The sequence below is a fragment of the Vigna unguiculata genome, chromosome 8 (genome assembly GCF_004118075.2).
Source record: "Vigna unguiculata cultivar IT97K-499-35 chromosome 8, ASM411807v1, whole genome shotgun sequence".
NCBI classification, from domain to species: domain Eukaryota; kingdom Viridiplantae; phylum Streptophyta; class Magnoliopsida; order Fabales; family Fabaceae; genus Vigna; species Vigna unguiculata.
The window spans coordinates 23735615-23807703 of record NC_040286.1 but is presented as its reverse complement, the minus strand read 5'-3'; the positions used below and the strand labels follow the sequence as shown (position 1 = coordinate 23807703).

Below are 72089 nucleotides of genomic sequence, written 5' to 3'. Positions count from 1 at the left end.
AGAAATATAAATAAAATCAAGCAAATATTGTTATTTCATTGAATTGCACAATGAGATTGTTATCTCGTTTGGAGCTTTGATTGAAGCAGAAACCTAAGTTTTGTCTGGCTTTTGACAGGCGCAGCGACTTGAAGTAAGTTTCAAAGAAGAGCTAGCCAAGTATGGGGATGGTGAGATACCAATGAAGGAGGTGCTTCAAAAGCTAATGAAGGACAAAACTAAAGCTGATGAAACTCATCTACCTCACATACGCAATCTTGATTGGGAATTCAATTTGAGTTCCATTTTTGTTGAAGTAGAAACTCCACTGGTAAATCAACAATATCACCCCAAAACATTGAATTCAAAATCATGGGACTTTTCACTTATTTCCCAATATTTGTAGGGTTTGTATGGCACTAGGAGTAGTGCTGCCATAGTCGTGAAATCAAGTGAAGAAGTAAGTTTCTTTGAGGCCTATCTTGAAGAGAGCATATGGAAGGAACATGTCATTGATTTCCACATAGAGAAGATGAAGTTGGCAAAAGGGCATACAAAGTAGCAAGGAATGAAGTTATCAGTTCCAAGAAACCAAGTAATAACGTTTTCTGCCTTTTTTTTTCTCTTGGTTAAACCACCATGATTCATGTTCATATTTTAAGACCATCATTGATCAAGTGCTTCAATTTGTGGATATATCAATGAAATAAACAATAACATTTCTATATCAAAATATTATTCTATCGCTTATTAAATTTTATGTGATGGATACCCCATGTCATATATAGGACAATAAAGTGAAAAATTAGATACATTTGTTTAATCTTTTACGTAATTATTTAATTAGAATTTGTAGACCTTTGGGGTTCAGTTGAAATTGTAAATAAATTAATTAAATTAGTTTAGAATTACAGAGATGGTTTAGTAAGAATAGTCAGCTATTATTTGAATATACATTTTTTTAAGTTCTTTTAATATATATTGAGAATGTGTATTAAAGCTTTTTCTTTCTTGTTTTCACAGCTCTTTGCATCAGAGTTTATTTTTCTTTGTTTTAGTTTTTCCTTCCTAAGCCTTTGGTTGAGAATCGCTTCCTGCACCTCGTCAATTTCTATTTGCACCTCATCAATTACTATTTGCAAGCTTTGTGTGTTGTTGTGTGTTTCCCAGCAAGCTTTGTTGGAGATGCTAGTGGTGTTGGTGATTTGCGTAATTGAGGCAACTTGTGGTGAGGTGCTGGAAAATGTTTTTCATGGTGCATAGTGGGTAAAATGGTGAAGGTAAATTTTTCGCAAGTAAAAATCCAGAAATAAGCTTCTGGAAAATGTGATCAGGTATAGGTGTGAGAAGTGGTAAATGATTTTCTGAATTCTTCCTTCCGGAAATGTAAAATATCATTCCGAAAATATTAATTCGGGAGATGTTTAGGTGACCATACATAACACTTCTGGAAAATAAATTCCGTATTGTATTATTGAGTTCTATTACAAAATAATAGTTCCGGAATGAATATGCTGTGGGTTGCGAAAGCAAAATCTGAATGTTTTCCGAAAAGGCAATTTTGGAAGTGTGCGAAATGTTCATGTGCTTCCCCTTTAAAGTTAAAAGCCACTTCGTTTTCTTTTATTTTTTGGTACTTTGGAAAACTAAGGAAGGTTCAATTTCTTCTCGTAAAGTATGTTGTATTATTAGGGTGTATAACTACACACACCAAATAACCAGTAGAAATAGCTTTGGTTCACTAACAAAGGAAGAAACATTTTTGGAAAAAATTTCAAAAATCATTTTATTAATAGAGAAATAAAATAAACACAAGAAAATATATAGACAATTCTTCCATGTCCTTTGACCTCGAGTAAACCTACTCAAAAGCAATAATTTAACCCAAACTTCACACAAAGCCTCTTATTATAAGAGTATAAGAAATAAGAAAGAAGAGTCAAATACAAACTTGAAGTTTCTTTGACTCAGGACATGATGGACTTAGAGTTCATTATATAGTCACTAACACTTACCCCTCGGTTATCCTAAGCGATGTGGGACTTTTCAAGACATGTTATTTTTATCTGCCCAACATTCTTCACCCTAATTAAAATAAACACATCTTCATTGCCTACATCAACGATCATACTCCACTATAAGAAGTATCATTTGGAATCAAGTCATCCCAAGAATTTGCACTTGGGATCAAACTATCCCAAGAATTTCCATTTGGAATCAAACCATCCAAAGAATTTCCACTTGGAATCAAACTATCCCAAGAATTTCCATTTGGAATTAAACGACTAGAAGAATTTTCACTTGGAATCAAACAATCCCAAGAATTTCCACTTGGAATCAAACCATCATAAGAATTTCCACTCTGAATAGTCACCCCAAGAATTTCCATGCACCCTGCATCAAACGCCAGCAAAACACAAAGCAAGCCTAGATCCCAAAATCAGATCTACCGCTACAAAACCTCATCCTTTTCCATGGCAATGCAGTTATGCCATGAGGATATTTATCGCATTTTTTCACAAAAGATCATCGTCTCCCATAATAAGAGAGACATTTTTAGTCAAATCTGAATCATTTTTTTGTGATGTATCTCCACCTCGACAATATTTCCCTCACATGCTCAGGCTTTCCACATTGCCAACATACCACATTCATTTTGTGGTTTTTGTTCCCATGTGTCCCAATTCTAACAACCATCATTGAGGTTGTTGTCATGTTTTCATTACTTTTCATCCTCCTCTCTTCAGAAAGGATCTTACTAGCAATTTCATCAAAACTCAATGTTTCCTTGCCATACATAGAGACAAGTTTGATAAGCTCATAGAAGGACTGAAGAGACCAAATGAGTCTTAGAGATATATCTTCTTCCTCAACCTTAACTCCAATTGCCTCTAATTCACAGATAATTTCATTAAGATTACTAAGGTGATCAAAGACTTTCATATCATCACCCATACGTAGGTTATGAAACTTTTCCTTCAATAACAATCGATTTGATATGCCCTTTGCTTGATATAAGCCTTCCAGACTCTCCCAAAGTTCCTTTGTCGTTGACATTTTTTTGCACATTTGTAAGAACATTCTTAGCCAAACACAGACGAATTGCATTAGCAGCTCTCAAATCGAACTCTTCCCATTCTTCTTCCTTCATGTCAGAAGGTTTTCCTTTTAACACCATGTGTAATCCATATTGAATCAACACATCTTTGACTTGAGTTTGACACAAGCCAAAATTCATCCTTCCATCAAATTTCTCTATGTCACATTTGATCGCACTTGCAAAAGCCATTGCAATATGAGTAACCAAGGATGATTCTCCAACAACAAGGAATTAATATTTTCTAATGTGGAATATCAGACTAAGCTGCAACCATAGAGCATACTAATAAAAAATCCTACCTGTAAGACCCGAGAAATTTAAATAATTAAATAATAATTATTTAATAAATGCAAGTAGTAGAAGCCTTTATGGCATTTAATGTTAATTGTTGTGATGTGGAAAAGTACTAGCTCAAGTGGTTGAGAGTACTTTATTGTGTGAAAGGACTTGGGTTCGAGTCCTATGTATGTTAATTGTATGTTGTTTAATTGGTGCATATTTTTTATGTTATATACTGAATGAGAATAATGATAATGTAATCCTACAATTATAAGAATTATCATGAAATATGAAGTGGTTGTGCATTGGTTTTTGATTCCATGATTATGTGTTCAAACCTTGTTGAGAACTAAATTGACTTATTTATTTTTGCTAATATAATTGTGGTATGGATGTGAAAGGGTGGGAAAATCCTAGACGCAATGGGCCACCAAGGGAGGTGGGAAAAATAACATAATGGTCTATGAAAGGTAATTATAGACATTAAAAGGTCATTTTTTGTTTTTTTTTTTTTTTGCCATTTACCATAATTAGGGACCATATAAAAGGGGAAAATTAAGGTAACTAGGAGGGTTTTTGAAGTCTGAAACCTAAAGGGAAAGGAGAGCACGAACTTTGAGTGAAAAGAGAGTCAGAGGGAATCAAGAGAGCGAATTTGGGAGAGCACTAAGGGAATCCAAATTGGGGCAAGAAGGACTATCAACCTTCTCTTCGTTTAAGTAGAGGAAAACCAGGTTAGTGGAGCTGTTTTTCTTTTATGCTTAATTAGTGAAAAATTGCATGGTATATGGTATGTAATGAATGATTAAACTCTATTATTGAATTTTTTGTGTATTGAGGTTGGAGTTTTGTTGTTCTTGCATGTTGTTTAAGCAAACCCTTAAGTTTTGTATGAATAAGATAAGGGTTTCTGCAATGCATGATTGGGTATGGTTTAAGCTCACGTTTTGGGAGTCTAATTGAGTTTATAACCTGTTTTTGCGAATGACTTGTCAAAATAGACTATTGGTAATGTTGGAATGGAAACTTTGGGTAATGTTTTGGTGTGCGTACATGAACAGGGGAGAACTTCTCCTATTCTCGCTCAAGCGAGCAAGGCTCGCCTAGGCGAAAATAGCAGAAACTCAAACCCTGTTTTTGTTCGAGCATCTCGCTTAGGCGAGAGCATCTTGCCTAAGTGAGAAATCGAGAGGTTATGAAGTTTTGCTCAAGAGTCTCACCCAGGTGAGGGGCCCATGGATTGGGCGACAGAGCATCTCGCTCAGGCGAGGAGTCCTCGCCTCAGCGAGAAATCGTGAAAAGTTTGGTGTTCTGCTAGACTCGTCGCCTAAGCGAGGGTTTTGGTTTTAGGCGAATGGTGATCTCGCCAAAGCGAGAAAAGGCTCGCTTAAGCGAGACTTCGCAATGAGCCATGGAGCACGCTCGCTCAGCTGAGAAAGCTTAGCTTAAGCGAGACAGGTCTGGTCACTCAACCTAAGGCTTTTAGCCCAAGCAAATGTAGTGCAGTTTGTGTGCGTTGTTTGTACGCATTGATGCAGACGTGGATCAGGAGATGTTGTGCCATGAACGGGTAGGTTCATGGATGGTAGTTAACATGTGATGGTATAAGCAGGGAGGTTCATACTCAGTTACTCTCATGTGGGGATACGAGCAAGGTAGGTTCGTATGTTCCGTGCTCACATCTAAGAGATGTTGCGTGCGGGGAGGTATTTAGCTGGTGGATCACATGTGTTGGACTACAGGCGGGTAGGTCCGTAGAGTAGGACTACAAGCGAGGAGGTTTGTAGAGGCAGGACCACGAGCGGGCAGGTTCATGCGAGTATCATAAATCTTGAGTCAATAGCTAACTATGTTGTGTGATTTGAAGGTTGAAAAGCCTTGTGGTATTGAGGACTTGGCCAAGGTCTAACTATAATAATATAACTGGGTGTATTTATATTATTTAATTGATGTGTTTTCTTTTATTATTAAGCTCAGCCTTTCTGTTTGTTTTTGGCGATGCTCGTGTAATTCTTTACACGGGAGTAGTTGATGATAGAGGTGATGCTGCTAACGCATGAGACTGAGAGAGGGACTAGCTTGGGTTGAGCTAGGAATTTATTATGTTGCTGCTACTTTACTGGATTTTGGAAAAATTGTAATAATCTTATTTACTATTATTAAATAGTTTTAGCGCGTTTAATGATATTTTGAATTTTTCCGCGTTTGGGAATAATAAAAGATTTGATGTTTGATGTTCTTTTCTTAATTCTTTATTTTAAATAAGTAATATGTAGTAGGGATGTTACACTACCGAACCTGGAATTAATCTTTTCTGATGTGGAAAATCAGACTATGCCGCAACCAGAGAGCATACTAAGAAAAAATCCTTACCAAACCATAGCTCTGATACCAATTGTTAGGATCGAGCGTTTACCACTAGACCAAAAGGTATAGCCATTAATTAGGGCATAACTCTTTTTACTTAAGAGTGTAACAGCCCAAGCGTCACAATTCGATTGTGACCCGACCCACTTGACCTATGCCATGGGACAATTGATGTCACTTGCAATCGGATCGTGGTGCTTGGGCTGTTACACTCTTAAGTAAAAAAGAGTTGCGCCCTGACTAATGACTATAATTTTTGATCTAATGGTAAGCGCTCGATCCTAACAATTGGTATTAGAGCCAAGATCACGAGTTTGATTCCTAGTGGGCAATTGTTAAGGGAAAGATGTTGCGGGTTGCACAATTGTCCCGTGGCGAAGGCCAAGTGGGTCAAGTCACAATCCAAGTAGGATTCCTAGTAGGACAATTGCTGAATGGGAGATTTTTGCAGGTGGCATCAATTGTCCTGTGGCAGAGGCCAAGTGGGCTGGGTCACAATCGAATCATGGTGCTTGGGCTGTTACACTCTTAAGTAAAAAGAGTTGCGCCTTGACTAATGGCTATAACTTTTGGAATAGTGGTAAGCGCTCAATCCTAACAAACAGAAACATAGGAGAAGTTGCTAAAGTTGAATATTTCAAATAAGAAATAGCTTTTCTAAATTTCTCATTTGGTTGAAGGACTTCATTTTAGAGTTTTTACCAAAGTTTTTTTTTGTCAACAAAGACTATAAATCCATATACAAGAGACAAATTTAAGGTACCTTAACCCATATACATAAGATCAAGATTTTACATTGATTGTTGGGAAACCCAAATCAACCTAAAAGTCTATACAACAAAAACGTTTGGGACCAAACAAAGAAATTTTCGTATCCCAAGTGCAACTATGTTCAGGGTGCAGTTCCAAAACTTTTCACATGGAAGACATTATCTATTTATTTTGTGAACTTTCTCTATTCAAATTGATATTAATACTAATTCCCAAGCCTTCCAAATAGTTATTCAAACTACTTAACTCTTTCTTTTATATGAACCATGTGCATAGCCCAATAAATATATTCTATGTAATCAAGGCTGTTTAGGTCAATTTTATCCCTATTTTAAGGTTGATATGTTATGAAATGAGGAAAAAAAAATTTCACTAATTCTTATGTTCCTCTTCAATCATATCTTAGTATAGTTGTAACAAAACATGACATCAGTGCTTTTGTTGCTTTCTCCATGCCTCCCAAACCCCATTCCAAAGGGCTAGATGCCATTCAAGATCGTTTGTCTACTATGCAAACACACATGGAACTAAAAAATTAGTTCCTGCAATCATCATTCACCCTTCTTAATAACCAGATATCATTTTTACCTACCCATAGTACTACACCCACAAGTTCCCCTTACCATATTTCATCATTACACTCCATAAATAATTACCAACAAAACTCCCCAGGCTCCACAACTACATCCATACATTTTATTCCTAAATCCTTCAAAGATCATTTCCAGACTGCCACCACCATGATTACACAACCTCTTAACTTTCAACATCGACCTCCACCACTTATTAGATCCCCATAACCTTAGAGAAATGCCTCTTTATGGTGGCATTCCACATGAAAAGGGAAGCCCTTGGTTAGTTCAAATGAATGTACCACAACAACCTCCTAAATGATTGACAATCCTTCACTCGGTCCCTATAACTATATTTTGGACCCTCCTCATACACAAACCACCATGAAAAACTCTTGAAGTTACAACAAAATGGGTATGTCTCATATTACCAATTTCGCTTTGAGAAACTATGCAATTGCATTATTGATTTATCTCTAAAATAATATTCAATTGTTTCATTTCAGGCCTTCAACTTGAAATTAGAAGGGACCTTACAATCCTCCACTCATACTCCATTTCCCAAGCAATCGACTTAGCAAAATTAACTAAGGATAAGATATAAGATTTGAAGCCTAAACATCCTCGACCACCTACCCATCATCCCACCTATAACCCCATTGTTAAACAACCTCCAAACACTTTTGGTCGTTATCCTTAACATCATCCAATAACCCATTCTCTACCAATAAAAACATAGTTGAACATAATGTTCAATCTTGGGTATTGCAAAAAATGGAAAAATCTCCCTCAAAGGAACATTAGGGATAAAGTGTGGTTCTCGTGGAAGATCGTTTCTAACAACAAAAGTGTGATTTCAACAACTTTCTTCATTTTCACTTTGGAGCTGTGAAAAAGATCCGCATAATGTGGCTTGCGTCTCCAAGATCTTTTCCACTGAAGTCATGAGCCTACACTATGATCGTTGTTGGAACGTTGGGTTGCTACAAATTTTTTTACGTGAGGTACCCATCCTCCACCTGTAAATAAACGCCCATACTCACCTCTGAAAGATACATACTTACACATCTTTACTCATCTCCTCTACACTTCTTTTCTCTCTTTTTTTCCTCTTCTATTATCCTAGGTATATTTACTCTTTAAAAGAATTTATCTTGCTAGATTTTGAACTCCTCAGAAACTCTGAAAAGTTCTTGTTATATTTAGGGGACTTGCACACCACAAATAAGTTCTTAAGATAGTGATCATACATGCCTCAATGATCAAGTTTTGTTCATGTTTTCATTAGTAGTTACAACAATTGTTTCTCTCCCTCAGAAGTTCATCCATACCCTTTTACCAGTATCACCACCAACAACAATACCTTAAACACATGTGGCTTCCCATCATTAAATCAAGAATTCTAGAATGCTCATTTCGAAAATATATCCCCAAAAGCATTTTTCAATTATATATTTTGAATTTACTATTCTGGTATACAAACTTAAGTCTTACCCCTAGGGTTGGCGACAAGTTGGACATAAATGTTACCTACTTGCAACAAAAAATTCAACCTAATACTCGTCTTGTTACCCATTGGATATTTGTTTAAAAAAATATTTGCGAGTTTTAGAAAACCTAAGGATATCTACGAATACATGCAGATATTTTAAAAAATAATAATTTATAGATTTTTAAAATGAATTCTAAATAAAATTAAAAAAAATATAATGTAAATTAAAATAAATATAAATTAAATTTTAATTTTAATTAAATTTAACCTAATAAAATATTAATTTAATTTAATTTTAATTAAATTGAATCTGTTAAAATATAAATTAAATTTATGAAATTATATGTTACCCATTATCCGTATGTACCCAATTGAAGTATTTATTTACTATCCGTAATAGATTTTATCTAGGATACCTATAGTCATAGATATTTTTGGCATCCCGACCTACACCTCCGCAATCCCGAATTCTCATTCTGATGAATTTTTCATATTACTTGTTTCTAAAACCACTACAACACTTTATTCGGACCGGTCCGCAAAATGCACAGTCGTTCACTTTCTCTCCACTGCTCCCAATAGTGGCCAAAGTCACTATAAGGGTGGTTGAAGGTTGTTACTTCCTAGACATGCACACATATTATTTTTTATTTATCACGAGCATTTTGTAGGTTCAAATTCAATTCTGATTTTTGCCTCTTTTAGAGAAGATATGGGCGAAAAAGAGAAAAAAAACATTGAAAAATGTTAAGAAATGTAAAAATGATAAATTTGTGAAGTAAAGGCTTGTTTTCACATTTTTTGGACTGGTAATGTGTGGTAAATCAAACTTAAGTGCCTTTTGGAGCTGTTTTGGTCCTAATTCAATTAACAATGACTAAGGTGACTTATTTCCCTTGTTTTAGGTCTAAAGTGAAGGATAAAACAAGCTCCCTTGTTGTGATTTCAATATGTTTTTGTTATTTTAAATTTGTTACTCTAGTCTAGTGCCATTCTTAGGATCTTTTTGTTGTGCTAGCTTTGTTAAGTGCTTTTAATTTCTTGCTTGTCCATTATTGGTTACTTTTTCCATCTTGTACCATTAAACTCTCTTTGGTTTAGATTTCATTGTGTTTGCACCTTTTCTTGCTTTATAACTTGGCTACTTTTTTGTGTGGTGTGGATTATGGTGTAGGAGAACTCTACTACGGTTCACCATTCTTGGAGGTAACATCTTGGAGGGTGGAGAATTCATTTGAAGCTCAAACCTAAGAGGCTTTCAAAGGAACTATCCTCTTGTTGTCCAAAGTGAGGAAAGTAGAAAAAGAGTTCAAACACCAAGAAAAATAAGAGTATGGTCTCGAAAACTTAGCCATAAATGGCTTGTAATTCTAGCATTTTCTTTGTTCAATTCCTTTCTTGTAACTTGGCCTAATTAGGTGTCTTGGGGGAGCCTTTAGTGTTAATCCCATCTCCTAATTACAACCTACTTTCCATAGTAAATCATTGTTAGTTAGTGAGAGTTGTAATATCACGGTCGGATATTACTAATTTAAATAAATAAAGTAAAATAATATTAAATATGCCATTGTTTTTCAAAGTTCTTTCCTAAAACGCGAAAAAATTAAAACCTTGATAAAATGTCTCGAAATTCAAAACCATAAATTAAACTTCAAGTTTACAAAGTTCAAAACTGATCAACTAAATGTTTACAAAATAGTCAAGTATAGTCTATAAAGCTTCCTAAGCTAGTCCCTCTCCATCTCTAAGCGTCACCAGCTCCACCTGAAACAACGTCTGCTTCCGTGTAACGAATTACACAATCATCGCCAAACACACACAGAAAGGATAAGCTCATGTAACAATATAAACGTATAATTTAATACATAAAAGTTCACCCCAAATTACTTTATTTCAGCCAATGCTTAACCCATAAACCTTACTGCCCTAAGGTTTCCAACCCACAATTTCTTAACCATGGACCCAGGATATATATGCTTCCATGAACTTGCCCGCTCGTGGTCCTGCCTCTACGAACCTCCCCGCTCGTAGTCCAACTCTACGGACCTCCCCGTCCATAGTCCAACACACGTGATCTAACAACTACGAACCTCCCCGCTCGCAGTAGCCCTCAAGTGTGAGCACGAAACATACGAACCTACCTACTCGTATCCTCACACGAGAGCATCATAATATGAACCTCTCTGCTCATATTATCACGTGTTCACCACCAGCCATGAACCTACCCGCTCATGACACAGTCAAGCATCTCCTGGTCCAAGTCCACATCTCAACACATTAAAACGAAATTAAGAAAAACACATTGCCTTATACAAGATACACACTCAAGCTGGTCTTAGGGATTCTAGTGCTTCCACGAACCTTCCTGCTTGTGGTCCAACTCTACGAACCTCCGCGCTCGTAGTCCAACTCTACGAACCTCCCTGCTCGCAGCAACTCTCAAGTGTGAGCATAGAACATGCTTCCCTCCCCGCTTGTATCCTCACACGAGAGTATCATTAATATGAACCTCCCTGCTCATATTAATCACGTGTTCCAACACCAATCACGAACCTACCCGATAGTGATACGGTCAAGCATATTCCATACCAAACCCAACACAACAAGCCATGCAAAATGCATCATAAACGCACCTTGCCACTTGCACTATCGCCTAACTTAAGCACCACCAGGCGAAATGACAGTGCAGACCGCTTGGCGATTCCACAACACTGTCAGGCGCCACGACACATAGGGCTTCCCTATTTCTTGCTATCGACTGACGGTTCACTCTACACCACTAGGCGCTACACCAACAATGTGACACTACTAGTTTTAGGTACTCTAATTTAGTTCATAGCATCCAACAATTCAATTCTCAAATATCCATAAACCACAATATGCATTCATATACTTCATATACTCAAATTTACAACATCACAACTCATATGCATCATTCAAGTATAAACACACATCTATCCCTTTATAAAATCATATGAAACCATAATATTGTTCACATAAATTCACATCTTTCATTCAATTTTGTCATTTTAGTCTTAATATTGTTTTTTTTTGTTCAAATAGGTCTAAATTTTCGTCAATTTTGTTCAATATGGTCCTTTTTTGCTAACATCATTTAAATAACTAATGGTAATGAACAATGATTGTCACGTGTCGCTTTGTGGTTTCTTTGATTTTTTTAAAATTTTTTTAAAATTTTTTTAAAGTTTTTTAAATTTTTTTAAAAATGTCCACGTGTCAATCTAGCAGTGTGCCATGTGTCGAAGTCAATGTTTTATATTCAATTTGGTCCTTATATTTAATATTTTTATCCAATTTTTTTTAAACTTGAGCAATTTTGACCCTCTCGAAATTGATACCAAATTTAATTTTTATATAAAACTTATAATGATATTGTTAATAAAATTCACATCTTTATTAAATATTTTTTGTTGAAGGTTACTATTATTTTAATATTAGAACGAAAATTTTAAGGATGACAACTAACACCATATATCTAAAATTTTAAAATTAGTACTCATCTTTACAATTTTTGTTCTAATTTTAAACTAATTGTAATCCTAAACCAAAATATTTAATAGAAATGTGAGTTGTATTAAAAACATAATTATAACATTTATATAAAATTTAAATTTGGTCTCAATTTGAAGAAGAATAAAACTATTCCATTTTAAAAAAAATGAGACTAATTTGAACAAAAATAACAAATATATACGTGAACATTTTTAAAAAATTAAAAAATACAAAAATATTAAAAAAATTCTAAAAAAACTATGAAATAACACGTGACATTCATTATTCATTACCATTAATTATTTAAACCGCGTTAGTAAAAAAAGACCGAATTAAACAAAATTGACAAAAATGAGACCTATTTGAATAAAAAAACAATATTAGAACTAAAATAACAAAATTAAACAAAAATTGGTACCAAAAAAATATTTTAACCTAATTAATAATAATAATGATAACTAATTAATAATAATAGTAATAATTAATAATAATAATAATAACAAATTAATAATAATAAAATTAATTAATAATAATAAAAATAATAACTCATATTTCATTTTAATATAGTTAATATTAGTTATACTTTATTTTAAATTATTTTTATAACCCAAAGACAAAATAATAATATTCTAATTTTATCAATTAAAATATATTTTTAAAACTATCAAACACATCGTATAATTCACAAATTTTTATAGACTTTCAAATAAAACCTCTTCCTTCCTGAACATCTTTTCCATCTTCCAACCAACACCATCTTTTTCCCTTTAAATCCACTTTCCAAATTTATCTTCAAATCCAAGTTATTTCAAACAATCCACATCACCTCATTTTCCAAATATAATCTAAATTTTATCATTACTCTTGTAAGATTAAAATATTATGTGATTAGTCAAATTTTAAAAGAAAAAATTCATTTGTTTTTTAAAAGAAAAACTTAATTAACTCATTAAAAATTATGGTTTTTTTTCTTTAATATTTGTTTTTAATTTAAATTTTTATTACATATAATAATATTCGGTGTTATTGACAGCGGAGTCTGAACCATCACGTTATCGTTTTGGTTTGTCACGTTATCCAAAGTCCAACTTTACACACAGAGACACGCCCTCACTATAACCTTTCGCACTCTCTGTTTTACCAACAACCAACACACTCCAGCGTCATGGCTCTCCCTCCCTCTTCACTTCCCACTACATTCTTCATCATCTCTTTCCTTCTACCCACTCTCCTCCTCGCCGAGTCAACTCAGCCTCCTCACTCCTGCGACTCCTCCTCCAACTCACCCTACTACGCATTCTGCAACACCAAGCTCCCCATCCCCCAGAGAGCAAAAGACCTGGTCTCGCGACTTACCCTCGACGAGAAACTCGCCCAACTCGTTAACTCAGCACCCGCGATTCCCCGACTCGGCATCCCCAAATACCAGTGGTGGAGTGAAGCCCTGCACGGCGTCGCCGACGCAGGCCTCGGCATCCGATTCAATGGCACCATCAAATCCGCCACCAGCTTCCCTCAAGTCATTCTCACTGCGGCTTCCTTCGATCAAAACCTCTGGTACAATATCAGCAAGGTCAGCTAAATCAACTTGTTTCTACCTCCTGTAAACACTTTTACTTTAACTTACTTTCACGACGTGTGACTTTCTAAAGTTATGTTATTGCTTGGTTGGTGTGTGGTGAAGGCGATTGGCCGGGAAGCTAGGGCGGTGTACAATGCGGGGCAAGCGTTGGGGATGACGTTTTGGGCTCCGAACATTAACGTTTTCAGGGATCCACGGTGGGGGAGGGGGCAAGAGACGGTGGGAGAAGACCCATTGATGAATGCAAAGTATAGTGTGGCTTACGTGAGAGGGCTTCAAGGGGATTCCTTTGAAGGAGGGAAACTTGGGGAGAGGCTTCAAGCTTCTGCGTGCTGCAAGCACTTCACAGCCTATGATGTTGACCAATGGAAAGGCCTCGATCGCTTTGTCTTCGATGCCCAGGTAAATCTCTCTTCTTTCCTCAGTTACTGTCTCAGAACCACTTTTTCTTCATCGTTTATCGAGCATGGTTAGTTATTAATTATCTCTGATCGGTTGAAGTACTACCATTACTACAGTGACAAAGCTTTGATTTTTCCCTCCATGCTCGTGCTAGAGATTTTAGTTTTTCTTTTTTTATATATCTGTTTTTGTTGTTACATTAAACATGAATTCTTGGAACTCGAACCATGGCCTGATTTCTGTCATATGAAGTTGCTCATTTCTGAGTTAGATCGTTTTTTAATTTTAAGTTTTGTATTTATATATATAGTAACTCAAAGAAGTGAATTTGGATTTTTTTTTTTTATTACCATCTACTAATGCAAGACGACAACTAATTTTTATTCTAACAATAAAATCTAAATTGAATTTTTAAGGAAACTAATATTCCTTTTTTCATTTATCTACTTTTAAATAAAAAACATTGTTGAATTTAAAAAATATATTTTAATTAGTAAGCAAGATATTCTTAGCTTTTCCAGTAATTTTTGTATTGAACTTAGTGCTCTAATAGCACTACTGAACTATTTAACTTTATGGAATAGTACACGAAAGTGTTTGTTTTTGGTAAAAAAAATTAAAAAGTCGTGAGTGGGGTACAGAGGAGTAGGATTAGGTATGACTTTCCGTAAAGTTCATCAAATAATTAAAAACACCTTTGCAAATATAAGTTATAGAGCATTTATAGTTACCACTAACTCAGACATCTTCTACATATTTAGAAAGAAAAATTGCGCTAAAAAAGAAACTTTGAAAAGCTAGTTTTATTTTAATGCGTATAAATTAGTTTATGTATAATTTAAAAATATACTCTTTTAATTTTAATCTTAACGACGGGAAAACAAAGATACAGCGTGATTGACCTTCTCATAATATAATTTCTTTTTGGGTTACTTTTTCTCCTCCATCCTTTTCCCTTTTTGCACTTTTCTGAATTCTTCACCCAACCCTTTGTGATTCAGGTCTCAAAGCAAGATTTGGCAGACACATACCAACCTCCATTCCAGAGTTGCATTGAGCAAGGTCGAGCCAGTGGCATAATGTGTGCTTACAACCGTGTCAATGGGGTTCCAAACTGTGCAGATTTTAATCTCTTAACCAAAACTGCAAGACAACAATGGAAATTTGATGGGTATGTTCTTAGCTTGGCCCTTTTCAAAGCAATGCTCCACAAGTATATATCAAGGGTCAATGTCAGAGTACAAACTTGTTTTCTTCCTTGTTGAAACCTCCTTTTCCATTGGAATACCACATTTGGATTTTTCATTGCATGTCTTTGAAGCTAAGATATAACCAAATTAGAAAGTGACACTCTTTTTTTTCTGCTTAAGCTAAAAATGTTCTTTTACGGTGAAATTTCAGATATATTACGTCAGATTGTGGAGCAGTCTCTATCATACACGAGAAACAAGGTTATGCAAAAACAGCAGAAGATGCTATAGCCGATGTCTTTAGAGCAGGTATATAAATGTAATATATTATTAGTGGCACTTTGCTTCATATATTCTTTATCTCCATACATCTCTTTTCCTTTTTTGTTTATGTTATAATCAAACAGTAATTTTAACTAAATGCAATCACAATGTGCACGAGGTAATTATGTAACTGTGCTAATATTGGCAATGCATGATGTTTTTCCCGCTTGTCTTTGACGCTTGTTTTCCGCACCAATATTTCTAGCAGAGTCACGTGGAAGGCCCACAACAGTGAGTGTTTTTTTCGCACACATTTTTAAATCACTTATATACAGGGACAATGATCACATGCACCGGCACCGACACCTTGTTTAGTCTTTTAAAATAATCATGATATTATAATTGTTGATATAAACATAAGATTAAACGTTACGAAAGTAAAACTCAAACTAAATAGTAGCTTTGTCATATTATATTTTTGTGTCGTATTGTACCTATGCTAGTGTTACCTTGCTCAAGGACGATGCACATGGGCAAAGTGGTGATGGACCAGCACCATTGTAGATAGTATAGGTAATTTTGATGGATTGTGATAACTGGCTTATAGAGAAACCAACATTGAATTGCAGGGATGGATGTGGAGTGTGGTGATTACATAACTAAGCATGCAAAATCTGCCGTTTCTCAGAAAAAGTTAACGATATCTCAAATAGACCATGCTCTTCAGAACCTATTCTCCATAAGAATGAGGCTAGGCCTATTTGATGGGAACCCCACGAAGCTTCCCTATGGCACCATTGGTCCCAACGAAGTGTGTTCCAAAGAACACCTCCAACTGGCTCTTGAAGCAGCAAGAGATGGCATAGTCCTTCTGAAGAACACTGACTCACTTCTCCCACTTCCAAAAACAAGCCACAGTGTTGCTGTGATTGGCCCAAATGCCAATGCATCGTCACTAGTTTCCCTAGGAAACTACTACGGTCGTCCTTGCAAATTGGTGACCCTTTTGCAAGGCTTTGAAGGCTATGCTAAGGACACCACTTACCACCCTGGGTGTGATGATGGCCCACAGTGTGCCTCTGCAAGGATAGAAGAGGCAGTGGAGGTTGCAAGAAAGGTAGATTATGTGGTGCTTGTTATGGGGTTGGATCAGAGTCAAGAGAGGGAGTCACATGACAGAGAGTATCTAGGTTTACCAGGGAAGCAAGAAGAGTTGATCAAGAGTGTGGCTGAGGCTTCTAAGAGGCCAATTGTTCTGGTGCTGTTGTGTGGAGGGCCAGTGGATATCACTTCAGCAAAGTTTGATAAAAAAGTTGGAGGAATCTTGTGGGCAGGGTACCCTGGGGAACTTGGAGGAGTGGCCCTGGCTCAGGTTATCTTTGGTGATCATAACCCAGGTAAATTTCTACTACAATTTATTTGTCACTCACGCACATAACACATTAGACCCAAAATGCATATAACTCATACTATATACTACATCATGAGGTAATTTATTTCATCACTCCAATGCAGGTGGTAAACTACCAATTACTTGGTACCCTAAGGATTTCATCAGAATACCAATGACAGATATGAGGATGAGAGCTGATTCAGCCTCAGGTTACCCAGGGAGAACCTACAGATTTTACACTGGCCCAAAGGTCTATGAATTTGGCTATGGCCTAAGCTACACAAAATATTCCTACCATCTCCTCTCTCTCTCACACAACACCCTCCACATCAACCAATCCTCCACCCATTTGACGACTGAAAATTCTGAAACCATCCGTTACAAACTGGTTTCAGACTTGGGAGAACAAACATGCGAATCCATGTCATTGTCAATCACTTTGGGGGTCACGAATCACGGTAACATGGCAGGGAAGCATCCCGTGTTGTTGTTTTTGAAGAAGGGACAAGTGAGAAACGGGAATCCAGTGAAACAATTGGTGGGGTTTCAAAGTGTGAAGTTAAATGCTGGTGAAACTGCTCAAGTGGGATTTGAGCTAAGCCCTTGTGAGCATCTTAGCGTGGCAAACGAGGCTGGTTCATTGGTGATTGAAGAAGGGTCTTATTTGTTGCTTGTGGGGGACCAAGAGTACCCATTAAAAGTCACGGTTTGATGCAACAATTTCAGTGTTCCACCAAGTAACGCCTTAAAGCCATAAATGACCTATTTGCAACACTGTTATATCCGAGTAGCTTTCAGAGTGAACCGTTCACAGATTGTATACGTGGTGATCAACATTTGAATAATGATGGGGAGACTTCAAAAAAATGTTGAGAAGTTTTCTTATGAATTAGTAATATCTCATCTTATTTTAGCATCAAACCAAAATAAAATAAAAGAACTTTATGCTCTTTGATTATCACAACGAAGAATTTTAGTATTCGCATTAGCTAAAAGTCATTGGTAAGTATTAAAAGCTACAGAAGAAAAGGTAATTCAACTTGTTGACAAAAGCACCAAGAAACCATCAATAAAATGTGGCTGAACCATCACGTTATATTGGCATTACTTATTCGTGTCATATAATCTCTGTTTATTCTCATTATATTGTATGGATTAACTATTTTCACAAATAATTATTGAAATTGTTAAGAACATAAACACATTTAAATGGATTTTTTCCACCATATTGTATTCTACACCTAAATTATGGTAATATTATAATTTCATTTAATGGTAATTTTTTAACTCTCGAATTATACAATAATGACATCTCAGTCGTTACAACTTTTAAATTGTAAATTGTTGAAGTTCAATACATATATAAAAGTATCAGAGATATTAGAGTTTCAAATCTTTATGAAAAGGGTTGCTACCTAACATTCACAAGAACAAAAATAAAAAGTAACAACCTAAAAAGACACACGAACAATTATTCTATATAACAAATATGCAGAATGGGTCTATGATGGAGGGAGAGTCAATTGAAGAAATGGAACACGTGACAAAAAGAGATAGATGAAAGGAAAATGCATGAGTAGTCGTACAGGAAATCACCACCCACCCTCATTCGATATGACCACAATGAGAATGATCCTCCTGATCTCAGAATATGTTTGAAAAGTCGAGATGCAATGTTAACACAGTTGAAAGAGAAGCTCCATCAATCTTAGAATTATATGAAACTGCAGGCAGATAGGCAGATAAAAAAAGACAGGACACCGAACTAGGCCTTGCACTTGACGAAGATGTCACCATACTTTCTTTAGACAGGGATGAGTTGCCCACACCAAAATATATTGGAAGTGTAAAACATATGTGTCTCGGTCTCGAATATCAGGGAAACGAAAACCAAGAACAAACTACCTTTCTGGCTCTTACACTGATAGATATGCGTTTTCCATTTTCTGGAGTTCAGTAGTTCTGGTTCCAAAAAAAAGGTCCCTCTATCTCTTCTCCTTTATATGAGAGAATATCGTATTGTTTGATATTACTTGGTAGTAATATGTTGATGGATTCGTGGTGTTGAGAACATGTATTTGTGGATATTATGGATGAGTTTATGTATGTTATGATAATGCTAGGTGAGTTGTATGTTGATATGCATGATTATGTGATGAGATACATGGTTTGATCATCCTTTCATATTTGTGGTTATGGTTTTCACTTGCGATGATCGTATAACTTATGTTATACGGGAGTAGATGTTGATACAAATTTAGTTGGAGAGGCTTAACGGTGAGGAGCTCGTGGATAAGTGTTAGAAGTGGAGTTTAAGCCTAACTCAACCCCACAAAACCGACTTGTAAGGTGAGGTTTCCACCCCACTTATATACTATGAAATGTCATTATCTCTAGTCGATGTGGGACTTCCATCACACCCCCTTACGTCGAGGTATATCCATCTCGTGCGTGGGTCTAGAAATGGATGGTCCGTTAGCGACTCGATATCGGGTGGAACATAATGTCCAAGAAAGCTTGCTAGGATAAGTTCTAACTTTGCTCTGATACCATCTTAGAAGTGGAGTTTAAACATAACTCAACCTCACAAAACCAGCTTGTAAGGTGAGGTTTGCACCCCACTTATATACTATGAAATGGCCTTATGTCTAGTTGATGTGAGACTTCCAACAGGAAGCTTTGGGGAGTTTTATTTTGACCTTTGAAAAGGTTCTTTTGAAATAAAATGTAATAGTATAGTGTTTTTGCTTTTGCACTTGAAATATTGGATATTGAGTCTTATTTTGACGATTTAATTTAGTTGGTTGGATGAACCATATTTTATTTAATGAGTAAAGTTGTTTCAGATACTTATTTGACAGGTGTCATTTTGAGAACAAATGATGGTGGAGTTCCTATTTAATAGGATGGTATTAGAGGATGTGTTTTATGTTTTAGGAAAAAAAATTATACGTGACATCTTGAAAGGGGTGTTACATTGTTTGATGACCAAGTCATTTGAAATAAACTTGTCTTGTGAAATATTGCCAATTTTAAGGAGTGGTTGTGAAAATACAATCCCGAGATCAACTATTTATTGAATCTCATTCATTTTCTAATCGGTCCACTTACACCATGTTTATGATTTTTGAGATTAGAGGACTTATATACATACTCATATATGAATTATATAGAAATATGAATTTATAATATAATAGTATGAATCCAATCAAATAGGATGCAATCTAATCAAATCAGTTGTAATCATATAATTCGGATATTACACACATGTTTACACTAATAATTGATTAAATGACAAATATTCAGTAAACAATCACATCTCTTATTTATTTTTAATATCTTCTATTTATCTTAATCCAAATGAAAAAAAATCTTATAAACACAAATAAAATTTGAAAGAAGTACATTCAATTCTCAAACTCACTTTTGTACTCATGGTTTCTTGTGTTCTTACTAACTTGAGCATCGAAGAATCTCCTACATCTGGATCGTTCCTTGGTCTCCATCAACAGCTCGACAATCAATCCTCATAGGTGGAACTTGACTTCCTTGAAGTCTCGCGCAATTTACACTGGGAGATCTAAACTATTTTTTGATGTGAACATTAATGTTGTATCCTTAAGTTTGTTGAGATAATGTCATTAGGGTCAACCATTGCATCTGAGGTATTGTTTGCTTAGGAGTTTTGAGATTCGTAACAATTTTGTTCTTAAAAGACACTTTAAAAGGTTCAGGAGAAGGTGTACTTAAATTGTCATTGACCTCAACTCTTAAAGTATTTTGACTGTTGAGTGTATGGAACAAACTCTAGTCAAGGTTTATGAAAAACAATGGGTCATCTTTTGAATTACTTTTATATTCTCCTAGTCGAGGACTAAGGGAACACATGCTTCAATTTCCTTAGAAAATGAGTTTGTGTTTGAAACCTCGTTTTTTTTTTGTTTCCATACACGTTAATATGTTTCAACCTCAAGTCTATTGAGAAAAATATTATTATGGTCAATTATCACATTTGATGTATTGTTTGTTTAGAAGTTCAAAATTATTGATGTATTTATTTTATTGTTTAAATATATAATATTTTATTATTGAAAGAGATTGTAAAATAGAAATAAACGAAATGAGGGTTCCTTTCTATGTACCTCTTTGACCTGTTAGTTTTTAATTCGAATTTATATTGAGTTGAGTATCAGAAGAATGATAATTTATACTATATTTATTATATTTTTGAATAATGCACTTTTCTTTTATAATTTTAAATAAAAACAAACTTGAAGTATTCTTACTTTATATAATGTTATTTTTCTAAAATCTCCTAACTTCGATCAATGTCTAATTTTTTATATTTAATAAAGAAATTTTAGAAGATATTAAAATATCAAGAAATTTAGGACAACGTCAAATTATGTGAAGCTATGTTAAATTTAGTAGGTTGTATAATATTGTTGTTAGCAGTGGCAATGGGGGCTAACTTGGCCTGTTTAGGTCGGATCCACACTTGGTCTATAAGGTGCAAGTTAAAAGTCTTACCTGTCTTGCATAAATTCTAATTCGTTGGCTGGTTTTTTTTTTTTTAAATTCTTATGATAGACCTTTTTATGTTTAACAAATTGAAAAATGTTAATAAGTTCACAAAATTAAATAAAGACTTTGAAAAATTAAATAATAAATTAATAATTTAACATTTTCATCATAGTCATATTTATACCTTGACATGTGAACATGTTTTTCAAATTTTAGCATATTTAAATATACATGATATTTATCTTTTCCATTCATACAATAATTTGTGACATACATATAGATTTTCAGAATAAAAATAACAAACACACAAAAGTAAAGTTTTTTTTAGAACTATGAATTTAATATCTCGGTATGTCCTGTATTTTTTTATCAGACCAATCTACAGGATCAAATTCACGTTGCTATCCCTAATTATTGTATGCGTGAGATCTTGACGTAAAACAAAAATTTCAAAAGGAAATGTTGAAGAAATTCAATTATGTTGTGTTTCTGCAAGGCCGAAAATCTCGTCCAAATAAGTACGTCGGTGTTGTTATTTAGCCGATTCTAATGTTTTGACAGATAAAAACATTAAAAAAATAAAAATATTTACCAAAGCGCTTCTAGATCACAGTTTATGTTCTTCTGACCCAGTGAAATAACGCCGGCAAAGATGACCGAATAGAGAAATTTATGTTCTTCTAGAAAAGTGGCTTTTGTTTCCATTGGGAACTAAAATCTCCATAAATTTTTTGGGGGCTGTTCTTTTGCTGGATTAAGCAAAATACGTAACATTTGTTTCATAAAAGTCAAACTGAATATAAAATAGTGATTAAAAAGGATTTGTTTAAAGATTTTATCAATATAAAATACAACCTAAAATTATACAAAATACGTATAAATATTTATAAAAGATAATTCAAAACAAATGTCCAAATGTTGATCGTAGACATTTTTACCTATAGGTAAAAATGTATATACTATAATGTGTAGATCACACTATCTATGTTGAAAAGAATTTTTATTTTAAGAAAAAATATATAAAATAACACATTTTAATTAATAAATCACAACAATTCTCATTAATTGACAACCACTTTTATATAACATACAAATTTTATCTTTTTTAATAAATATTATTATACAATATTTAACTAATATTATAAATCATTTATATATAGAAATTAATATTAAATTTGTATTTATAAAAATAACATTCACACTCAATAAGTTTAAGAGACTATAAAATAGAAAAACTTTTTTTAGTGTAACTGAAAATATGCTTCTTTTGAGAAAAAAAATGGACAAAAACCAAGTTAAGTTGTAGTTATTTTAGTTTAAGTGACATATCCTTTGTTTGAGTGAAAAAATTTCAACAAAAATAGGACTAAAAACATGATTATTTTTAATTATATTGCGTAAAAGATTTCATACTCAAGAAATTTCTTTAAGAGTAAATCTTTTTATTTAGTTTGATTATGGTTTTATATTCAATCAAAATTTAATTCAATTAAATTTAATATTTATACTTGCTTCAAATAATTTCATTAATAAAAAGCAAACTAAATCAAGTAAGAAACACCTCAATTGATGGCATCATAATTTAATAAATTTAAAGAGTTTAATAATCATAAACGCCTAAAACAACTTTAGACATATTCATTTAATCAAGTTAAGTTAGAATCATAAATTATGACTTAAATAGAAATAAATTAATTTTAATTTGATCTATTTTGTCCGTAATTTAAGTAAATTTAGACTGTATTAATCAACTTTAAGAGAACAAATTACTAAGAAATATATATATATATATATATATATATATATATATATATATTTATTGAATTTATAAATTAAATCATTATATAAATAAAAATAAAAATAATTTAATTAGTGACATAAGATTACGGTGCTTTTTTTTTTTTGACTAATTTAAAATATGCAAGACCAAACAAACACAGTTATTTTAAGTTCATGTGCCATTTATAAAACTCTTTTCTCAATTGTAACTGGCAATGACTCTAACATAAAATAGTAAACTTTGCAACGAGATAGTTAATTTATGAAATAAACTTTTTAGTAAAATTAAATCATAAACTAATTAGTAAATACAAAATAAAAAGAGTATAATAGCGTAAAATTAATTATATAATTAAATATTTTGTTTTCTAGAAAAAATAAATTATTACGTAATTATAATTTTAGAGTTTTTATATATAATTAATTTTTTATTTATTTTTAAAAGTTATATATGTTTTTTTAATTTGTGAAATTTATTTTATTTGAATGAATTAATGTAATGAGTATTGATATAATAAATTTTTATTTATTTTCATAAAGTTTCATTCTTTACTTTTTAATTTAAAAATATTATTACAATGAATTTCTTTCTTATACTATTTATTGTAAGTCTTACATGACACCGTGTAATCTAATAAAACATTAGTTATTTAATAGGTATTGCCATGTTTCTCTAAATTTGAATTATGTAGAAAATTTAAAAATAACCCAAATAAAAAAATTAAAAACAATAAAAATATATATTAAAATATAAAAGATAAATTAAATCGATCACTAGTTGTTTTTAAATTATAAATTAATTTTTTTATAAAGAAGCTATTAAGAAATTTATTAATTTTAATGTTATTTTACATTAAAGTAATTTTTTATTATTTTAAATTGAGTTGATGATGTGGTAAATAATTGAAAAAGAGGGAAAGAAATGGACAGTGGATGCGTTGGTTCCACGTGGGGCCATCAGATGGATTCTGTTCAACATCACACACACTGTGTGAGAGCGCCCAAACAAATATCAGAATCATTCATAAACTACTCTCTCAGTCAGCATCGCTAACTCTTCCTCCAAAACCATCTCATTTAATTTCATTTTCACTTTCCTCATTTCGCTACCTTACACACAACACAAGAACCGGCGTTGACTTTTTCCAATCTCTATCCATTCTTCGCCATTAACCTCCGCCACCACTCAGGTGAGTCACCCACTTTCCTTCTCTTCACTCCTTTCTTTAGCTTTCTTTTCGAATCCACATTCTTTCAAATCTCTTTGCTAATTATATGAATCTCGGAATCTCCTTTGGACTTTCGAATCTGAATCCTGAATATCCGCCTCTCATCAATTTCGATAGCAATTTTGTTATATAGTAGTTTGCCTTTAGTTCAAGAAAACAATTTCCGCAACTATAGGGTTCTTTATTTATTTATTTTCATTTTGTTGAGGGATGAAACGGCGAATTCTTGGTGGGGATTGAATTGGCTAGACCTTAGGGTCGTTGTTCGATTTATGCAATATATTATTACATTTGTGCTTGAGTCTTGATTGACGGTATTATGTTTGAATATGAAACTAGCTGGACTGGATCTAAGTCAAACTTGTTTAACCTCCTTTTGAATTTGGGGAAGGTAAGGTTTTGGAAAATTTTGATTTTTACTTCAAGATATTTTTTGTGCTATAGAAGATACTCTTTCTGTTGAAGATGCTGTTAGCTTGCATCCTGTAATCTTTATTTTTGAAACAAGGGTTATGTTTTAGTAATTTGTGCTCTTCTGAGTGTCTACTGTGAGAGACCTTGAAGTGGGCAGGAGCTAAAGTCTTGTCTATCAAGACTCTCGAACCTGCAGTAGATTACTTTACTAGTTTCTTTATGAGCAAATGGTTTTTGATGAGATATGAAGTAAATGTTGATTAAGATTTAAGGGAAAGAAATGCTAATCACTAATGCTTTGTTTTGATGGTATGAAAGAAAGTGGGGGTGGGGTGGGGGGTGGGTGACAATGGAAAGACACGAAGAGAATTAGAATGAAAAAAAAAATTATATATCATTATTTGTTATTTTTACTGTAAATTTTTTAATTATTCATTATTATTAAAAGAGAAAAATGAAATAAAAAGAGCACCTATAAATAAAAGAAGAGCAAACAAGGGCATCCACACTCATTCTCTTCTTTCCATCCTCAGCAACATTACAAGCAGAGGAAGCTTAAAAAATGTCAAGATGTTTAAGTTTGATTGATGGATGACTAGTACCTTAGAATGCTTATTTAATATTTCAAATTCTCTCTGACCAGTGATTACTTTAAATTACAATTTTCCTTGACTATAGGTAAATAAACAAATAGGAATTTTATTATTACTAGGTTTGATTGTAAGAATGAAATCAGCAAAAGTAAATAAACAAATAGGAATTTTATTATTACTAGGTTTGATTGTAAGAATGAAATCAGCAAAATTTAGAAAGTAAAGTCACTCTAATTTATTTGTAGAAGTGAAAATAGGAATAGTTAACTAGAATACCGAAGTCCCACGCGTAGTAGATCTAATTTTTCTCAATTGTAAATATTAAATTCCATTTTATTTTTAGGGTATTTGGATGGTCCAATTTGATAGGATGTAGCTTTCTGTTCGAAAGTAAACAGACGGGAACAGATAGTGAAATGTTAAGCTTAAAAATACTGATTCCCGGCCATATCATGTTGAATTGATTCTAAACCTATATGAACCAATGTTGTCTATAATTCAGTTAATCCATCTATATATTCCCTGAAATCTACTATCTTCGTGCTCACCGGCATTATTTTAGTCGTCGTTTTATTTTGTCATTAATAGGTAATGCTTTGCTACTTTTGTAATACTTTGATAATTTTATTTTACGAGGAAGCTTTGCCTTTCTTACTGTTTTGTTGTGTCATTCTTCCTAGCTCAAGTTGAACTAAGAAAATTATTAATTAGTTTAGTTGGTTGCATCACGTACTATCACACGACCATATGGGGTGAATCAAGTGAAAACACTTCTTATTGTTAAAAAATAAGAACTATACATCTAGGTGATACAACGATAGACAAGATTAAAAGTTATAATCTACTGGTCTATTTTGTAGGTCAAATTGCTTTGGGTCTCCCTCTCCCTCCCATTTGCTAAAGTTTAGTTTTTCTCCCAAATTTTATATTTCAGTTATTTGTGTTTTATATTAATTTATTTATTGTACTCTAGCCATGCGATCTCCTGTAACTTTAAATGGTTTTCCTGCATCTGTGTCTTATCATATCCGTGTACCATTTTGTATGTATTTTTTTCTAATGGCTATATATATACCTTGCTTTCTAGGTTTTATACGAAGAGAAATTTGTATTATTTTAAATTTACAAAAAACCTCTTACCTATAAATGAATCCTTGCTTTCTAGGTTTTATACAAAGAGAAATTTGTATTATTTTAAATTTACAAAAGCCCTCTTACCTATAAATGAATGGTGGTGACATTTTAACAAATAAACCAAGGTAAAAAAATATCTCCCATGAATTGACTTTGGCCCCATAAAAGTTTAGTTATCATAATGAAGAGAAATTTGTATTATTTAAATTTACAAAAAATCTCTAGCCTATAAATGAATGGTGACATTTAAAAAAATAAAAGGTAAAAAAAATATATCCCATGGATTCACTTTGGCCCCATAAAAGTTTAGCTATCATAATTCATTGAATGGTAAACAATTTGTCGTCTTCATAGCTTGTAATAATACAAAAGTAACAGTGCATCTGCATGATGAGCTATTGGACAAAAAATGTAGCTTTGTTTCTAGCTCTCTGGTATGCTGTAATTATTTGGAAGATGGGTTATTACTTAGATAAATTGGAATTGTCTTTTGCAGTATCCTATCTTGACATTTAGTGAGGATCTACGAGACCAATATGAGTGTGGATCCAAAGAACGCGTCCACTATTGGCCAGGAGAAGATGTTAGCATCACCAGAACAGCAGGCATCGGTATGTCCAGTAATTTTTTTTCTTGACATATGTAAATATTGAGCTGCAAAAACTTTTGAGCAAAGGAGCATTGTATTGTATCTCATAGTAATTTACTTCTTTCTAGATCAATGAGGTGAGAAGGTTAATTGGGCCACAGTCTGGTAAGGCATCTATTTTTTGTTCTGATGCCTGCATCTCAAGGTATTTAAGGGCACGGAATTGGAATGTCAAGAAGGCAACTAAAATGTTGAAATTGACCCTGAAATGGAGAGAAGAATACAAACCCGAAGAAATCCGTTGGGTGAGTGGCTGCCTTTCTTCATTTTTATCTTGTCTGACTTTTTAGACGTAAGGCATAGCAGGGAAGTGATGTGTCCTTCTTGGTATTGCTATTTTGTATAAAAATATCTTTCTATATAGCTATGTTGGCCTGAGTATTTTTGTGTCGCATCTATTCTCTTGTTTACCTCTGATAAACATTATTAAAGGTTCTTAACTGGATCCATTTGCCTTGTGTGGCTATATCTGATTCTGATAAATATCTTACCTGAACTTTTTGTCAACTGAATACCATAGTCTTGATGAGTTCTTTTAACATTTATTTACTGACTCACCCAGAATTTTAGTGATTTGAGCATTTATGTCAAACCATCACTCTTTCTGTAATTATCTTTGATGAAAGTTGTTTGATGTATATATTTTGTTGATGCAGGAAGATATTGCTCATGAAGCAGAGACAGGAAAAATCTATAGATCAAACTATATTGACAAGCATGGGAGAACTGTCCTAGTAATGAGGCCTGGTCGACAGGTATCTTCTGAAAATCGCTTCTAACCTCTAGCATGACATGTTTATCTAAGTCGGATGTTAAAATAAGTGTAAATGGAAGAATGCGATTGAGGGATGTGTTCAAATATATTTTGTCCACCTAACATCTCAGGTTTCACTCTGCCGTATTCTAATAAACGTGGAACATCTTAACATTCCGCTTCATACATGTCTAAAGAGTTGACATCTAAATCGTGAAGTATGCAAGACAACTTATTTGGTAATCCATGTTGAAGACTAGATAGTTTTTGATACCATATTAGAAATGGATTGAATTTAATGTAGAATTCGACACTTAGGATTGAACATATTCAGTTGGCTCGACTTATAGACTACATAGACTTTGATACCATACTTGAAATTGATTGAACCTGACTTATATTATTTCCAACAGAAACACTCTTATGCTCCCTGCTTTAAGACAGATCATATTTAATAGATTGTGCCCGTATAACTGATTAAAGTGTTATTGTTTTTTTAAAGGAATGTTATCTATGCTTCAATTTATTTTCGTTCTTTTTTGGGTGCAGAACTCAAAGTCAACTAAAGGACAAATTAAATATTTGGTATACTGCATGGAGAATGCTATTTTTAATCTTCCACCAGAACAAGAACAAATGGTCTGGTTGATTGACTTCCAGGGTTTCAATATGTCACATATATCAATAAAGGTGACTCGTGAAACTGCCAATGTATTACAAGAACATTATCCTGAACGCCTGGGTCTGGCAATACTTTACAATGCACCCAAGTTCTTTGAACCATTTTTCACGGTAATTAAATGAAAGTTTTTCCTATCACATTTCATGCCTTGATATCTCTTTAGTCCGGTATATCTATTTTTATTTTGTGAAGTATTGAATGTAACCACAAGTTGATAATGTGATGCAAATACTTTAGATTCTAGACTAAAATAAGTCTAAAAATGATAGTTTTTGTTGAGAAACTGTGTTAGGTGTAATTTTAGCCACTCAAGATGAAATGAAAATTGGAGTCCACTTGGTCTAGAATTGAAGCTCTGGATCTAAGCTCTTATTTGTGTCTGTCATGGACAGAATACAAGTTTTCATCTTTATTCATTTGATTTTTAACTTCTTTCGAAACCTGTTAATTAGTTTGTTTATTTATAGCTACGAATAATTTTCATCATTAATATCGACATTATCTGATGACACTATATTTTGCTGCAGATGGTAAAGCCACTACTAGAGCCTAAGACTTATAATAAAGTGAAGTTCGCATACTCGGATGATCAAAACACCAAGAAGATTATGGAGGATTTGTTTGACTTTGATCAACTTGAATCTGCATTTGGTGGGAATGATGATACAGGATTTGACATAAATAAATATGCTGATAGAATGAAAGAGGATGACAAAAAGATTCCTGCTTTCTGGACTAGGGAAAACAATCCGTCATCAGTTCCAACAGATATTCCTCCTTTAGATTCTACTAGGTTAGACTCAAATACTGATGATGGTTCGGACAATGAGAAACTAGACTCTTCCACTGACCTCGTGGTGGACACTGGTATCATTAACCCGAACCAGAAAAGTTTGGTTAATGAAGGAGAAAGAAATGGCAGTGCAGATTAGAATAAGAAATTAGATTCCTTTGAAATAACATACAGACACCGAGGTATCAAGATGCCGTGTCATTATTACTTTGAAGTTAGAATCAAGTGACCTTTTGTTAACTTGATGTTGGATTTAACGTGATCACAGATGTTTTTGGCTATGGGAATTCTAGCTTTTTTCCTATAAAACATGCGTGGAATGCTTGCTTATTCATTCAGTAGTGTTTTTCTGCTGCGCTGCTGTGGTAAACAATTTTTTGCCATCCCTCGAGGATGATCAAATTATTTACAGCAAGCAGGTTCATATTACAGTAAGGTTTCATGTGGATTTGTTTCTTCTAAAAGAAATAACATGTCCATAGTAAAAAAGATAAACGTTTATTCACTATTGATTTAAAATTTAGTTTAGATTATAAGGTATTTTAATTCTATCAACAGTAGCATCAGACTGTCTGCTTCACCAAGCTGTAATATTTAAAATTAGTTAACTCTATGATGGATGCTCTTATATCACAATATAATAAAGTGCTGATAAGAAGAAAACGTTTTTATCTTACTAGTCATATTTTCTGTTTTCCTCGTTCTGCATCCTACGATTTCTTCTTGCATTTATATTTGTTTTCAAATGACTAATTTGTCAGTTTCATTTTATAATAATTATGGAGGTGTCGCACATTGGTTTTTAAAGTTTTCTTTTAATTGTGCAGTAATTTGAGTTTCAGGATTATTATGAATTACACTTTCTAGGAAATCTAATATAACCTTTTAGGTAGTACAATACGTAATGAGAATAAAATAAATTGTATAATTTAATAAAATAAATTCATTTATTGGAAGTATTTCCAATTATTTAATCCAAAATAATATTTTTGACCTTTCGGATTGCTAAATTACTGACATTTCTAAAACATTTAAAATGTAATTATGAATTGTAAATTTAATAGTTTAAAATACGTTTTCTTTTTCACTTTAAAATTTATCAATACCGAGTTTGGTTGTCAAAAAGTGACAGATCCCTTTATACAAGGAAAACATTTCAAGGCTAATAATAGTTGTTACAAATCTTGGTTCCGCCATTCCATATGCTAGGAATTAATGTGTTACAAATGCTTTTGTATGGAAATAAGTGCTCTAAAGAGTGATGGGTCAAAGAGTGGAGTATAAGGACACCAATAATATTTCCTGTGCGACTATATTCTCTTAAAGTAAGAGATCTACCAGAACTCTTACAAAATATAGTTAAAAAATAAAGGGTACAAGGAAATGTAAATGTGAGGGCATCCTCAAGCAATATCTTTCTTCTTTGCTAACATTATATAAATATAGCTAGCTCCATCTTTGGAGAATCGAGAAGTGTAACATAAAAAAGAACAAAATTTTCATTTTGTTTATTAGGTTAGGAACCCAACCAGGGAATATTAGAATTAATTGACAAATTAATTCTATTAGTGACTCATTTAAAATATTATGATGGACCCAATTGTGATTTATAAAATTTAAAAAGTTATTGGTTATTATTATGAGATGTGATAATAAAATAAAATAAAGATAAAATAAAAACCAACTTGATGGACATTGTTGGTTTATAAAAGGGATTGGAGTTCTGTATTTGGTCAAGGTTCTTTTCACAGTAACCTATCACGAACGTGTGAAAAGAAAAGAGAAAGGCAAATAGATAGATTGGGAAACGGTGGTTGAAGAGCACACAAGATTACAAATTTGAAGAATGCATATTCACGGGATCTCCTATGGATCAAGGTTAGTGCTCTATTATATTTTATTATGAGAATCCTAAATTCTAAAGACCCTTCATTGTTTTACATGTGGATCAAGAGCCAGGTTGTAGGATTTATGATTCTCCTATTATGAGATGTTTCTCCTTTATGATGTTTTTCTCTAATGTTATAAACCCTAATTTAAGTTTATCCACAAATTTTTTATGAACCCTAATTATAGATTTTAGGAGTTTTAATGTTTTTTGTTGCGTTCATGTAAATTAGAACCATTTCTCTTTTGATTGGAAGCCGCGTGTTAAAAACATTGTCATTGATTTTGGTGAAAACTTTGATGCGTAGTTTAATTGCAATTTGGAGAGCATTTGCCCTTACGTGCGTAATTGAATTGGAAAAGGAAATTCATCTTTTCCCATGATTTGAACGGTGGATGCGTGAAGTCACATGATCCGTTTTTTTATGTGAATGCATGAGCTTTTAATTTGGAATGAAATATAATGAATAGAATGACGTGAACCGTTATGTAAATGTGCCAGGAAGTTTGTTTTTTTTCTTGATGCAATTGAATTTATTTGAAAATTACGGTTTTTTGTTTCTTTTACATATAATGATATATTGACATATAATGTTTTTATTATATGAATAATTTTATTTTAATTTGCAATAATATGTATGTTTGTTATTGTTAAATTAAAATTAATGAGAATGTTATATATGATTTATAGCAATTAAATGTGTATTTATTTATTTGAAATCAAATATGATAAATTTTGTTAGTCATTAAAGTGGCCAAAATTTTAAAGTTTTTGTAATTTTAAATTATTAATGTTTTTATTCCAGTTACCCATAGTATGGATGCTAAATTATGAATAATTGATTATTGGGTTAATTGAAATTCATAAATTATAAGGCATTTCAGGATCGCCCAAAGGTTGATTAATTGTTCTCATAATTAATGAACATGATTGTAGATGATTTTGTATGTGTCACTAGTTTTATTTATATACCCAAAGGTAGTAGGTGATTCTAGTTGATGCATATTTAACTATCAATAATGTTATAATATGATTAACATCATTATGTTTATGTTTGTGTATTAAGGGATCTCCCAAAGGAAAACATTAGTATGCATAGAATGATTTCTTATGTTTGAATCTATTTTTTTGTTTAGTTTTTATGACTCAAAGCATTAGTGTTAGGCATGTGTTAATTGCAGTCTTTGTTCCCAAAGGAGAACATTAGTATTCATAGAATGATTGTTTATGTTTGAATCTATTTTTATGTTTAGTTTTTATGACTCAAAGCATTAGTGTTAGGCATGTGTTAATTGCAGTCTCTGTTCCGGTATCTTTACACTCGCATGCTACGTCTATTCCAGTTTTTAATGGGTTGAATTTCCTTGATTGGAGTGAGTAAGTCCAATTCCACTTAGGTGTGTTGGAGCTTAATTTAGCTTTTCAAGTTGAAAAATTGGCTGTTATCACAGATGCAAGTAGCAATGAAGAGAAAGCCCATTACAAATCTTGGGAAAGGTCAAACAGACTTAGCTTAATGTTTATGAGAATGAGCATAACAAACAATATTTTAAGCCAACTCTCCCCAAAACCGATAACGCAAAAGAATTTATGAAATTTGTGGAAGAGCGCTCCCAAACTACTGATAAATCTCTCGCTGGGACACTAATGAGTACGTTGACCACCATGAAGTTTGACAGTTCACGTACTATGCATGAGCATGTGATCGGGATGACAAATATCGCAGCAAGACTTAAGTCTCAAGGAATGACAGTGGATGAAGGTTTTCTTGTGCAGTTCACTCTGAACTCATTATCGTCTGAGTATGGTCCGTTCCAGATGAACTACAACACCATGAAAGACAAGTGGAATGTACATGAATTGCACAGTATGCTATTTCAGGAGAGACCCGACTGAAGAACTTAGAAAGTCACTCTATTCAATATGTGAAGAATCAAGGAGTTGTTGGAAAGAAAGTTGCTAAGAAACATGGAAAGGGTAAAGGACCACTGAAGATTGACGAGTCCTCAACCAAAATCTAGAAGAAAAATGACAAATGTCATTTCTGCGGGAAGTCTGGACATTTCCAGAAGGACTACATAAAGCATAGAGCTTGGTTAGAAAAGAAAGGTGAGCATAATGCTTACGTACGTTTTGAATCAAAATTAACTAAAGTTCCCCATAATAGGTGGTGGATTGATTCTGGATGTACGACTCATATTTCTAATTTGATGCAGGGATTTCTTACAACCCGAACCATAAACCCAAATGAGAAGTTCGTCTTCATGGGCAATAAAGAGAAAATTTCAGTGGAAGCGGTCGGGACTTATCGTCTAATCCTCGACACTAGATATCACTTAGACCTTATGGATACTTTTTATGTATCCAGTATCACTAGGAATTTAATTTCTTTGTCTAAACTTGATGTTGCTGGATACTCTTTTAAGTTTGGGAATGGTTGTTTCAGTGTGTTTAAGCGTACTTTTATGATTGGATCTGATACACTTTATGATGGTTTATATAAATTGAATTTGGATAATTTATATGTTGAAACTCTTATGACTTTGCATCACAATATTCGCACTAAACGTAGTTTAGTGGATGAACGATCTGCTTACTTGTGGCATAAATGTTTGGGACATATTTCAAAGAAAGAATACAAAGATTAGTAAAGAATGAAATTCTTCCGGATTTGGATTTTACTGATCTGAATGTGTGTGTGGATTATATTAAAGGCGAACAAACAAAACACACAAAGAAAGGAGCCACGAGAAACACTCAACTTCTTGAATCATACACACCGATATATGTGGTCCGTTTGATGTAAATTCTTTCAATAAAGAGAAATAATTCATCACATTTATTAATGATTTTTTGCGTTATGAACATGTCTTTCTACTGCATGAGAAATCTCAATCAGTGAATGCCTTGGAAGTTTATATAAATGAAGTGGAAAGACAATTAGACAGAAAGGTGAAAATCGTAAGGTCTTGTAGAGGTGGTGAGTATTATGGAAGATATGATGAAAGTGGACAACACCCTGGTCCGTTCGCTAAGTTCCTTGAGAAACGTGGTATTTGTGCTCAATACACAATGCCAAGCACACAACAACAAAATGGTGTATCAGAAAGACGTAATCGAACCTTAATGGATATGGTTAGGAGTATGTTAAGTAATTCATTTAACCATATCCATTGAGGTTCGATTACGCCTTTCTGATACACCATATCCAATTGTATAATTTGTGATTAAAACATTTAATTTACCAAAACTTCCCAACTTATTCACGTAGCATAATGTTCATGCATCAAGTTTTCAAAAGCACATTCACCTTCACCTTGCATCATCGTGGGAATTGATTTCCATTCAATTTAATAGAATATATTAAACATTTATTGCAATCAAATCACACAATTCATGCCACAACAGGTTTATATTTAAATGGCATTAGTATTCACATATACATTGCCCCATTCAAAAAAAAATGCATAACAATGGATCAATAATCAATTTGCAATTAAAATTATTGAAGCACAGCGGGATGCAATTTCACGCAGCGAAATTTGATTGTGCCAAATCAATTTTGAGGTTGAAGTGTTTCTTCTACTCTTAATCCATGCTAGGATCCTTTTGCATTGTGCCAAATCCATTGTTTGCTCAACAATATGTTTCTAGCTTAGCTAAGGATTCATTTTCCCTCTCTTCTCCTGCAAAACAGTGTATTTCATTAGTTTCTTTATTTGTCCTTCCAATAGGTATGATGCTTAATGATTTAGCAAAATAAAGGTATTTTTCATGAAGAAAAGAACTTTAAGCCTTAGATAAGTGTTTAAATTGCTATGCATTTTGATGTCATGGAGACATTTATCAATATTCATCTACTCCATCCTTCATTTTTTGTATCTTCTATAATTTCTATGGTAAGAGAAGCTAGTAAAATTGTTTTATACATATTAATGCTTGGTTGGTATGATTTGTTGTGTTAGAGATTTCAAAATTGACATGCTTTCATCTATCTCTCCATTTGATAAGTATTGTTAAAGTAGACAAGCCCCGATAACCAATAAGGTTTTGATGAGATCAAAACAATCATTCTGCTAAATAAGAAAGTCTCTGATTCGAAATGAGACATAATTTATATGACTACAAAAGGATGTCTAATAGATATAAGGAATTTTGGTGATTGATCAATATGGTTTGAAGATAAAAATATGTGATATGTACTTATGCTTTCATGTGCTAAATAATTGATGTTTAAATGTTAAGTATGATAGTTAAATGAGAAGTCTAGCAAATGTAAATGCCAAGTCTTAACATTATATGAGTACACAATTGGTAATCACTAGGTTTGAGCATTAGACGATCCAAGTCATTAGATGACCCCTCAATCTTTAAGTGATACAAAGCATTATATGACTAAGGTGATAGACGACCTAAACAGTAAAACTTAGTTTTACATTAAACGAGTTAGAACAAGCTTGATATTTGGCCAAGTGTTTTAATCTTTGATTTATCGTGTGAATTGATATATTATGTTTAAAATTTTATCTTTTAATAGTAACATTTTAAAAGTAGAAATTTTTTGAATCAAATGTTTAAGTCAATTAAAATTAGGAAATGATTGATGAACGAACTGTTTGATTTAGTGTGAAATATTATTACTCTAACAATTCAAATGCAGAAGCATATTTTACAAAGTTTCCTTAATATGATAATTGTGAACATTAAAGAAAGAGCAAAATTTAAATCAAGCTTGAGCTCATTCATAAAAGGAAAAAAGATATCTTGAAGAGCATCACCATATTCAAAATTGATGTCTTAAAAGTCATTCAATATCATGAAGATTATGATTAAGAGTTGCAATTTGAATTCTCAATGGCTTGTAAATGCATTAACTATATAAAGATACCCAGAGGGATTGATACTTGATGTAGCTTGGAGAGGTTTGTACTCGTGTACCTAAAGAGTTTGCAACTTGCGAAACCTGGAGAGGGTGATGTCCGTTACTGATCAAATGTGTTGATTAGTTAAATTTCTTAGGCAAATTGCTTAAGAGATTTGACATAGCCTTTGGTGGCAATGAACCAATATAAATCTTTTGTGTGCATTTTCTCTATCACTACTCTTTACTTTTAATAACATGCTTAATTGTTTGCTTAGTTGTTTGTGCGCATAGAACTTGAATTTGTTTACAGGCTCTATTCACCCATCCGTTCTAGAGACACATTACACTAACAAGTATTGTGTGGACTACTGTCGTGTAAATCTAGTATTCTTTTCACTAGTGTAAAATAGGTTTTTTATACCGGTTAAAAAAGGTTTTTTATACTGGTTCTAGCATCGGTATAGATGCAGGTGGTATAGAAGGTTTGACCTTTCTACACCGGTTTCATGACAGGTATAAAAAAAATTATTTTTTATACCATTTCTAGAACCGGTATAAAAAGCCCTCTTGGAAATGGAAAGTTATGTAAGAAAAAATGACTTACTATACCGATTATAGTTCCAACCGGTATAAAAAATTACACATTTTACACCAAGTATGATCTCAACCGGTATAAAAAGTGATTTATTATTTTTTTATGAAAAATTCGTTTATGCTTCTTACCACATACCAAACCTGTATATAATTACCAAAAACATCTAGAAAACAAATCTCATTCAATTTAATATTTACATGAAATAGAATCTAATGTTTATATGAAATATAATACTACTCCAAAACGAATTACTATATAAATCATAAAACACCTAACATCATATACTGTATATAATTACCCAAAACATCCAAAAAACAAATCTCATTCAATCTAATATTTACATGAAATAGAATCTAATGTTTATATGAAATACAATACTACTCCAAAACGAATTACTATATAAGTCATAAAACACCTAACATCATCTTATATAAACACTTAAAAGAAACGAAGCCCACTGCTCACGAACTTCCTTCAAGACTCCTTGATCCATTGGAGATGTGTCATTGAAAATCTACACAATGAATAGTTGAGTCAACAATCTTTTAGTGATAAATACTTAAGATGTGATTTATAAATTGTACATATTACGATATCCCATGAGTCAACAATGTTTGCGGATATGATTCTATGCATGTGCCTCATGGTATAATATCCACACTCATAGTGTTCCGGTTGACGTGAGCACTACAATTTAAATTCATATAATATCATTGATGACCACCTCTATGCATATATAACATGAAATTAGTAGACATATCTCTACCCTGTCATCCTATTTCTCTCCTTTGATCATAGAAGCATCCAACCCAGAATTCCTAATATTAGACTTTAGAAGATTATATATATATATATATATATATATAATTCATTTAGAAACATCTACTGTGTTCTAAAGTTCAATCATAGTTCACAAATTTGCAACAACAAAATGGACAACATTTGAATCATAGTTCACAAAACCATTTGAAGAAAACAATTCTAAGGGCTTTGTGAGGATAAACCAACACTATATCAGAAAGTGATTCTTAATAATCTCAAAAAAATTCCACATATTTTGGTTCTTCCATTCAGAGCTATATAATAAATTACGCTATGAAATGCAAACACGAGGATCCCCTGAAATAAATGCATTGTACCTCTTCAATGTCATCATTATTGTAAATTCCATAACGGAAGGCTTGACCTAGGTTATTTTCTAATGTCGCAACATCATAGTCTCAGTCTTGATAATCATCCTTATCACTATCCCTATTTTTGTCGTGAAGCGTTGTTGACCTCCTGTAACAATCAATTAATTAAGAATCATCAAATGAGCCCAACACACAACCACAAGATGATCTATATTGAAGATACATCAAAATTCACTCAATCTCAAGAATAATAAGAAAAGTATTCAGTAACAGGAATCAAGATCGTGCTCAAGTTTGAGGTTCCAAATGCTGAAACAGAGTGATGATGTATAAAATACTATCAAATAAATATACTCACATGACACGACTATAATCAGTATAAAAATTTCTCAGAATGATAGCAAAAGTATTTAACTTCAGAGAAGTAAACTAAAGGTTAACAATAATTGTTTCTGTGAAGGATTAAATGTTTTAGCTATATGCACAGGCATAAAATAATTGTTGTGAATATTAGTATGCCTACTACTCCAAACAAAGCTAGGATCACAAGAATAAAATAAACATATTGGCAAAATAGGGCCATGTAATCTTATCTGTAAATGTACTCACCTTTGTAGTCGATCTAGCAACTGCTTGAATAACAGTTTCTTTACCGAGAAAATGTACAGCATCTTCCATCATCTGTACATTATATACAAAGGTTAGAACTTCAAGTCGAACAAAGTTTGGCACAATTTCATTCTTGTGAATCCATTCATCCAATTTTAAAGTAGTTTAAAAAGTCAGTACTTATTGCAATGAGTTCACAAACCTTAAGAGTTAGGCAAGGACGAGATACAGCAAACCCAAATGAAACAACTAGAGTAATTGCTGATACAGCCGCACCAGCAAAGGGCGGATAAATCTTTAAACTTGCATCAACCCCCAGCCTTCAGTTGCCAGGGCAATTCCATAAAGAATGAGAAAGGACACACTGTACATAGTAGATAAATGCTGTAAATACATTAAGTAATAAATTAGATAACATATACAATCAAAGAAAACATTAATTGCATAATTAAAAATAATTGAATCATGTTTAGAGTGTGGTGATAAACCTGACATTCTTTCCACAATCTGCGTGAGCATCATACACATGTTACCATAGTGTAGGGCCCAATAACTAATGGAACTACAAAAACAAGTAGTAATATTAAATATTCATACATTTTGGTTTAAAGACCCCAGTTACCAAAGCGGTTGATTTTTAGCAAAAAATAATTTAAAAAATTGAACATTAAATATTAATTGTTTAATAAAGTAAAAATACATGAAAAATAAAAGTGAATTTATTTTTAAACTATGAAAAATATCATTTCTTAAATAAAAGGTTACACCTACGGTCGACACAACAAACTTCATGTTGATAAAAAGTTTCACCAAACTACTATTTAATACTATTTGGCCATCATTTTGACAATTTTTACCCTCCAAAGTGCATCCATAAAGTGCACTATGGAAGTTTTCTGCACCTCAATCAGAGGTTGCATTATACCCTATAAAGTGAACCCTCGTCTTAAAGAAGCTAAATAAGAACATGAATCCCTATACCTTGACACCCCTTCTATCCCATTAATTCAGTATACAACTGTCTTCTAATAATATTTCATTCCTAACTACGACACTTTACTAACACCATAAGGAGAATAATCAAAAGAAATGCTACCCTAATCTGCGGTATAAAGAGTTTCAGCCAAAGAAGTTTGACCTTGGGAGGTGAGGAGATACAAGCCAACAAAATGGGTAGAAAGATGCATGGGAGGTGAGGTGTGAATTAAAAGCCAATAATTTCAACATGTATCTATAAATACAAGAGAATTAGAATAGCACCTGTTTTGATGATCGAGGCTCGTGTTCAACAAGTAAGGCAGCTAACTTTCGTCTGCCGCTTTTGTCTGCATGAGCCGCAACAGCTGCATAGGATATGCCTTTGCACAGTTTTAACTGAGTAAAAAAACAGAAATTTCAAGCCTTATTGCAAAAAAATAAATAGAATGATCAGTGTTTGAAGTTGGGGGAGGATAACCTTATCCAACAGAATCTCCAAAAGAGCTGCATCAGGAATTGCCAATGAAGCAGTTATCTTTGGACATGCCCAGTGCTTTATCACCACCTCCTACACAAAAGCAGTCGCCAAAATATCAAACTCACGTGTATACTTAAAGGAAGATCAAAAAATACATATATGCTTAAAGAAGACTGCTAATGTGTTGATGATATTAATGGCAAGAGGGGGAGAGGAATAGAATAAAGCAATCTATTTAGTTGCTGCAGTTGTTAGATCCCATTATTATTTTCACACAAGTTCAGTTGTACTCCTATACTAAACACACGCATGTAAAGTAGAGTAGTGACTATCATACTACTGAGAATGTTCCTCCCAGCGTCCACCCATAACATGTGGTTGAAAATGACAGCATGGTTATTTTATATGCTTTGGACAAATATAAATATGTTTAACTTTTTCTCACAAAGTTTTAGGGGAAAAAAATGTGATTATATATAAGTCAATTTGTGCTTGTGGCACTAACAGTTAAATATGTCTCACAAGAGGTTAATTGCATCATGAGGTTATTGAAAAAATGTAGTTGTTAATTTTGTGACAAGTGGTTAAGTGTAAATGAATGTGATTGAATACAATTATCAATAGTAGTGGCAGTAATGGTTAAAAATATGCCTCACGAGTGATTAATAGTGTCATGGAGTTATTGAAATGTCTAATGGTAATTAATTTAGGTCAGTTCAGTGTTCAGGTTCAGTTATAGGGAAATCGGGGCCTGTGTCTTCAGATGCATCCCTCCACCCAAGGTAATGGACCTCATCCTCCATCCAATTGCATATAATGTAGAAAGGACGGTCCATATCGATAGAATAGAGAACAATTTGGAAAGTGTAGTAGAGAAGGTTGTTATGAAAGAGAAAGGTGGCACTGATAGACTGGACACTTGGCAGCACAGAAGGGAATGTGAATATGAAGAGAATGGAAGGATGTAAGGAGCTATTGGATGGATCAAAAGGAAAATCAATGGCTGCACAACCAACAAACAAAATGCCAAACTATACAGTAATTCGTTCAATACACACAAACTTACTTGATTCATTCCAAGATATTCTGATATTTTCAGTGCAAGCAGATGTTGGTGAGCAGTAATTAGGCGACCGATCATAACAGATGGTGTAAGCAACTGATGGCAATAAGCTAATTCAGTACAGTATCACTACAGACAATTTCAGCACTGAGATAGACAAGTAAGCCTTAAAAACCTTGTATTGCTGAATACTAAGAGGAATGCCAATCTCAGGGCTGCGCACTACATTCAAGACCCGCGAAATTTTACACATCTCTTGGATACGATCACGTTGAAAATTGCTGCCAAAGTCAACTGGATATCATTACCGAGAGCAAATATCAGAAAATGTGTGTCCCTCTGTAGTCTTGAGACATTCACTATCCACAACAAAACATTTTTAAATAAATATCACCAGTATATCCAGATCAAACTCACCTACAAAAGGCCTGCCCATAACTGGCTGCCCTTAAGAGAGTTCGCTGGCGTGAAACGTCAAATTCATGACCTGCAGCATCAACGCAAGCTTCAACTGCCTCAAGAAGAGACGATCTTATCAATCTCAAATTTTCATCAGCCTGGGGAATGAGAATAAAATCAGAATCTCATTTATAAGAATGAATAGTTTGATGATGTTATAATTAAAATCCAAATGAAGACCTCACATATCAACTAAGATCCAAATATAGTAAGGCATTTCTTATTGATTTTAATACCAAAAACAAGTCATAAATCATCCACAAAATTCTTATTTTGCCAACAATAAGAATTCAACACAGAAGTAAGGTCCAGTTAAAGAGACATTGAATTCAACACAAAATTGAATTGCACTTACAGTCCATGGCTTGACAACAACTATCAAAGCTGAAATAACACCAAGCAGAAGCACAAGACCAATTAAAACAAAGATATATACACCACGAGAAAGTTTCCAATCATTATGCAGTATGGCTGTAGAAGCACTACCAATGAAACCAATTCCTGGACCTAACCAATTCGTGCTTGACTAATTTAGTATGGCTAACATAGCTATTATGACTCCACCAATGCTATTTCCTCCTATCACATCAAAATAATGTGCTAAATCTGCATTTGGATTTCTAACCACAACTTAACAAAATTCATCCATGACATTTAAAGGATATACCTTCTGGACGCTCAAGCCAATCTCAGCCATGAAATAAACACAACTTAGTGTCATGTTGCATTTAGTATTTTCAAATGAAAATGCATTGATTCCACCATTAATTAGGAAGACCACTATGTATATTACATGAGCAAGCAAAATATTTAATAGAAATGCAATCAGCAACTAACCTTCGTGATGGATCACAGCAAAGTTGCTCCAAATTTATAGCTTCTTAGCATAGAAGATACAACCTAAACAAGTTCAGCAGCACTCTGACTTTTCTAAATGAAGAAAAGTTATAAAAAGAATAAAATATCAATCATAAACACTTAAACATACAAGATAACTTCTATTTTGTAAACAAAGATTTCATTAAGATGGAAGACATTGATAGAATTGAAAGAAGGGATCTCAAAACTGAAGAAATGTAGGCTGAAAAACCAAAAAGAAAGGGGTTCATAACATGAAACATGCAATGCATTATAATGCAAATCTATATTCATTTGCTGCTACTCTGGAATATGTAGAAGCTACGTATTAAGATTTCAACAACAACAACAAAGTCTTTATAAGGGACAAAGATTGGGTTGAAGAGTTATGTTCATTCTAATTATAAAAAGTTAAAAATATCCAAATAATACATAAGTAATTGTTGCGGTTAAACTAAACCAACACAAATGATAATTTTTTAATGGGGTAAACTAACCAGCAAAATTTAACTGCTAATAAAAACATGTTATTTTGTAGTGATAGATGAAACAAATCTTTTGCTCAAACTATTTGAGATCAAATTGGTTGGCCATTTAAATTCGTCTTTCTCTGATAATGACAAAATTGAGAACATCAACAGATTAGTACTCACTAATTATGAATAAGGAGCATGCATACAATCATATCTTGTTTAAATATAAAATGCTATCAAATGTTAATCACAACTAACCTTTCAAAGGCCTCAAGATACTCTCATACTCGTTCAAGTCGTTCTCCCCTAAGTCAAGGGTCTCTGAATAATGAAAAGAAAAACATGATAAAGCTTTTAACCTCTTACTTCCAACACTGTTGATCAAATCATGTATCACTAACTTTAAAAATAGTTGACATTAATCTAAAACAAATTCTTATATGATATATGTAACTGTTTACCAAAAATGTCTGGTCTTGTTTCCATTGCAGAAACAGTTCTGTTATATTTATATAGATGTACTAGAAAATACCCTCCCAAATTAAGACAAATGACAAAAGCTGTTCCATTTTAATGAATTGTGTAGTTTAAGGAAAAGTGAGTAAAATCTACTTATTTATCTTCATTTTTCACCCACTTTCTCTGAGTTAAAATCATTCAGAAAATTAGAAGAAACAAACTTTTTTTCTTTCAAAAATATCATAAATTTTGCAGCTATAACCAAAGTGAGAAATTGCTTTTTTCTGAACTGTTAGATACTCTACTCCACCGTTGTCTTGTTTACTATATTAAGGTTTTAAATTGTTCTACCATCATTTTCGGATCCTATTCATCACTCATAAGCACTTTTGTATCAACTAGCTTAGACAAAAATATAGTCATGTAGGTCACCACAGTTATACTAGAATGGAAGCTTTCTTTTTCTGTTAATTGTTGACCCCGGATCATGATAATTCAACATCATTGCTTTAATCAATACAAAGTTTAGGAGTCAAAAACAGAAAGAAATGTGCAGAGAAGAAAAGAAAAAGAAAACAGAGGAAATCAAGCAGTTGATGTGAGATTGAACCAAAACTTCATACAAAGGATGAGTTGCAATAATGTTCTTTAGAACTTCTTCATTTTCTTTCCCACCAACATGTGTTCACTTCCCTCAACAACACCCTTTTCTCGAACGTGTGTAGCTTCCATCTCTGTAGCTAGGTAGGTAGGTTTATTACTATTAATGCTGATATTACTATTTTCTCTTGCACCAAACAAATCAGAAACAAAGAGAAAAAACTAGAGATCTAAATCAGAATTACCTACATCCCTTGGAGTTGTTTCCCATTCATTCGTTGTCTCACATTCTTACATTCTTTTTCGTTGTTGTTACGAATGCTGAAGCTCGTGTGAAATGGATAGTACACCCTTTTCTTCATCAACGAAGGTAGAGTTCACCTTTCCTTTCTCATATTATTCCAAAATTCAAAGAAATTAACAACAACATAAACTAAACCCTAAATTACATAGGTGAGATAATGAAATATACTACCTGTGATCATGCAAGAACTAACAACCGCGAACAGAGTAGGCATCACAAATGGAGGAAAAGAAACCTAGAATGAGACGATGAAGTGAGAAGCACCACTTACCAAAGAGACAAAACACGGAAACACAGGGATGAGCGGTGAGGAGACTGAACTAGGAGATGTAGCGGTGATGGAGACTGGGCGGTGAGTTGTGTCGACGTTGTGGTGAAGATCTTGATCTCGTCAGGGATAGCAGAAGTGGTGGTCGACGAGTTTACGACAGTGCAGAGGTGTTGAGAAATGAAAAGAAAAAAAAAATAGTGAAGAAGATTACGGTGAAAAGGAAGCTTTGTAAAATAAAAGACTCACTAATTAAGTTTAAAATAATATAATCGACGGATTGTGAGGATAAAGAAAAATAACATAAACAAAAATAATTTTAGCAGTTTATTTAACTGTTACAATTCGACCGTCAATAAAAAATATTTTTTTTAATAATATATATAAAATTTATACCAATTTTAATTATAACCGGTATAAAAAGTCTTTTCTGATATTGTAAAAATGTCATCGCATTAATTTTTATACCGGTTGAAAGTATAATTGGCATAAAAAATCTCACATTATTTACAAAATTGTCATCTGCCTCTTATTTTATACCTGGTGAATTTGAACAGGTATAATAATGTAGGTATAAAAAGCTTATTTTGCACTAGTGTTTGATGCTTTCATCTCTCTCTATTTGACTAGTATTGTGCATACTACCACCGTGTAAATCTGGCCTTAATTATATACTTTGATTTCATTTATTTACATTGCTCATGTATTATGATAAACATGGTAAATAATTTTTAGATCTAACTCTACTAAACTCATAGATTCATATAGAAGATGGAGTTTAGGAGAGAGAGTAAAAGAAAGTTCCTTGTCTGTATGATTGGTAGGAAATAATGTCCAACCTAGAAGATTGATAGGAACTAACCCTGCCATGGTAAGTTAGTCTTCAGTGGAGCTAGGGTTGTGTTTTACCGTAATCTACTAAGCAAAATGGAGCCATGACCGTATTTTTTTATAATCCATCGTTAGATTATGACAAGTGGAGGACTTGCAGGAGTATTCAACTCAATGCATAAGTATTATGGAAATTGAGTTTGGGTCATGTCAATGTCTGGACAAATGTTTAGGTTTGTATGAATGATGTTATGTGGTGCATTATTGGTTGATATTGGGTATTTTTTTTTAGTTTTAATTTGTTAAATATCACTACCTTGCCCTTACATTTCTTTTATTTTTGGTTTGTCCACCTATGATGATCATTTGGTACACATGACCAAATGATAATGCAGAAGACAATGGGGTTAGCAGTTGAAATTTTAAAGAGGAGATATGAAGCTAGTATTTTGGTGTTTTTTTATGTATTTAGTAATAATAAATCCTTTACTGATGGAACATTTGAACTTCCACGTATTTTGAAAAGCTGATTTATATAGAGGAGGATTGTATATGTACTATGTATACATACATTCTCGTGTAATATTTTAAATTTCTTTATAATATCTATGGAATAATTTAATTTACATTTTATTAGGATTAATTTGGTACACTTAAATGCTTCCATAGCACATCATTTGGCCAATATGGAATCCCCTCACCTAGGAGCATATGAAAGCTTATCCTTTGTGGAAGATAAGATTGAGAAGATTTAACAACAACAAAGTGTTCATTAATCCAAGAGTCAAAAAAAGGTGTCAGAAAAAATCATTAGCACCTTTATTTTGTCACCACCCTTAGAGTCATTGTTGAGCGGTGGATCATCAAACAGTTCTATAGAGCAACCTCAAGAGGAACCAATCTCTAAAGTTGTTCCTGAGTTGATTTTTTCTCCTTTTAAAAGAAGGCACATCAATTTGTCTAGAGGCATGTGAGTTGATTGTTTCTTGTTTATTTAGGTTTTCTCTTTTAAGCTTTTATATTCTTTTTTTGGTGTCTCTTCTTTATAACACATAGTTTCATGTTTCAATCAAATTTGTTTTCTTTTCTTGATAGTTCTCTCGTGATATGGTTTTGGTAGACAATTGCAACCTATCTTTGTAATCTTCCTTTCTTTCTCTATTGTTTCCTATTCCTTGCTTTTCATTATTATTTCCCTATTTTTTTTGCTTCTACTATAAAAAAAAAAATCACCAAGATCAAAATCACCCCCTTTTCTTGCATCATTCATGGTCTTGGTCTCCTCCTCACCTCCCAAATCCTTGATCACACAAATTACAACCAAGAGTTCTGCGATGCATATTTCCCTTTCTATGAGGAACAAATTGTTTGTTATCAGTGGCTATTCCTCAACCTCTAGACACTAATCCTACTTTTGTAGACTGGTCTACAATATTGTCTCTTGGCTATATAATTCGATCTCTTAAGATATTATCCCAACATCTTATTTGCCACTATTGCTCATGAAATATAAGAGGATCTTTGTAACATCCCGACCGTATATTACGGGTTTAAAAAATATAATATAAAATAAGAAAATAAAATCACATTTATTATAAATCCATTTCCCAAAAATACGGGAATTTCAAAGAATTTATTTCATAATAAAGATAACATTAAGTTCAAATCTTATCAAAATTCAATAAAATACTAAAACAGTCTCATAATAGATTACATCTTTATTCCAAAACTATAAATGATAAAACTCTATAAAACTGTTCCCATGAGTTTTTCCCGCTCCGCTGCTAAGCCTCACCAGATCCACCTGCAACATCATCTGCTCCCGTGTACCGCGTACACGATCATCGCCAAACACAAGCAGATAAGGTGAGCTAAGAAAATAAACATATATATATATATATATATATATATATATATATATATATATATATATATATTGCACACATATACCAATCACACAATCACACCAAAGGAATTCCATCCTTTGATATCACATCACATGGCCACCACCATGTTATTCGTGTTCTACATCTTCTAGTGATTACTTCGAGGTGACTTGCTACCATACCTATCAGCCACAACCGATAGAGCACGTGCGGGAAATCATTGCTACGAAAGTGCTTGATCTCAGCAGTAGGGTTCCTCAAGCATTGCCCATAGTATTGGACTTTGTTGAACTCTTGCACAACCCCAGTTTCACCTTTCCTCACTTTAACACCTCTTGCTTTGATTCTAACAACATCCTTCCAAGCCTTCTTGTTGATCTCCATGCAGATTCCTTTGTTAGTTAACAACAACACATTATTTTTAAACTCCAAGTTGGTGAAAAACACCTTCACCAAGTCAGGATATACCTTCCCTGAAAGTTCAAGGAAGATCTTCAACCTTTGATGCTTGAGTTGTTGGAATAAGCTCTCAAATCCCTTAGCTCTCAGCCACGAAAAGCTCAGGACCTTAGGAATGCTGATATTCTTCCTAGTCATCTCAATGAGGAACACTTGGATGTTGTCCTCATGGTATTCAAACCAAGCCTCAATTCTCCCGTTATGTTCTTGATTTAGAGATCTTGTAGTAGGAGGAGTGAAGTGTTCTTCATTAGATTGGGCAACTCATTGTTGATGACGAGGCATGATGACTGTGGGTGTGGCTGTTTCTAAGAGATGTATGATGCAAATGCAAGATTTCAAGTGCAGTAATTATAATTGAACAAACTGATTTTTAGAAATAGTCGATTAAATGATGCAGATTTATTCCATTAATTCGTTTTAGGTTACCCAGGCTAGATTAATGTAGTTGATTGCAGTATCTTACGAATTCATGATGTTTCCAATGAGTTTTTATGAGTGAATCAATCAGTTCAGATCATATAAGCAGCATGCACATTGGAATTACACACTACACATGCTTTTTGGTCAAACAAATTAGAAAAAGCAACATATGGTTGGTGAAATAACTATTGGGAGCATATAGTATCTGACACAAAATGCTCTATTTGGCTGGGTCAACTTTAGAATTAAATTCGTTAGAAATTTACAGTTTAAGTAAACTCAACAGACTGATTTTATAATTCAGTCGACAAAAAAATCACCAGTTCATAAAAGACTGCAAACAAAATTTTGTTACGATAAATCAATAGACTGATTTCAAAAATCAATCGATTGAAAATCGTGAAATTGAACTTTATTCTTCCAGATTCAGTTTTAATGAAATCAACACATTGCTTTATGAAAACAACAAATTAAAATTCATGATAGTTTTCAGTTTATGCACACATAAAAGTACTACAAGTTCTTATAAGTCGATTGAATTAAAAAAATATATATAAACTGAATCCCTAGCTAAATGTCCCATGCTAACCCTCTCTCCGTCTCTAGGCATCACCAACATCACCTGGAATATCATCTGCTCCCGTGTGTCAAGTCGCACGATAATCGCCAAATACAAACATAAAGGGTGAGCTCATACTCATATAAACTTACAATTTAATAAAATAAAGTTCGTCCTAAACGACTTTATTTCAGTTAATATTTAGCCAAGAAACCTTACTGCCCTAAGGTTTTTCAACACACAATTGCCTGACCATGGACCCAGGATATAACATGATTCCACAAACCAGCCCACTCGTGATCCTGTCTCTACGAACCTCCCCACTTGAAGTCCAACTCTATGGAACTCCCCGCTTGTAGTCCAACACACATGATCCAACAGCTACGATCATCCCCGCTCGTAGCAGCCCTCAAGTGTGAGCACAGAACATACGAACCTCCCTACTCATATCCTCACACGTGAGAATCGTAATATGAACCTCCTCACTCATATTATCATGTGTTCACCACCAGCCATGAGCCTCCTCGCTCATGGCCCAGTCAAGCATCTCCTGATCCAAGTCTCATATCATAAACATACAAAACATAATTCAAAAGAGCACGTTGTCCTCTGTGCTATCACCTAGCACTGCCTAAGCACCGCGAGGAGGCATTGCTACGCAGACCGCTTGGCAGAAACCTCCCACCGCCAGGCCCAGGAAAAGTCTAGAACCACTGTTCTAAGGCTATCGCTTAGCTAGTCACTCCTCACTGCCAAGCGCCACGCGTTTCAGGGCATCTCTGATAGTAATTGCGACCTATAGAAAACTCTAGCGCTACACCAATAATTGCGATTTTACCTGGTGTAGCACCCAACACAGTGCCTACGCATTCCAACCTATCCAAAACACTCATCCAATTAACAACGCATAATTCACAATGCCCTACACAAACATATGCTTCAGTCTTGTGTACCCATACACATTTTATTCATCCATTTAGACTTAACTTTGATCTTAAACCTGTAACAACTACACCCATGTACTACATTCAACACATGGCAAAACCAATTCTTACCTTAGTCTTTGTTACAACATTCAGTTCATTACCAAATCCCATACTTAACCAATTTTAATATCTCTCTCAATCATTCACTTATTATGTCTAAAACCACCAAACTCCATACGCAAGGAATCAACATTTCCAATTTAGTTATACTTCATTTTTCTTTCTCCTTGTTTCATATTATTAGACCATCACAAAGGATTCCCTACCAATCACTACCTCAATTTAAATGTAAGCGCACCATCCTATTCCATGCCTTGCCTAATTCACCATTAAACCCTTTACATTTTTCTTTATCTCATAATCACACACATAATTCCCTCTTCATTCAACTCACTAGAACCTCTCTCTCAGCCACTCATGGAAATTTCAAGAACTACAAATGTTCATTGCCATTGCATGACGGCCAACAAGGTGTCGTCAGGCAGTGCATCAGTACTTGGGTAAAAACCTAGGTTTTCTACACCTACAAGAACCTATTTTTCCAATCTTTAAATTTAGTTATCTAGACGCACTAGAATCACACGAATTCTCAATTCCGCATATATATACACAACCAATAACATCATACAATTCCATTTACATTATAATTGAACCATATTTCCAAGAATTCATATTCATCCCCAAACCTTAATATGAACTCTTCATGTTTACATTCCCAATTCAATCCCCAAACATCATATTAGTAGCAATATTATAGCATCACATAGTTATATGTACACAACACTTAGCATGGGATTTTAAAGCATCACAAATTCATTGAAAAACAACCAAAACACATAAATCGTCCTCACGTCGCTTGACAAGTGTTCATCGTCACCAGACGGTTCATAGTAGAACCCAGAAATCGGGTCAAAATGATGCGTCGCCTGGCGGTTCATTCATTACCGCCAGGCGATTTCTAGGCAAAAACCCAGATGCTTACGAAAAACAGCGTAAAAAGATGGAATTTCATGCAATTGGGTAATGGCAAGACACAACACATCATACATGAATGAAAACATATAGGAGAACCTCCCCAAACCTGAAATTCTTGCTCCAAGTGTTCCTTTAGAACTTTTCCTTGAACCCAAAAGCACCACACTTTGGCTCCTACCTAACGAGCTCCTTTAGCCTTTCCAAAAACTCCCTATACTCAGCTGCAATGATCTCCTATGCTCTCCTTATACAACCACACAATGCCCCACTCTTTCTCACCTTAATTTCCTCTCTTGACCACTCTTTCCCTACACTTAAAATTCATTAAAAGACTAAAAACGAAAATTGAATGGCAGTGTTAATGGCCTTCAATTCCCATTACCCTTGATAGTTTCTCAAGCCTTCTAGCTTCTCATGCCGACGTCTAGGGTTTCTGACCCTTCTCATTCATGAGAAAAAGAAATTTTGCAAAAAGGAACCTATTTTGCACAAGCCAAGGTTCAAACACACAACCACACAGTTACAATACAAGTGCACAACCAATTCATGTTTCGTGATAATTCCTACACCTCTAGGAATATAATATCATGCACCGCTGTAAAATATTATTTAAATAATAAAACAATTAAAGTAACACATAATTGACATACACAAGACTCAAACCCAAGTCCTCTCCATATAACCAAGTACCTTCACCACTTGAGCTAGTACCGTTCCTTGTCATAATTGCTCGTATTAAATGTCATAATTATTCCATTACCCACATTTATATTAAATAATTATTTATTTAATCATTTAATTTTCTCGGGTCTTACAAGGAAAATAGAAGAAGAGCAAGTACTTCAAAGAACTCTACTCTTGTGAAGAATAGTTTATTAGCTTGTGTTTTCCTTCTCTTGGCATTGTAAAAATGTAAATAAGTATTTCTTTAGGCCTTGTATTTAGGCCAAACAAACTTTTCTTTTGGGCCTTGTATTTGGGCCAAGGAAAATAATTTTTGGGCTATGTATTTTTTTCAGTTTATGTAGGAATCATTGATTTAATCGATTAAGTAAGTTGCATAATCAATAAGTCAAAGTGCATTATGTAAAAACTAGAATTTTAGTTTACTGGTGAGTCATAGTTGAAGCATGTCTAGTTTAGAGACATTTTTCATTTGAATTTTGAATTTTCTCCCTCTCTTTTTGTCGAGCCTTTGGTCAACTCAAGTGCTAATAATGACTAGAATAGGGAGTTGAGATGAAAGAAAATCCAACATAAGAGGAAAGCCCGATTGCTAAGTGCTTAATAATGAAGTTGAGCAACACCCAGAATCATCTATAACTATAGGCATTGCTTTTGGTTTTATCATCCCATTCTTAGCTTCTTTAAGCACTCTCTTTGTATAAAATAGAATATCTTAGTGAGAGACATAGGAGAGGAACAAAAAACTCCTAGAGCTTAGCTTCTTTATCAACATGAGTAGTTGAACTCTCTTGTGTTTAGGTTGAATTTAATTGATTCTAATTATTTGTACTTCTACATTGATGAACCATTATTTTCCCATATTTTCTTATATCTTTTTGTACCTATCTTTACCTTGTGCTTAGTTGTATATTGATAGTGCATTTTTATCAATTAGACTTCATTAAACCAATAATTTATATTTTAGTTAATTTGAATTCACTTGCTCTAATTTTTGTTCATTAATTATTTTTCAGGTTTAGTTGTGAAGCTTTTTGGGCGTGGACATTATTTCATGGGATGAAGAGAGGAGTGCCTCGTCAATTGTGTCATGTCAGCTACCTTTTTCCACGTCAACTACAGATCTATATAGTACAAAGAGAGAGGAAAACATTTCTTTTAGTTTCGAAAGAGGGAACAGAAAAGCTTTCGTGCCAATTGTTTTCTTTTTTAGTTTATAATTTAACTCACGTTTTTTATCTTTTAAAATACCCTTTTAGATTTTACATTTTTTTAAGTTTATTTTAGGCCACATATGTTAAAAGACAACATTTAAATAAATGTAGTTTAAAATATTTCCGATTTTAAAACTGTGATCTTTGATGATCCTTAAACCATATTTATAAAACTGTGGTAATTTCAATGTTTAGGCTATGATTTTTTACATGTGGTCAAGTTTGAAAGATTCATTTATAAATAAGGATGGATATGTTCACGGGACATATTTTGCAAATAATTCAATAGCTTATTATATATAATGTAAAAGTAAATAAAGTAAACATATATTATGTTCAACAAAAAAAATATATATACATATTTTAACAGATTAAATTTGTTTATCCATGACTGTAAACATATGTTGGGACGAAATTTGTGTGCATTTGTGTGGCTCTGACTGAGGTTATTATGAGTAAGGCATAGTGTGTGATTGGATTCACTGAAGTGTTGGTTAACTCTTAAACTATGATCACTGACCAAGCACACATTCAATTCAACTGAACCACGCCTTGCGGAATGGGAGAATAATAAGGGCTTGGACTAGACCGTGCATTCAGGTCACTGTCATAACGTGGCAACTTCCAATTTCCTTACTCTTCGTGCGCGCGTGCTACAATGAATGAGTATAAAGTTGGTAATGTTTGCAGTGCTTTCACACTCTTCACTGCTGATTTATCACACCCACGTTTCTGCATGCAAACATAATCTCTCACACAAACACTCGTTACTAAAGTTTTTGTTATCCTCGTCATTTTCTCTCTTCTATTGTTTCTCAAGACAAACAAATCCTGAGAGCCAGAAGATGGATGTGAGAATAGGGTTTGTGGTGTTTTTGTGTGTTCTTCCGGTGATGGTCTCAGCCATTCGCCCTCACCTAACCCCTTTCTATGTCAAGGGTCGTGTCTATTGTGACCCTTGTCGTGCTGGTTTTGAGACACCCCTCACTACCTACATTGCTGGTAAGTCATCTACATAACAGGTTATACTTCATAGTTTTATGTTTGTTAAACATAATTTGTTCCAAACTACATAATTATCATCGACATGCATACGAGAAAACTATTCCGAACATACCCTACATCTTTGTTCAATCACACGTGTGTGTTGTTTTCAATCCAAAGTGTTACAGCTTTGGCTTCTTTGAAATGTTGCTTCGTAGGTGCGGAGGTTACTCTGGTATGCAAGGACAGAATCAGAGGTATTATTGTGTACAGCAAGATGGTTAAGACCGATTCCTCAGGATCATATACGATCTTCGTGGACGCGAATCAAGCTAACCAAAACTGTGATGCGAGTCTTGTAACCAGTCCTCTACGTGACTGCAACGAACCCACTCCAGGGCGTGATCACTCACGTGTTATTCTCAATCGCTACAATGGTATTGCTACCAATGATAGGTTTGTCAACAACTTGGGTTTCATGAAGAAAAAGATTGCATCAGCTTGTGCAAGGATTTTCAGACGATACCGAGATTATGATGATGAGAATTAGTTTCACTCGATTCTTTGTTTTAGGGTTTTCTTATGATTGCATGGTAGTGGGTGCTGATTTCAATAATAGAACGTAGGTTCTTCTTTATAGGGCTACAGATGTTGCAGCTAGTGAATTTTGTAGTGATGTATTTGGCTATGGTTCTTTCATGGAGAGTGCTAATCGGGCACATCACATTTTTTTATTTTTTTTGGATTAGTTGGTATGAAATTGAAAGCTTTTTTTTTTTTTTTGCATTAGTTGGTATAAAATTGAATGCTTAAAATGATGTCATTGGTGGAAGCGATACCAGACTCGGTTTTTTAGAGCAAAATTTCGGACTAAAGTCTTGTGAATAAAAGAAACATGGTTAGGGGGAAAATCCTAAACTGAAAATTAACAAATATAATAGATATTCTGCTAAAATAATATATGATTAAAAAATTTATGAAGGTTTGTTTCTATTGCTTAATTTTCACTTTCCAATTTAAAGTATAAATAATAATTTTCTCTTTCTTGTTTCCTTGTTGATTGGTTTTGTTTTTTTTTTTTTTTTGTTATATTGGTATAATGTGATGGGGTTGGTTTGATTAATTTTAGACACTTTTCTATTTATATTTCTCACTTTAGTAAAGAGAATTCACAGTTTAAAGGGATGTTATTTAACATTGATTTTTTAATCTTTTAGCAAGAGTTTTAGAATCGATATTAACTAAAACATTGTTGAAAGTTTGGGATTTTTAATATTCGTTCTTGTATATATTGATGTTGAAAATATTTTAACGTCGGTTTTTGTAGATCAATGTTAAGAAAAAGTCTTAACTTTTAATATTAGTTATAATATCACTTGATTAATGTTGAATGTTTTAACCTTTAAACATTGATAAAGGTAATAATTGATATTAAAAATCTAACTCTTTTTTTTTTTTAAATGGACTACTTGAGTAACGTTCAAATTGTTTAGAATACTAAGTAATAAACAGGTAATTTAATAACTTTCAAACTCGGTATTAGAATGTTTTTAGCAGGCAAAAACCATTCAGCTTTTGTTTTCACTCAACGGAAGTATGCAAAAGATGAATATGTAAGTTTTTCATAATTCCCTCAACATTTTTTCTTAATCCACTCAATTTTGTTTTTGGAAAACGATTATTTGACTAACAAAAGATTGACTTTAACAAAGGTTTCACGTGGCAAAAAATTAATTTATTATTTTATTATAATAAAATTTTTCATTGTTGTCTCTAAAGTAAAGGAAATTTTCGTGAAACTCTCTCTCTCTCATCAGTTTTAATATTGGAGTTTCACGCTTCACTTCCTGTGTCCCCAACCTTGAAGCAGTGTCCATGGTTCTCCTCCTCCACACTTAATTCAACGCAAAATTTTGTTCATGTCTATGTCGTGCATTGGTTTCATATTTAGGGTTTGTCTCTATCTTTTGTTTCGTAAACCTTTCTCCACCATATCTGTGCCAAATTCATGAACCCTATTTATGATTCATTTTCTTTTTTGCGCAAAGTTGGTTCTTGGTTCACTTCTCATCCTTATTTATTTATTTTTTTTTTGGATTTTTTTCTCTCCACCTTGCTTTTCCAAAAAGTGAGTGGGTTGTTGGCATCTCCGAACTGTGCACTACAAAATATGTGTCCAAAAATTGCTGAAAAATATATTAAATACTTAATTAACAAACGTGGTCTGATTAAATGGCAAATGCTGTACATGATTTTGCACAACAGGTAATCCATATGAAGATGCCCAATTAATTTGAAACTGCATCTGACCTACAGGGACACATGTTCACCTTGCCTTTTCAAAAGTGAGTGGGTTATGGGTATCCTAGAGAGTGTAAGATCCAGGAAAATTAGTTTAATTATTAAATAGAGAAAACAATAAAGGAATGATGTGGTATATTTTGATTTATTACATTATTATTAAGTTAAGAAGTTAAGGTAATCCAGTTGATAGCTGGTTGGTAATGGAAGTCATGAGTTAAATTCCATGAGGTACATTTATTAGAATTAATTTTAATAAATATGGAATAAGGTTAAGGTGTAGAATTAAATTGTTATTAAGTTAGGTTTATAACCAATTGATTTCATAGCTTATGCCAATATTATATATTTGGAGAGAGAGAGAGAGGTGTAGAATTATATTGTTATTAAGTTAGGTTTATAACCAATTGAAGAGAGGGAGAGGTCAAGGTCTAAAAGAGGAAAATTGGGCACTATAGAATACGAAAGTAATTGATTCAAGGATTGTTAAGTAATTGATTCAAAGATTGTTAAAGAGTGGTCTTTAAGCCTAATTCAACTCACAAAACCTACTTGTAAGGTGAGATTTGCACCTCACTTATATATTATAAAATTGTCTTATTTTTATTTGATGTTGGACTTCCAACAAAGTAAAGGGAGTTAACTTTTTCTCTTAATATATGATTATATGTAATGTTTACGGATTAAATTATAGAAATGTGTTTTATTGGTGATTATAAATAACTACATTTTGATGAAAGAATCTCTAGAGGAATTCCGAAATCCACTTTTTGGATTAAAGTTTTAGTGAAAAGGGAATATATTTTTGTTTTTGATAGATTGTTTTTACGAAGCTTTAAATTGGATTAAATTGGGTTTCCGAAAATAAAATGATAGAGTTATATTATATCATAGAATAAGACATGGATTGGTGTGTGTGCAGAAAATGGAATGTTGGTATTATATTATCTTTTAGATATGCTTATAATATATTATAGCATTAATAGATGAAACGAGTGTGGAGAAGCATATATTATATAGTATGTTGAAAATTAGTAACTTTGTTACTTGTGAAAGTTGTACGAAACTTTTACATATAGTATAGGGTGCTTCATATAGAAATTGAAAGCATTATAATAATGAGATTATACTATATAAATATTAATATTTTATTAGGATAAAAGTTTATTACGCTATTTGGTCTCCAAAAGTTTGGTCACTTTCCAAACATAAGAAACCAATTTAGCAACCAGAAGTGATACCAAATTCGGTTGCTAGTTTTGTCACAAAAGGTAGGTAGTTAGAGACCAATTATTTTGATCGCTAAAGTATGATTATTATATTTATGTACAAATTTTTTTGTCGCTAAATTGGTGGCAAAGTTATGATACAAACAACAACTAATTAAATCGGTCACTAAAGTATGATTATTTTATTGATATACAATTTTTTTGGGGTCGCTGAAATGGTGGCAAATTTTTTTATCAACAGGGACTAATATTGGTTGGTCGTTAAATTGGTGGCAAAGTTCAGAGACTAACAGTGACCCATAAAATCGGTCGCTGATTAGCAAAAAAACAAAAAACTATTTTTGTTATTATTTACGATTTTTACCTGCTTAAAAACAATATTTTTACCTGTTTATGGATGATAAAAATTTAATCTAGTTAAGTAATAACAAACTACATTACATAATATAGTAAAGTGTAGTACATAAATTACAAGTGGTAAATATATAACATGATCCAAAAAAAAAAAAAACAAAAATAGTTTGAAAGTGTGCAATTTGAAACACACCAAATAACTAAACATGAAACTAATGATATCCTGGTCTACTATCACTGATATGGTCTATTTTATCATCTCCAATAGTAGTAGGATCACTAGGACCTGGCACAACATTCTTCAAATGAATATGTTGCAAAATAAGTTTCATTTGTTCATCTTGTTGGCACATACGTTCATTTTGTTCATGCATACGTTCACTTTGTTCAACATGATTTTTCAGCAAGTTTTCAACCTTTTCTTCAAGTGTCTTCTCCTTGGCATTCTTTGCCATAAGTTCAACATTCAACTTTTGAATAGTCTCATACATTTCTTCTATTTGATGTACTACTAGAGCTTGGGTAGTAGAAGAGTGAGCACCTGTAGAACTATAAAACTTTTTGCTTAATGTACCAAGTCCATACACATTCCCTTTCTTACTTTCACCTCCAACAACACTAAAGTATATATCATTGTCGTCAATAGAGGGAACATGAGAGTTTTGTGAAGATGAGCCTTCTTGCATGTGTTATTGTTGAACTTCTTCTCGACGTTGCTTATATATTTCCTGAAAATAATAACATAAACTATTCTCAAGAAGGAAACGCACAACAAACACTAAATTATAACATTAAATGTTAAACATACTGCAAGGTCATGGGTCTTGTCATTGACCCATTCTCTAGTCTTTAGTTTCTTTGTTCTTTCTACAATCTCTCAAGCAGTTGGTTCTCGTTCAAGTTGCCTAGTCTACATATATTTAAACACAAGTAAAATTTTAGCATCTTAAGTTTAATATATTATATTTCAATTAACTATACAAAAATATAATAAGTACCATTTTCTTAAAATGAGTTGCAGTAGATATGGAACCACCATAGTAGGCTGTGACTTCTTTCTGAACAACCCGATTTGCCTTGGCTGTGACACTCTTGTCTTGGAATTTTATAGAACTCCAATGAATATCCAAGGCTACTCGAACACTTGGTGGAATCCAAGTCCCCTTGTCCTGACCATTCATAACTTTGTTCATTGCATTTTTTAAAATATGTGAGCCTTTCATTTCAAAAACAGATCCTATGGCTTGCTCTTGTTCTGGATCCCACCTATATTCTTTCTCAATGAAAAATTAGTTAGCAAACACACATAATTGAATAATATAAATAACATTTCAAATGTAATCATAATTCAACTTGCCTTAAATTCTCCAAACCATCTATCTCTAAGCTCGATTCGAACCTCCTTCCAACTTCGATTCGAACCTTCTTCCAACTGGGATTTGGTTAATCAAATTTTTGTTTGAAGATCCGTGAGATTATAGTAGACGGACCATTAGCTGGAGTAAATATGTGTTTAAACATATTGTCAAAATGATATATGTAAATATTGACAAATTAAAGAAATTTCACAATGAAATTAAAATATACTTACTCTCCTTTTTCTACATGAAGCCAAGGCCTATGATAAATGATATTGCCAGATTCACACACTCCGGTGTAAGTGAATCATTTATTGGCAAAGGTTGATTCAGTGTGGTCTCTATAGAAAAGCTAGTACGAATGAACTCTTCTATTAAATGTTCAACATCTTCTTCCTCAACTTTAGGAAGTGATGGTCTTTCACAGATAGGACGTCTAGACTCCATGGTGGTTGGATGAATAGATAAAGTGGGAGAGTTGGTGTTAGGTGAAGCCCTATCAGCAACACGAACACCTCGTCCACCACGATTGGGTGGTCTACGACCACCACTTCTACCCCTTTGAGTCATTTGCAAGTGGAACTTATTACATATATAACATGTAAGAAATTAAACGAAGTGGAACAATGAATTGTTAGTAAACAAAATAAGTTAATGAAAAGACTCAAACCTAGTTGTGTTTTCTACACCCAAACGTGTCAGATATTTTGCCTCTCATTCACTACAATTATCACAAATCACAAACATATTAATGTAAAAGATAATTAACACAAGATGTGCAATTAATTGTAATGCATGAATTACCAAAGACGTATCTGTTTCATCAAAATCACTATCCATGTCACCCTCACTTGAAATGATTGAAGACCATCTTACTCAAAGTATGGTTGAACCTCTTTACAATTTTGAAGAACATACAACTGGGCAACATCAAAGTCTCTTTGGTTCAGAAAATATGTTATGGACTTTCCAATTGCTCTTCTGGGGTAATTGAAAATTGAAATAGGAGGCGTAAATGAAGGCCCGTCACCTACATCAACATTACGAGGAATCCTAGTCCTTCTTGTTTCAACATGATCAAGATAATAAAATGAGGAAAAGGTAGATGTTTCCTCCACTAAGTAAGTTTCACAAATAGAGCCCTCCACCCTAGCTTTATTTTTTACTTTCTATTTTAGGGAGTGTAAGAACCTAAAAAAGAATATAAACATGGATATTTTAAACTATTGAAAAAGTATACAATAAATAGTGTAAAGGTGATTAGTAATTTTATACCTCTCAAATGGATACATCCAACGAAATTGAACTAGACCACCAACTTTTGCCTTATAAGGTAGATGAATTGGAAGGTGTTCCATGGAATCAAAGAAGCTTGGTGGGAATATTTGTTTCAATTTACATAACAACACGGGTCTATGTTCTTCCAGAACTCTTAGGTGTTCAACATGTGGTGTTGTAGAACTTAATTATCTAAAGAAAAGGCTCAATCCAACTAGAACTTTCCAAATTGATTTTGGTAAAGAGTCAAATGCAATTGGAAGTAATCGTTGCATGAAAACATGACAATCATGACTTTTCATTCCATGTAACTTTCCGTCATTAAATTTAACACATCTACCCAAATTGGAAGCACATCCATTTGGCAACTTAAGTTCTTTAACCCATTTACAAATAGAGACTCTTTGGGATTTGGTAAATGCATATACTTCCTTTGGTTTTTGCCACGAATAATGTCTTTCAACTCTAGCTCTTTTCAATTACGTATTGCTGCTAAATCCAATCGAGCCTTATTTGAATCCTTAGTTTTTCCTTTGATATCCATCATTATGTCAAACACATTCATGGACACGTTTATTTTTGTATGCATAAATCAATATTATGGCGTAAAAGTTGAGTTTTCCAATAAGGTAACCTCCAAAATATACTTTTTTTCTTCTAATTATGATTAATACCATATCAAGGAATATTTCCTTGTTCTTGTAATTCAATGCAAATTGGAAATTGTGCAACCCTATTCCAAATATCAAGGCTAGACAAACATGGGGGAGGAGGATCTTTCTCAACAACCTTTTTCTTAAATGCCTTTTTATTCCTTCTAAATGGATGATCAGGTGGCAATCAAAATAAGAGATATTGTGGCTATGACTAAGTGAGAATGCCTTTGTTCTTTCCATACATATAGGGCAAGCAAGTCTACCAGAAGTCATCCAACCCGATAACATGCCATAAGCTAGAAAGTCATTAATTGTCCACATCAACACCATCTTTCATCATAAAGTTTTTTCTCAATGACGCATCATAAGTCAATGTTCCTTCAGTCCAAAGGGAGCACAACTCGTCTATAAGTGGTTGCAAGAACATGTCAATCTTATGCTTTGGATTGGAAGGACTTGAAATTAAGACTGTAAAAAACATAAATTCTCTCTTCATGCACATGGAAGGTGGAAGATTTTATGGAGTTAGGATAACTAGCCAACAAGAATAACTTCTTCCATATTGACCAAAAGGATTAAACCCATCTGCACATAAACCTAATCTAACATTTCTCGGGTCTTGACCAAAAGTTCTTCCAAGCTTCCCCATAAGATGGATGACACAAAATAGAGGGATCCCTTTGATTCTCACTATGTCATCTCATGTGAGGTGTAGTGGCCATTGAAGAATATAACCTTTTAAGTCTTGGAATAATAGGAAAGTACCACATCTTTTTAACAACAATCTTCTTTTCAATTCCTCTCCTAGTGATTGTCTTATATCGATCCATTCCATAAATAAAGCAATTAGTTATACCTTTATGAGAATTTTCATTGTAATACAACATGCATCCTTTTGGGCAACAATCAATTTTTGTACAACCTAAACCAAATTTTTCCACCGACTTCTTAGCTTGGAAAAAATTATTAACCATTCGATAATCATTCGGCATAGTCTCTCCCATAAGTTAGACTATCTTATTGAAACATCCTTCATGCATATTACAATCAGATTTCAAGCTTAGAACTTTCAAAGAAGTCGACAATTTTGAGTGATTATCACACCCTTCCCACAAGGGTGCTTGCGCAGCAACAAGCATTTCAAAGAATCCTTTAGTTTCAGGAATATGATTTTCCTCCATGTATTTTGATCCAATTACACCTTTTGCTTGCATGCAATGGGCATTTGAGGATCTAGCATGATCCATGATCATTTTATTAAAGGACCTTTTTTAATATTTTAATTCAACATGCATTTTTTGTAGTATTTAAACTATCTAGCAGTGTGACAAGATATGAACCCTTAATTTAAAATGCATCATGGTTTAGACTAATAAAAAATTAAAAAGAATTCATCTTTTTAAATTGATTCTCTTATGAACTTGTAAAACAAAAAAATATAGTGATAAAAAGGTAGGTAAGCCCTGGAAATAAGAAAAATTAAACACATACCGATAATGTATAAGTAAATGGATAGTGCACAAACAAATACAATGCATTTCAAAAACAAGTGTAAATTGCTCGGTATTTTTCAGTAATAATAGGTTTCTTATTATGATAATTATATTACTTAATATAAATTATGATAGTCAAGTGCGTGCAGGTTGAAGTTTTGAAAAATTGTTTGGTTGAATTGGAAGATTGCGGGTGTTGGAGTTTTTTCATTTTCATGTAAGGGGCTAATTAACTTCATTTATTTAAAATTCTAACTTGAAAGTGTTGATACATAAAACATATGGTGCATGCTACCCAAATTTAAAACCACTTATTTTCAACTCCACAAAAATCACAAAAATATTGTTTTATGATACAGAACAAATTCACATAACTATTGTGAAAATGCACTTAACTGACATCAAAAGAAATTCATACATAAAACTAACCTTTCAGGACAACGCCAACACAATCAACTCCAAGCGAAAAAACTTTGCTCAACCTCAATCTCATTGACCTTTACTAAGCTACAATGGCGAGCATCTGGGAAAGAAGAAAAAAGGGGAGCGATGAGGACTCGAGTTTGATTTTGGAGAGAAAAGGAAGAATGAGGACTCCACTGACCAACAAACAAAACTCCTCTTATGCCTTTTCATAAACACATTCGTCTTCAATGTCGGGGACCTCAATTGGAAATCAAATATTAGGGCTTCACAACGAATAAAATCAACAATCGAAACATGGGGAGTTTCGATTACTTACCAGGTTTACGTTCTTCTCACTTCACAAACCACCAATCGCGTACCCTTCAAACGTGTTACAACTTGCACTCTTAGTGAGATCTAGTGAGCTACAAATATAATTGTGACATAAAATAGGGAGTATCCACTAGATGCAAACTTGTATTCTTTGAACATGTTGCATTTGTTTCTCAAATTGAACCTAAGAATGTGAATGATGCATTATGTGATAGTAACTTGGTTGTTGCTATGCAAGATAAACTTAATCAATTCATTAGGAATAATGTGTGGTCTCTTGTTCCTAAAACTGATGTAATGAATGTGATTGGTACAAAATGGGTGTTTAGGAATAAAATGGATGAAAATGGTAACATTGATAGGAATAAGGCTAGGCTAGTTGTTAAAGGTTATAATCAAGAGGAAGGCATTGATTTTTATGAAACATATGCACCTGTAGCTAGGTTAGAAGCTGTGAGGTTATTGTTAGCATATGCATGCATGTGTAATTTCAAACTTTCTCAAATGGATGTGAAAAGTGCATTCTTGAATGGTTTCTTAAATGAAGAAGTGTATGTATCACAACCCCTTAGCTTTGAAGATCACCTTTATCCTAATCATGTTTTCAAGTTTAAAAAGGCTTTATATTGTTTGAAACAAGCACCACGATAGTGATATAAGAGGTTAAGCAACTTTCTTTTATCTAAAGGATATGCTAGAGGTGTGGTTGATAAAACACTTTTCATTAGAAAGCATGCAAGGGATGTAATACTCGTTCAAGTATATGTAGATGATATAATCTTTGGATCAAGTAATAACTCCATGTGTGAAGAGTTTGTTGCAACTATGCAGGGAGGATTTGAGATGTCTATGATGGGTGAGCTAACCTACTTCCTAGGGTTGCAAGCGAAGCAACTCATGCATGGACATTTTTAAGCCAATCAAAATACTATTTTGACCTACTCAAAAAGTTCAAAATGGAGGATTGCAAAGAGGCTGTCACTCCAATTGCTACAAACTGCCTTATGGATGTAGATGAAGCTGGACAACAAGTTAATTCAACCAAATATAGAGGATTAATTGGTTCCTTGCTATATCTAACCGCTATTAGGCCGGATATACAATTTGGTGTTTGCTTGTGGGCAAGGTTTCAATCCAATCCAAAGGAATCACACTTCAAAGCTACAAAAAGGATCTCAAGTATCTGAAAGGGACAACTAATGTTGGATTATGGTACCCTAATGAATCCAACATTGTTCTTAGTGGTTTTTCAGATTCTGACTATGCAGGGTGCAAATTGAATAGGAAAAGCACAAGTGGTATATGCCATCTATTTGGATCAAGCCTAATCTCATGGAATAACAAGAAGTAAGCATGTGTAGCACTATTTATAGCTGAGGCTGAGTACATAGCAACTGGACATCCATGTGCTCAAAGCATATAGTTGAAGCATCAACTTATGGATTATGGTGTAAAGCTAAAAAAGGTACCTCTTTATGGTGATAATACAAGTGCAATCAACCTAACTAACAGTCTAATTCAGCATTCTAAAACTAAACACATTGAAATTGGGCATCATTTCATAAGAGATCATATTCAAAAAGGTGATATTGAAATCATGTTTGTAAAAACTGAAAATCAATTTGTGGATGTATTCACCAAACCACTTGCATGTGATAGATTTAATAAGCTTAGAACTGAATTAGGTATTCTTGACATGAAGAATGTATGTTGGCTTGTTAATCTTATTAGATCATGTGTGTGTTGCATTTAAAGTGGTAAAATCTGCATAATTTGAAAACTGCCAGAATTTCAGTCAGCTAAATTTACAAATTCAACACATAGATTTCACTTAAAATGTCAAAATCTGCATAATTTGTGTTCTAGAACTATTTCAATCTATTAAATCTCACAAGCAACACATATATTTAATTTAAATTGGTTTGGTGTGAATTTCGTGTGATATCAAATTTTTAGTCAACTAAAACTGCAAAATCAACACATAGATTTCACTTAAAACTGCCACTGCACTAAAAATCAATTTTATGGTACAGTTTTAGTCGACTAACTTTGTATTTTTATGTGTTAAAATCACTTATGCTGATATGGATTTGCTTGAATTGATTTTAATTGATTGACCATCAAGTGCTTTAATTACATTAGCTAAAATCAACTTTTCATATTGCATTGACCATAAAGTGCTTTAATTACTTGATTTCCAATGTGCATGCATTAGATGTGAACTGTTTGTGAGTGGATCATTCATAAAACGCATGGGAAATACATTACTGCATACTCTGATATAGATTCCCTCACATTTAATTGGTTGTGATTTCCTATATTGCACTCAAACCATAAAATTTGTACAAATTAATTGACTGATTTTGAAAATCAACATGCTAATTTTATAAATACTTGCATAAGTATCATGCATTGGCATTCTCACATGCTAGTAAGAGCCAAACCTACAATTCACCATGCCTAAAAGACAACGAACAACCCCCTCAGATGATGAAAGCTCCATCCCACCTACTTCATCCTCTGCCAATGCCTTGAATCATGGAAGGCTTGAAGTATGGTTTGAAGACCATGAAGACATAATTCAGACCTTCCTAATTGAAATCAATAGGAAGCAAATAATCATTCTTAAGGTGATTCACATGTCATGGCTCAATTGTTTCAAAGTTTTCGGACATGGCCACTATAAGACAACTTGCACCTTATCCTTATTCATTGCCACACCTAGTGCTGAAACAGTATGGCCAAGATAATCCACTTGTTACAACCCAAAAGAACACTTAGACAATTTAGCAAATAGTTTATGTTGTTGTAATTTTTGCAACACTACTTCAAGGTGTTGTAAATGTGCTAGCCAAGTGGGGCTGAAAACTAATATATCATTAAAAAATACAAGCACAAATTTCCTCAACATACCCTGGAAAATTTCATTCATTAAACTTTGAAATGTGGTTGGTGCATTGGTGAGACCAAACGGCATCATAACCCATTCATAGTGGCCTTGATGGGTGCGAAAAGCAGTCTTAAATCTGTCCTATTCATTCATTAATATTTAGTGATAGCCAGAGCGAAGATCCAATTTCGAAAAGAATTTTGCCCCATGTAGCTCATCAATTAATTCATCTACAGTGGGAATAGGAAAACTATATTTAATAGTTATAGCATTCAAGGCTCTATAATCAGTGTAGAACCTCCAAGTGTCATCTTTCTTCTTAACAAGTATTATCAAGGAAGAAAAAAGTCTATTACTGGGACAATAATTCCTGCAATCAACATTTCCTGAACTATAATCTCAATTTGCTCTTTCTGGCTATGGGGATACCTGTATGGGCGAACCTTTACCGGTGTTGAACCTGACAACAACAGAATGGAATGATTGTGGTACCGATGAGGAGGTAATCCAACAAGCATCGAGAATACCACACTATAGTTATGCAACATTGCGGCCAATTCTGGTGCAATAGTAGTAGGGAACACCAACCCCTGATCCGAAAAATAGTCTTTTTGTTTAAACTGCAGTGTGAATAACTCCTATATAGCATGTGTGTGATGCATTCTGCGTAGGTGATGGAAGTGAGCTAACATTGGTAAAAAGGGTTGGTCACCCTGTAATGTGACAAATTGATTGCCCAAATAAAACTTAAGTGTAAGTTTACTATAATAAGAAATGTGGGGCCTGATCGTGGCTAACCAAGTAGCTCCCAACACGAGATCCACACCAGTGACATCGAATAGATACATAGGTAATTTTAAGACATGGCCTTGAATCTTAACCTCCAATTCACTGACCCTCTCTTCAACAACTAATGCACTGCCATTACCTACCAACACTTGAAATTTGGGAATGGGCTCAATAGGCAACTTTAAAAAATGATCCAAACGTGGTTGCAAAAAATTATCACTTGAACCATTATCCACTAAAACCTGCACTATCAGACCATTAATAACACCCGTAAACTTTAGAGTACCAAAACTAGAGCATCCTTTTAATGCATTATACGACATATGATGTTTTGGGGCCAATTGTAATTCCAAATTCTGCTCACGATCGGGAGGCTCAGGTTGTAATTCACCATTACTCTCATCCTACCATTGAAGAAGTAAATATTATTTGTTGAAACACCTATGAGTAGGTGAAAACTTGTCATCACAGGTATAACAAAAACCTTTTTCACGCTTGAGTTGCATCTCGGCAGGGGTTATTCTTTTGACATTGGAATGTCGAATAGTGGTGGAACTCGAATGCAGAGGGGGGACTAGGCAGGAGAGGAGGTAAGCTAGTGGATTTTATGGTCTGACTAAGAGAGAAGGAAGGGTTTGCAACTTGTGTTTTGGAAGATGGAAAATTAGAGTACTGTTTGGATTTGGCAACATACTTCTCCTCATATAACTTGGCCAAGGAGACAACTCTAATTAGGGTTGCAAGGGATTGAGAAATGGCATCTCTTCTAATATCAGGTTTCAAGCCTCCCACAAAACAATCTAGTAAGGCCTACGGTGATATACCTTGAACTCTGTTAGCTAAGGTAGTGAATTGAACATAATAATCATGCACAGAACCTGTTTCTATAAGTTTAAACAAGCGGGATCGCGAGCACTCATATAGTGAGGGTCCAAACTCCATTTCTAAAGCACGAGTAAAAGCAACCCACGAATGGAAAGAATCATGACGCGTCATCATCTAGTACCAAGGAACGACGTCCTTGTCAAAATGAATTGCAGCAATGGTAAGTTGATGGTCATCCGGTGTATTATAATAGGAGAAAAAATGCTCTGCTTTAAAAATCTACTACAACACCTCCTAACCATCAAAGCGCGGAAAGTCCAACTTGACGTTACGCACTTGAAATGGGGGTGAAACAATCTGAGGTGTGTGCTCCCGCTCAATATTTTGCTTCTGTAGGTTATCTACGACAACTTCTAACATTTTGAATCGCATTATATTTTCTTGATGTCGAGTCTCCATTAATTCCAAAATACGCTCCACATCAGTGGTGAGGTCTTTGAGGCGAGTATTCTTCGCCATATCAATGAAAGTACCAATTGAAACAGAGAATAAGGTATTCCAAGAACAAATTCAATTCTCTATAGTAGTATTATTGAATTTCAGAAAGTACTCATCAAATAATGAGTATTGCAGAAAATGACCCAAAACAGTATGAACAAAAACTTAATATGAGAAATAGGTCCAGAGAGAGAAGTTCATAGCAAAACCATCCTCCCTTTCTCTCACCACAACAAACAGAATATATACTAAACTTTTGAACAATCAAAATCCTTCAACCTAGAGTTAGTTATTTTAATTCTCGTGCTTTTCTTGCCTCCATGATTTGCTAGGTGTCCTTGCTGAATTGCATCAGTAATTAACTCTTCTGCCCCTCTATTATGAACTTTGTTGTTACCGGTCTCAGTTGCACTTGTTACAGATGTATATTCCCTCATACTTCCAAAAGAAAAAAGATAATAAATTTGTAATAACAAGCTAAAAAAAGTACATGAAAGAAACATAAATAGTAAAATAGTGGGTGTACATCTATTATCTAACCTTAGAAAAACATTATTGAAGCATATCATCCAATCTCTGTCGGTAAAGAGCCAAACGCTGTAACGGTGTAATGACATTATGAGTTCTTTGAGATTTGAGATTTGAGGAAATGAGAACCGAACATAATATCTGGTCCCAAACAAAGTTTGTATACGCATCTTTCATTTTTTTTTTTCTTTGTATGAACTTTCTAAGAGTATTATACTTTGAAATTCTTCGAGAAAGAACTAGGAAATAAACATTTTGGTGACAAAAGAAAAGATGCTTAATATGGAAAAACAGAGTGGTATTACCAATACCACTATATGAATAATCAATTCAGAAGAGATATGCTAGTAGTTTTAAATCATAGCTGTCAATAGTGAAACTACTCTGAAATGTGTTCTTTAAATCTGTTTCTTGTGACAAACTGCTATTTCATCTTTCCAAAGCCACAGATAATAAATTCTTAAATAAAAATTTGTAGAATGCTAAAGAAATAATATATTAGCAGAATGGAGTGATGTAGAAAAGGTATATAGGTGTTTACCCTGGTGTAGGCATAAACTCCAGCTTCAGTTGGTCCTGTAGGACTTCCCCTCCTAATGAATCTTCCTTCTTTGAAAATATAAAGCATTGGAATTCCAGTTGATAATTCTAAACTAATCACCTGCCAAAATGTGAGAAAATAAAAATAAAGCTTGGCTCTTTATGACATGTGAACATAGAAAATTGCCATTACTCTTAACACTTCACCAATCACCTCCCGGGAAGTTAGTTTGTCCAGATACATAATAATGGATCTCAGTGAATTCCCATGAGCAGAAACCATAACATTCTTTCCAGATAAAAGTTGAGGTTCAATCTGCAGTATAATGTCAATGGAATCAGCTTCTTGTAGATGCTACAATGTAAAGTTTTAACACACATAACACTTGATAAAACAGGAAGAAGAGGAGATTGTAATGATGTAATGTTTCTAATATGTTGTTGTTTTTATTCTTTATTGAAAAGAACATGACACAAAATCTACACAATAGCATACCTGTTCTCTAAAATAGGCAACTGCCCTTTGAGCACACATTTCCAAACTTTCACCATTTGGGGGAGGTATGTTATAACTTCGACGCCACTCATGAACTTGTTCTTTGCCATACCTTTCTGCTGTTTCTTGTTTATTTAGACCCTGTAGTTCCCCATACCTGAAATGATAACAAGCATGTCATATATATGCACACAAGTACCAAACATTGTAAGTTGAAGAAGATTACTACATTCTTTCATTCAATTGCCAGGCTGATATGACTGGAATGGAATGCTTTTTTGTATCTTCACCAAAAACTTGGCTCCACTCCCTTGCTTGTTCATTCTCATTGTGCATTATGATAGGCACCTGCACGAAGTTTCATTCCTTATAGTTTACACACAAATTCAGCGGATATGTTGTGTCTATTTTAACAGTTGAGGTGTTCATGTTACTACCTTCATGCGGCGGTGCTGTGTCATGGCAAGCATGGCTGTCATTTGTGCTCGAATCAAAGCAGATGTAAAGATGAGATCCACAGGAATACTGCTAATTCTTTTGCCTGCTTCAATTGCCTCATCAATACCCTTCTTGCTGAGGGGAACATCAACACAACCTGTGAACAAGTTCTTTTCATTCCACAAGGACTCGCCGTGTCGAACAAGGATCAGAGCAGCTTCATCTGAGTATGAATCAATTTAATAGTTCCAATCAACTAAAACATGGTTAATCAAACTTCAAGCTGCAATCCACATGAACAAGCTTTGAAATTTAAACATGTCAACTGAGAGCAGAGTTTGTCTTACTTGATTTTTTGTGAGTGTCTCTGTCACTGTTTTTGCTTCTTGAAGGGGATGATACCAAGTCAACCACAGATGTTTTTGATTCTATACATTGAATTACATTAAAATTCCTTCTTGATAAACGGTTACTTCTGATAAAATCCTTTGTCACTGCTAGTCTTCCAATGTTGTTCAACTTATGCTGGTGATTAAAATTGTTGATGTGAGAATTGGATTGAAAAGCACCAATTGCTTGGTTATACACTCCAGCAGCCATTCTCTGTAGATTGAAAACAAACTATTCATCATGAATGTAGACATTTATTTGTCCGTATTAGCATCAAAAACCCACCTAGATGTTTGAATCAACCAAAAGAGTAAACAAAAACAAGCTCATACAAGGTTAGAAGACATGCTATTGTTGATCATCAATAATGAGAAAATAACAGCAAATGAAAGTGAAACATAGGGAAATTAAAACAACCCTTACTAAAAAAAAGTGCAGATTTATGAGGATGAATGCAAAAAAAATCAAGATGACCCCAGGTGGAGAAAAAGCAGGAAAAAAAAAAAAAAACCTTCTGTTTTCTACAACAGAGTGATTCATTAAGAGTACCTGCAGCACCCTTATACCAGTGCATATGTGAAAGTGAAAGTGAGAAGAGTGTATGTTTAAAGAGATAAAAGGAAGGAACATTTATTGGCCGCATTTTATAAAAGGTTGGTGGCGAAGAAAACGAGGTGGTGGTGGAGGCAATGCAGTTTACGTAGAATTAGTAGTAGTAGTTGACGGAGTTAATTATATAAGCTACTCATATTCACTCCAACTGATGAAAGAAAAAAGGTGTCGATTATTGAGAGGTAAAGTGAGTTACTAAGAGTATTTGTTACGACTCACTTGAAATGCGGAAGAGTGAATAGAATTAGTGACACAGAACAATTGATGTTTGGATAAAAGTAAATTTTACTATATAAGTCAATTAGTATTAGTCTTGTTATGGTTTTATCCTTTTCTCTGTTGTTAATCTTATTATAAATTAGTTAGTGTCTTATAATTAATATCACAATATGTGACTGAATAATAATATTAGTGTTGTCCTCGTTAGTTAGTGTTACCTGCCATTAGAACGATTAAAATGGGTCATCCGGCTCATCTAACCCGATCCTCTACGGGTTGACCACGTAATGAATCAATTCAATCGGACTAACTTATTTGTGAGCTTAAAAAATTTGAGTTCGGTCCAACCCATCACGAGATGGTGAGTTAAATAGGTGAGCTCACTTAATTAAAAAAATTACAATTTTTTTGTCTTCAATCTAAACCTATTTTAAACTTATTTTTTTCCTTTTAGACAATAAATAAATCATTGATCACAAAAGCTAAATCATAATTCTAAATAAAAATCTAGATTATACCCTACTAAAAGAAGATGACTAATGAAAGACAAAGAAGGTAGAGAGCGAATGAAGTGTTATGGGCATGGGTCTCTCTCCCCCAAAATTAATAAAAAAAAATTACTTGTGTGTTTGGGTTGGACTGTTAAGTAAAGAGTGAGGTTTTTTTTTTTTTCCGGATTAGCTAACCAACACGGCTCACCACGGGTTCAACCTAGGTGAGCCAAGTTCTTAGTGAGTCAGATCCATTTTTGGTTCGTACTGAAATCTGCAAAAGAAAAAATTAACTCAAATCAATTCAAACCTATGGTGGACTAGGTTAACTCACGGATTTTAACCCATTTTGATAGATTTACATGCCATCATCACATCTCTTTATCACTTATAATACATTTTAATATAGTGTCTTCTATTTTTAACAATCACTGTGTTCCCAAAGGTATTGTCCTCTCTGAAGCGTGGAGTTCTGTCATAG

General features: G+C 33.6%; 5 protein-coding genes across 7 annotated transcripts in view; 4 read left to right on the top strand and 1 right to left on the bottom strand.

The window, feature by feature from the left end:
• Positions 1-1453, top strand: part of LOC114193078 (transport and Golgi organization 2 homolog) — a 7678-nt gene extending 6225 nt beyond the window's left edge. The window contains exons 4-6 of one of the 2 annotated variants that reach the window (XM_028082774.1): positions 119-310; positions 386-574; positions 1150-1453. In XM_028082774.1, the coding sequence (XP_027938575.1) occupies positions 119-310; positions 386-541 (348 nt within the window). In that variant the 3' untranslated portion in view covers positions 542-574; positions 1150-1453. Of the gene's footprint in view, positions 1-118; positions 311-385; positions 575-1002 lie in introns of both variants that reach the window. The other variant, XM_028082773.1, reaches the window with a different exon arrangement.
• Positions 1454-13139: 11686 nt separating this feature from the next.
• Positions 13140-17862, top strand: LOC114194527 (probable beta-D-xylosidase 7). The gene is made up of 6 exons (XM_028084810.1): positions 13140-13646; positions 13758-14057; positions 15059-15228; positions 15459-15556; positions 16141-16908; positions 17027-17862. The coding sequence occupies exons 1-6, from the start codon at positions 13239-13241 to the stop codon at positions 17614-17616; spliced, it is 2334 nt and encodes a 777-aa protein (XP_027940611.1). The 5' UTR covers positions 13140-13238; the 3' UTR covers positions 17617-17862.
• Positions 17863-24187: 6325 nt separating this feature from the next.
• On the top strand, positions 24188-29884 carry LOC114195615 (phosphatidylinositol transfer protein 3-like). Its single transcript, XM_028086142.1, has 6 exons — positions 24188-24397; positions 27074-27188; positions 27295-27471; positions 27883-27981; positions 28530-28772; positions 29190-29884. The coding sequence occupies exons 2-6, from the start codon at positions 27114-27116 to the stop codon at positions 29592-29594; spliced, it is 999 nt and encodes a 332-aa protein (XP_027941943.1). The 5' UTR covers positions 24188-24397; positions 27074-27113; the 3' UTR covers positions 29595-29884.
• Positions 29885-53346: 23462 nt separating this feature from the next.
• LOC114195013 (protein DOWNSTREAM OF FLC-like) lies at positions 53347-54035 on the top strand. The gene is made up of 2 exons (XM_028085415.1): positions 53347-53503; positions 53704-54035. Exons 1-2 carry the CDS (start codon positions 53347-53349, stop codon positions 54033-54035), a joined length of 489 nt encoding a protein of 162 aa, XP_027941216.1.
• Positions 54036-67961: 13926 nt separating this feature from the next.
• On the bottom strand, positions 67962-70956 carry LOC114195411 (2,3-bisphosphoglycerate-dependent phosphoglycerate mutase-like). 2 transcript variants are annotated; one of them, XM_028085874.1, is made up of 9 exons: positions 70836-70956; positions 70244-70499; positions 69896-70119; positions 69688-69806; positions 69459-69615; positions 69177-69278; positions 68964-69083; positions 68435-68491; positions 67962-68332 (listed from the first exon to the last, which is right to left on the bottom strand). In XM_028085874.1, exons 1-8 carry the CDS (start codon positions 70914-70916, stop codon positions 68447-68449), a joined length of 1104 nt encoding a protein of 367 aa, XP_027941675.1. In that variant the 5' UTR covers positions 70917-70956; the 3' UTR covers positions 67962-68332; positions 68435-68446. The 2 variants fall into 2 exon arrangements, with proteins under 2 accessions (XP_027941675.1, XP_027941676.1); XM_028085875.1 differs by having other exon boundaries at positions 70798-70868.
• Between the last annotated feature and the right edge of the window lie 1133 nt (positions 70957-72089).

Excerpts from the sequence above, each read along its gene's own strand:
- LOC114194527 (XM_028084810.1), top strand. The coding sequence starts at position 13,239 with ATGGCTCTCCCTCCCTCTTCACTTCCCACTACATTCTTCATCATCTCT. Across the intron at positions 14,058-15,058 it reads GCTTTGTCTTCGATGCCCAG|GTCTCAAAGCAAGATTTGGC; the intron begins GTAAATCTCTCT and ends TTTGTGATTCAG. Across the intron at positions 15,229-15,458 it reads CAACAATGGAAATTTGATGG|ATATATTACGTCAGATTGTG; the intron begins GTATGTTCTTAG and ends GTGAAATTTCAG.
- LOC114195013 (XM_028085415.1), top strand. The coding sequence starts at position 53,347 with ATGGATGTGAGAATAGGGTTTGTGGTGTTTTTGTGTGTTCTTCCGGTG. Across the intron at positions 53,504-53,703 it reads CCTCACTACCTACATTGCTG|GTGCGGAGGTTACTCTGGTA; the intron begins GTAAGTCATCTA and ends GTTGCTTCGTAG.
- LOC114195411 (XM_028085874.1), bottom strand. The coding sequence starts at position 70,916 with ATGTTCCTTCCTTTTATCTCTTTAAACATACACTCTTCTCACTTTCAC. Across the intron at positions 69,616-69,687 it reads TGGCAATTGAATGAAAGAAT|GTATGGGGAACTACAGGGTC; the intron begins GTAGTAATCTTC and ends TTATCATTTCAG. Across the intron at positions 69,279-69,458 it reads TTGCCTATTTTAGAGAACAG|ATTGAACCTCAACTTTTATC; the intron begins GTATGCTATTGT and ends ATTATACTGCAG.
- LOC114195615 (XM_028086142.1), top strand. The coding sequence starts at position 27,114 with ATGAGTGTGGATCCAAAGAACGCGTCCACTATTGGCCAGGAGAAGATG. Across the intron at positions 27,472-27,882 it reads AACCCGAAGAAATCCGTTGG|GAAGATATTGCTCATGAAGC; the intron begins GTGAGTGGCTGC and ends TTGTTGATGCAG. Across the intron at positions 28,773-29,189 it reads TCTTTGAACCATTTTTCACG|ATGGTAAAGCCACTACTAGA; the intron begins GTAATTAAATGA and ends ATTTTGCTGCAG.